This window comes from Hylobates moloch, unplaced genomic scaffold (genome assembly GCF_009828535.3).
Source record: "Hylobates moloch isolate HMO894 unplaced genomic scaffold, HMol_V3 SCAFFOLD_3, whole genome shotgun sequence".
Lineage (NCBI taxonomy): Eukaryota > Metazoa > Chordata > Mammalia > Primates > Hylobatidae > Hylobates > Hylobates moloch.
Window position 1 is genome coordinate 10,700,603 of NW_026652278.1, and position 72,089 is coordinate 10,772,691.

General features: G+C 42.7%; 1 protein-coding gene across 1 annotated transcript; it reads right to left on the reverse strand.

Moving 5' to 3' along the window:
• Positions 1-5,955: 5,955 nt before the first annotated feature.
• On the reverse strand, positions 5,956-46,481 carry LOC116810343 (deleted in malignant brain tumors 1 protein-like). Its single transcript, XM_058437007.1, is given in 16 exon segments — positions 5,956-5,998; positions 6,564-6,717; positions 8,039-8,071; positions 10,185-10,217; positions 10,697-10,976; positions 10,979-11,019; positions 13,030-13,347; positions 18,479-18,796; positions 21,814-21,885; positions 22,432-22,494; positions 25,168-25,485; positions 26,304-26,366; positions 28,731-28,796; positions 40,636-40,950; positions 45,841-46,086; positions 46,358-46,481. Coding segments are annotated over 16 exon segments (2,487 nt in total).
• Between the last annotated feature and the right edge of the window lie 25,608 nt (positions 46,482-72,089).

Consider the following 72,089-nt stretch of genomic DNA (forward strand, 5'->3'; position numbering starts at 1 on the left):
CAGGTTGGATAAGTGTTCCATTGGAGAAATATGGACGTTAATGGGGAGGTCCAATGAGTGTTTAAGGTCCCTTCTTTTTCCTTTATTGTGTCCTCTTGGCTTTGATTTCTATGTGGCATACACAGTTGTCCCTCAATGTCTATGGGGTATTGGTTCCAAGACTCCCTAAGGATTTCAAAATCTGCGGATCCTCAAGTCTCATATACAACATAGGAGTATTTGCATAGAACCTATGCTCATCCTCCATTATACTTTAAATAATCTCTGGAAGACTTATAATACCTAATGCAATATATTATAACACTATATAAATAGTAGTTACACTGTATTGTCCAGTGAATAAAGACAAGAAAAAAAGTCTGTACATGTTCAATACAGATGTAACTATTGATTTTTCTTCCTGAATAATTTTGATCCACAGTTGGTTGAATCCACAGACGTGGGATTATGGATACAGAAGGCCTGCTGCACGTCTATAGTCTATGTGTGTCCTCAATACCCCCTACATGGCAGGTGCTGAGGGGAGGGCAGCTATGAAAGCCTGATCATGAGAATGCTGTTAATTGTTTGGATTTTACACCAAGGGTTTAGTGGGGGAGGAATTTGAAGCAAACATGTCAGATGTACTTGAGAATTCCTTTATCCCCATTGTCTTGCTCCTTGGCCAGCACTGCAGAAAGGTGCAGAGCAGTGAAAGTGATGGACACGGTCAACTTAACCTGTCATTAGTCCTTTGCCAGAAGAAGTGCAGTATATCACTGGAATACATTTTCACTAACTTAAAGTGGCTCAGAAGCAATTTTCTTTGGTTAAAATGCTTGATATGCAATATTTATCTCAGAGTATTAAATGACAAAAGCCTTATATTTTTGTGTCTTGGTAGATATATAATGTTCTATCAATAAGAATTTTTTTTGATTCATGCTTACAGTGGGATACTATTTAGACATAAGTGGTTGTATTTCCCTCCATTGTTTCCTTAATCCCATGACCCCTTCTTTATTCCAGCCAGCTATGCATCTCTGCCTCAGAAAATGGATATTACAGCAGAGAGAAGACAGAAAGGCTTTCTGAGGTTTGAAGCCCCAGGCTCCAAGGGGACTTGGGCCTAGAGCTGTTGATGAACTGAAAACCATGCCCTCTCCTCCTGCTGTCTTTTCCTCCTTCCAGGGCCCAGGCCAGACCGGACTCCTCACTGGGGAAGAAGAGGAAAGCCAGAGGGAATCAAAGGAGTGTAGCTGCTTGTTAAACCCAAGAAAGGGTTCTGTGCACTCTGCCTCCCCTCCGGAACAGCTACATAATTTGTGGATCTCAGTGCAAAATGAAAATGTGAGGCCCCAGCCAGGGGTGGGGAAACCACTTTCCCCTTCCTATAGGTTACTGCCCTGACCCATGGCAGCTGGGCAACCCACAAGGAATGGAGGTCTCCATCTTGGGAGTACTTGGGACCTGGACTGGAATGGGCAAGAGACCTCCACAGAGTGTCCTGGCAAATGTGCCATGGTTCTGCCAGCCCAGGGTACAGACAGCTGCCATCTACCTTGTTGGGCCCCGAAATGCCACAAAATACACCCCTGACCCCGATAGATTCCTAGTGTCCAGGCCCCTGCTGGGGACAGAGTGTGGCATCAGTCACTGGGTAGGGTTAGGGAAGAGGCTGGGCAGGGCCCAGGGGCCCAGGGAGCAGAGAAGGGGGCAGCTGAGAACCCATCCCCGGGAAGCAGGAGGCTGCAGGAGGTAGGACCCCACATGCTTCAGAATCTTGAGTTCGGCAGAAGGTCACTGCTGCACATTGACTTTGAGTAGGTTACCAGTAAATCCACTCTGTTGTGTTGGCTAAGCCAGGAGGCCCACGGAAGAGCCCTAAATGGTTTACTTCTCATCAGCAGTCTGCTCTTGACTCACTGGGAGACAGTTTGGCACTTGATGCATCTTTTCTTTCCTGCATACTTTCATTTTCTAACCCATGTACCTAAGAGACAACCTTTCCAGGGTCTCTCTTCTCCCTATCGACCTTCTTCTCAGCCACAGTGACTCAGTCTTTCTCCATCTTTCTCCTCCTGCCCTCCCTTGCTCTACCACCAGAAGAGAGTTTTGAATGTGATTCCGTTTGGGAAGTACGGCTCTTAGCTCCTTGCCTAAGCACTAGTTCTCAACCTTGGCTGCACATTGGAATCACACAGGGAGCTTCAAATATCACTGATGGCTGGGAGTGACCTCAGAGACTCTAAGGTGACAGGGCAGGGATGCAGCCTTGGCACCAGGAATTTCTAGAGCTTTCTGAGTGATTCTGGTGTGCAGCCAGAATTGGGAATTACCAGCCTAGTCATTGTCTACCAGTGTCTAGGTCAGGAGAGAGGTTACTTTTTTAAAAATTTTGCCAAGATAGTGCAAATTTAGTGTTGGACCTACCTGGGGGTGCAGGAATCACATCTGGAGCCCAGTCCCCAGCATCTGCATGCATACAAGAAAAATTTAGAAAAATCTAAATTACATTCTATGAAGACAAAGAAATGGTGGCTTTCTAGTGTGGGCAGTTCTCAAGCAGGCAGGTCCCATTTACATAAGCAAAAATGAGGGCATGGTTAGACCTGGAAAAGCAGTTCCAGAAATGGGAGAGGTGCAGAGAACAGAAGCAGCCAATTGTGTGGCTCAGCTGTGTTTGTCCTCAGAATGGAGCCAGGCTCACAGCATTCTCTGTCTACCTGGCCAAAGGGACAGTCATCTGTTGGGCCACTGTCCCAAAATTCCCCGGCCCCACTCTGTGCATGGCCTTCATCCATCACTAGGATGTCTTTGGGTGAAAGATCAGAAAGAATCTATCATGGAAGGACAGGCTACCTGAGCAGACAACACTGGCGTCCTCATGGTGGCCACAGTTTTGGTCTGACCAGCCAGAGCTGGGGCACTGGCCAAGGTGGTTCTCACTTCCTGAACACTGAATGTTGTCTAGAAGGATGTCTCCAGAGCCTGGGCCAAAGTGGGCCTTTCCAGGAGCAGCAATGGCCCGACCACACCCAAGCTGCTGGCACAGAACCTCAGCTTCGTTCAGATCCCACAGGTCATCACACACAGTGCCCCAGGAGCCCTTGTGTAGGACCTCCCCATGTCCTGAGCACTGGCCAGAGCCACCCACCAGCCGCAACTCTGGTCCATCTTCCAAACAGAGAAAGATTTTATTTTTGAGTTTGATAAGTTTTAAGTAGAAAGTGATTTCTAGCTTCTGTGTTTGTGGCTAAGGCAAACACAAGAGCAAAACCTTAAAGCCAACTGATTTAATCAGGCTTAAGGGCTTCAGAGTGAGATAGGAAGTGGGTCTGAATCCTTGTTCTATGGCTTCCTAGTTGTGTAAATTTTGATAAGTGACTCTCTCCCTGACCCTCAGTTTTATCGCCTGTAAAATAAGGACTCTAGCAACATCTAGAGGAGATGCTACCAATGAGAGTGTGCTCAGCACCCAGCACGTCAGGGTTACTGCAGATCTTGACATATGGTTTTTGTGTCACAATGCTGGGTTATGGGAGAGCAGGTTCCCAGCTGCTTTTTTGTATGTGTCTTGGATAAGGGTAGATTTAATCCCCTGAAAGGCACCTGGACCACAAGGGTGACTGTGACTTCATAGAACACAGTGGCAATGCTCTATCTGGACTGAAGGGCTGTGGCCGATTAGAGTTATCTGCTATCTCTGGAGGCACTGTAAGGACAGCCTCCCCTTACTGTGTCCACTGGCTCTGTCACTTTGGCCTTCTTTCTGTTGCTCCAACATGCCCAACTCTTTCCTCTGCCTGTAATGCTTTTCTTTGTCATTCATCACATGCCACGTCTTCAGAGATGCCATCCATTCTCATCCAGCCCATAGTAGCACCTACTGCATTCCAGGCACCCTCTACTCTCCCACCTGACTCCTTATTCCCAGCCTTCACCTCTGTCCTTTATCGTTCTTACCCCAAAACCAGTTTGTTTATTTCCTTGTTTCTTGTGTTTTGATCCTCTCTCACTTACCCACGTCCATACTAAACTCCATGAGGGCAGGGAGCTGTACTGGGCTCCCACACTTACAACTGGACCTGGTATATAATATGACCTCTGTAACTGTTGTTAAATGGCTAATGCTGGTCTTGAGTTAATGAGTGTCTGGATTTCAAATGTTGGAGCTTACCTTGCTTCTCCAGGGCAGAGTTTCGAACATTGCTTTGAGGATGAAATATACAAGGAATTCCCTTATTCAGATACAAGCAAATCCCAAACCACACCCAGGGACTATCTGGCTTTATGGTGGCCTAAAAGAATTTCTGGGGTTTCTGTAGGGGCCTCTCAGCATCAGAAGTCTCACACTTGGCAGGCAGTGTGCTTGCAGGGTGCAAATTGGACCTGGCTTTGGAATGACTGCCTGCAGGGTCATGGCTGCCTGCAGGGTCATGCCTAACAGGAATCCCCAAGCCTCTCATTTGGGTGAGACTAGGTTTCAATGTATGCAAGGTATAAAATGGGCCAGCTTGTAGAGGAAGTGGAGTCTTGTCATACCAGTGTTGAACTTCCACATTCCGGCACTCCGGACAGTTCCCAAGAGGCTGCGGAGGGTGGCTGCAGCCCCAAGACGGTTTATAGCACCCAGCTTTTCCCTGCAGGCAGTAGCAGCCTGGCCACTCACACACAGAATGCACATGACTGCCTCATTGTAGCTTCCCATGTGGCCACCATGGTGGGAAAATCTAGCCGCTATGGAGCAGAGTTAATGAAGCTAAGTGCGGGGGTCTCAAAAGACTGAATCCTAGGGCTCTACTGGCAAAGGAAACTCCGAAGTTAGAATCTGTCTGTCTTTTAACCACCAAAAACTACTTGAAGTTTCCTACCTGACTCCCTTTCACTCTGTGGAATGGCATTGAAAAGAGCATAAAAGCCAGTGTTGGTTTTCACAGAATCACTTTGGAACACCACTGTCATGATGTGTGAGGAGGAGAAGAATATCACAGTTTCAGGGGCACAGAACTTCCCCACGGAGAGCGAGGCAATCCTAGGACCATTGAAGATTTCAACGGAGTCATAGGGACATCCAAGGATATCTTCCAACCTGGGGTGAATAGACATGGAGGGGTAGTGGCAGATTAGAAACTTCCTAAAATTTAATGCTAAAAAAGTGTGACAATCATAGAGATTAAATATTTGGATTATATTTAAATTGCACACTGAAATGTAAAATATTAATTAATTTTTTCAGATGACCTATCACAACTCTCTTTTCTTTGGCTAGGGAATGTGTGGGGCTTTCAGCTACAATCTCGTAACAGAAGTTTAAAAATTATAATGGTTTTGGCCAATCACAACCTACATAGGACATTAGGAAATACTAATTTATACTGCAACTAAATTCATAACAGTCAGATCACCCCAAAGATCAGCATGTAACAGACATCACGGCCAGATTTTTCCTACTTCTGTATTTCACAATAATTGCCATACTTGAATTCTTGGGTAGGAAAAAACTTGATTTTAAAATGAAAGTGGTGGCAGGATATAGAAGAATGTAGTATGGCAATTATTCACGAGGAAGGTAAGGGGAAGCAATTTTGAAGGAACAGACAATGGATAACATAATAGAATTTAGAGGTGTGGGTTCAAGATCCTTACCTCACTGTGGCTAATCATGTCCCTAAGGTTTTAGTCAACAAATATATCCTGAGGCATTTTTGGCTTAGTCCATGTCTGAATCCATGGCTGTGGTATAGTCATGACAGAACACAATTCAATGCATGCCTGGAGCTAATGATCATGGAATTCTACAGTCTTGCTGTGTTTGTAACATGATGTGTGTCATGCACAAAAAGAAGGGCTTCATGCAGACTCTTTTACAGACCCACATATTGGTGAACAGATGGGGCATTGACATCGGACAGATCTAGGTGGGTTGGCCTTGGGCAAATTAGTTATCCTCTCTGAGCCTCAGGCTCCTCATCTCTAATGGAGATGATAAAGACATCTATCTTTGGACTGTATAACCCTGGAATATGACAAAGCATACAAAGTCTGGGCTAGCATTAAAACATCAGCTGTTATTTTATGTCATCGAGATAAAAATGTCTGTGACTTTGGAACGTTTATTCTCTTTATGTCAGAGATAAGGCAATGACACTAATGTCTCCTCTTACTTTGCAGAACATTTAGAAGATGCAGGGCCCAAAGCTGGAGTACTTGGCTAATGTGTGTATGAAAATTCTCTTACTGTTTAAAATTTGGATTCAAATAAGAAAGTCTAAGAGGACAAATATTGATACCCAGTGCGCAATAAGGGCAAAACTATTGAGGATTTTTGTGATATTTTTAGAAAAATAAATAAACACTACCAAAATATGCTAACAAATCACTTACTGAATTTTTCAACTAAGAAGTAACTCATTGGATAGTGCTACAAAGCTAACCCAAAATTTGACTTGGAAAGACTATAGAATGTTGGGTTCTTCTGCTTTCACTCTTAAATGTTTCCCACTAAAAGAAATACCTTTAATATGGTTTCACAAATCAATATTCTTATTTACATAGAACGTTCTCTTTAAAAGTTTTCTTACTTCAAACCTGGAATTATGAGTTCTATGCGAAATTGTGTATCCATGTGGATCTCCCAAACACACTGGATGTCTGCTGGGTAGTTTTCTGGATACTGTGGACTAGAAAATGAGCCAGAGAGACTAGAAATGACCCCTCCACAAGAGTTACTTCCTCCTGAAACAACAGGAAAAATGGTGTTAGAATGTGTCCATTTGGCATCATTGTGTAATCCTAATAAAGACCAGTTTACATGCAGTGGTCTGGTGGAACTGGGCACCAACTGGCCTGGGTGGGCATGCACAGGCTGTCTGAGCAGACCTTTAGCTTAAATGTTTCTTGGGAAAGAGAGTCTATTCAATCTAATTCTGATGAAGCAAAAAGTATTAATGTGTGAATGTTCCCTGCTTTTCTCTTTCTCTCAGCACCTGATAAAGAAAATGTGCAATTTGTCCTTTCTGCTTACAGTTTTCTCCCCCTCTCTAAAGTAGGGGTTCTGCTTGCAGGGGAGGGACAGAGTAATGTGAGATTGGAAGGAGAGATGAAGAAACAGAGGCCACATGTGCTTGGGAAAGGGGAGAGTTTGGGGAGGTTTGGGGAGCAAGAGGTTCTAGGACAACTTTGGATTCTGATGAATTGTAGGTAAAGGGAAAAGGACACTGATCTGTCAGGGGATGTTATGACCAGCACCTTCTTTAAGTACTCTTCCTCGCTTTGACTGGGTAGATTATGTTTCCTTTAACTCAGGTATTTAGTCTGAGACTGGAACTTGCAGGATTTTGGATTTATAAGGGTTAAACAAATAACAGTGAAATCTAATACTTTCATGTATGTTGTCATATTAGCATAGATAGATACATACACATACATGTATGTATTTAAAACAGGATTTCACACAAAGAAAGCAGATTTCACACAAAATTATTTTGGAGAAAATGTGAAAGTACAACATTCTTTATTGACCTTGTCCCTAAACTATGAAGTTGCTTAATTTTTCTACTTTCTGTTCCTCTTGGCCAACTTGTGATCCTCCCAGAATCCCACAGATTCCTCGTCTTTCCGGAGATGGATGGCAGGAAGCGATGATGCTCCTAGTCATCTGGTAGCTTTATCACTGACCGCGTTTGTAAGCTACAATAATGAGGCCAGGTCAGGCTGACACTGAAACCTCTGGGAGCTGGACCTTCTGAAATCTCTACACGTGGCAAGGGATAATGAGCTGGTGCTTTCTACAGGACTGTACCCAAAGAGGGAAGGCTGAGTATGGGCCAGATGTCTGACCTGGGCAGATACACATCCCCCTTCCCAGTCTGATCCTTTTGTTGTAAAGTCAGTATTTTTTACAGAGTATATTACATAGAGTGGCAGCAGAGAAGCAGATCCCTTGCCCACACTGTGCCAGGCTCTGTTGTGCTATGTCCTGGGCACACTGCCCAGCATTTGCCATGACAGTTCTCTTCACATGGAATGAGCATTTCAATTTAAAATAAAAGACTACCTTTTATGTGATCCTGAGAAGCTGTAGAAGAACCTGAAAGGGAAAAAAGGCAGATAATGATGACATCCAGATGAAAATATTGAGTCTTATCTACAAGTCAGTGAAATGTAAAGGGTTTCCTTAGAAACATCAATGTACTTAATGCAAACTGAGGAGAGTTTGCACTGAAGGTGCTGAGTGAATATTTTCTATGGTTCTGTGGCAGGTTAGAGAAGGCCACAAATTCTTAGACATGCCTCCTGTCACAAGGTGGGGTCTAGGTTCCCTCTCTTGAACCTTGGTGGGTTCTGTGACTGCTTTGACCAACAGAATATGGTGGGAGTGGCTCTGCACCTTAAGAGACTGGTGGCTTCCACCTTCCATCTCTGGGAACACTGGCTCGCTCATGCAGCCCTAAGCCACCTTACAAGAAGTCTGAGTGTGGCCAGGTGCAATGGTTCATGCCTGTAATCCTAGCACTTTGGGAGGCCGAGGCGGGTTGATCACCTGAGACCAGCCTGGCCAACATGGTGAAACCCTGTCTCTACTAAAAATACAAAAATTAGCAAGGCATGATGCCTATAATCCCAGCTACCCTGGAGGCTGAGGCATGAGAATTGCTTGAACCTGGGGGGTGGAGCTTGCAGTAAGCAGAGATAGCACCACTCCACTCCAGCCTTGGTAAAAGAGTGAAACTCTGTCTCAAAAAAAAAAAAAAAAACCACAAAAAACAAAAAACAATAAACAAACAAACAAAAAGAAGTCTGAGTGTGCATGGTCTCTCAGCGTGGTAGTCAGACTTCTTGTAACCTGAGACCACCTAAAAAGGAAGAGGGCTGTGGCTGAGCTTTTCCTTCCAGCTGACCCCACAAAGGCACCAACTGTATGAGTGAAGCTGTCTTGAATTCTCCAGACCAGTCATCAGATGAACTCCACTGAGCAACCCTGCTCAATGCTCTATGGAGCAGAAGGGTCTGCCAGCTGAGCCCTGCCTGAATTCCTGACCCTCAAAGACATAATGTACATCTAAATGGTGGTTACTTTATATTGCTAAGTTTCAGTGAGCAATAGATAACCAGAATGGCTCCTTTCACTCAATCTCATTTTTCTCATTTCCCTGCTGTCCATAAAATGAGAAAACTACAGATGATCTTCACTGGAATATCCACTGCCCTTGACCCTAACCATGGCCCTTTAACTTTAGACAGTCCCTCCCTTCTCACTCATGGTACCAATAGGTAAAGCTGGCCTTCCCTCAAGAACACCAGGACACATCGAGGTCTTTTCCAGGCAAGTGCCCAAGAGAGATGCTTCTGCCAATGGCTGATGGCTTATCTGTGTTCACTGAGGCTGTGTAGGGGACAGCCAGGTGCATTCAAAGGGTGAGAGATGGCTTTGTAAATTCCAGTCCTGCCACTTTCTAATCAAGTTATCTTCAGTAGGTTTTTTGATCTCCCTAATCCTCAACTGTGAAATCACCTTTCAATCACCTTCAGCATCATTTCAGAATTCACAGTGCATGTAGTTGGTCTGGTTTTTCTAATATTTGGTTTTTATTACAGATGAATATTAGTCAATAATTCAATTATAAGATCTTTGAAAAGAGGCAAAAGTCATAAGATCCCTAAGAGCATGTACTTTGGGGCCAGACTGATCAGTGTCAAAATTTGGGTCATTAACTTACTGAGTGATCCTGAGAAAGTTACTTAACCTTCTGTGTCTCAATTTTCTCTTCTGTAAAATATAATAGATAATGCCTTTTGGCAGGATTGTCCTGATGATTAGCAATGATCTGAGCAAAACGTCTCCCCACATTTACTCTAGTTTCCCCTCGTCTTTGTGTAGCTGAGCCAAGGAATGGGTAAATGAGACTGATGGCCAAGAGCATCGGCAGCTTGGGTTCAGATACCCTGGCTAGCCCTGGGCACCTTGCTAACTTTCAATGTCTCAGGTTATCTGGAAAATATGAATAATCCAAGAACCTGCCTCAAGGGGCTATTGTGGGGATTGAAAGAGTTATATATGTGAAGGGCTCAGAACAGTGCCTGGTCCTTACTTATTACTTATTACAGCAAATACTTGTAAGTATTTGCTGCTTTTATTATTATTATTATTAGTAGTAGTAGTAGTAGTAAGTTGCCTGAATTAGAAAAAAATATGGACATACCTGGAGGTGTGGGTGGAGGTAGGTCTTCCCCATCTGAATGCATAAAGAAAGGCGACAGGTTACTCTATTTGGGGTGACAAGGTATAGGAAACCAGAGTACTGGAATTACCCCTTGGGCAACTTCAACCCTCCTCTGGCAGGGTCCTTGGCCTAGGAGGCTGGGGAAGAGCAGCTGGGTCAACTCTGTCCCATAGCAGCCAGGGCTGGATTGCCCTTGGCCCTTCTTATGCAGAATCCCTGCACCACTTGTTAAGATGCAGATTCCAGAGCCTTTTTCCTACTTAGTCATAATCTCTGGGGGGTGGGACCCTAGAATCTACATTGTAATGCCCAGGTGGTGCTCATGACAAGTAATTAGAAACCTTTCCAGAGCTGCCCATGGCGTCTGAAGGAGACGCTTGAGAAACGGGCAGACACACGGATGGATGGATGAAAATGCCACCCAGGATGCAGAGTTTCAAAATGTCACAATTGCAGCATCAGAAATCACTGGCTGAGAGGGGAGATGATACCTGAGCAGATGACACTGGCATCCTCGTGGTGGCCACAGTTGTGCTCTGCCCAGCCCAAGTGGGTACACTGGCCCAGGTAGTGCTCTACCCCAGTGCACTGGAGGTTGTCCAGGAAGATGTCTCCCGAGCCTGGGCCAAAGTGGGCCTCGCCAGGGCCAGAAACAGCCTGCCCACACCCCAGCTGCCGGCACACAACCTCGGCTTCGTTCAGGTCCCACAGGTCGTCGCACACAGTGCCCCAGGCGCCCTGGTGGAGAATCTCCACACGCCCCGAGCACCGCACCGGCCTGAGCCGCCCATCAGCCGCAGCTCTGGCCAGTCCTCTGCAGACAGAGACACAGCATGTGAGTTCCCAAAAGACCCGGCCTGGGTCCACCAGTGGCAGCTCAGAGAAGGTTAGGGAGGGACATTCCCCAGCCTTGAGCCTTGGGGCTTGTTCCTCAGATTTCTCATGTGTTCCTGAGTTGCAGGTTTTGGGGTCTTCAGTCAATTTCATTTCATTTTAGGTACTTATTGATTGTCTTTTATGTTAGGCACTGATGATACAGCTCTAAACCAGAGATGTGATTTCTGTCCTCAGGGAGCCCGGAGTCTACTTATTAGTCAAATGCAGGCACTGCTACAGTGCACCATTGCACACTGTGATAAATGGGCCAAAGAGGGGAAAAACAGGATGCTATGAAGGGGACAATAGAAAGAGCTGGAGGACACTTCTTTAAAAAGTGAGAAGGAGCTAGTCAGGGGAAGAGCTGGGAAAGTGCCTTGAGCCAGAGGAATAGCATATGCGAAAAGGCCATGAAACATCGTTTAACTCTGCATGCATCTCCAAAAAATATAGACTTCACACACACACACACACACACACACACACACACACACACACACATCATCATCATCACATGTAAAAAATCAAAACTATTTTTCAATAAGACTTTCTAATAGAATCTCAGTGGTGTGAAAAACCCTGCAGTTCAGATAAAGAGTGAACTTAAAACTGAAAAAACAAATAGCTTAAGGACAAAATTAAGAACAGCTGATATTTAACTCCCGTCGACAAAAGGTGTGACTGACCTGGACTGTTAGCAACTGATTCTTCAGCATCTGTTTATAGAGAGAATAAGTACATCAGCATTTTTTGGAAATCCTGACTTTAACAACTGAAGATGAAGGTTTTAGTTCCATCATTATATGTATTTATTAATCTGATGTGGGAAAGATTAGTCCTTTTAAAAAACAGTACTGGGAGAAGGAGATTCATCTGTAGATAATGAAAGTAAGTTTCTCTCTGGTTGTTGGTTTGTACCGAGTTATGTAAAAATGGCCAGATGCAAAGGTACATTTGGGATGATCTGACTTAAACCATCAATTTTGTAGCAGGTGTTTCACTTTGGGTGTCTTCGGGGGGACCTTAGATTTAGACAATCATCCTCTGGAAGATTGAGATGTGGGAATAATATATACCCAGGAGGATGTCACTAGGATACATGTCACCCATGATAAGATGTCACAAGGTAAACAGACAAATGAATGCACCAACACATAAGACAATGTTTCTAAGTATGCACTTCAAATTAAAGGTCACGGTTAGCAGGTCTGACATGCAATTGAGTTACTTCTCACATGGGCAACTCTGTGCAGCAAGCCCTCCTACTTTGAGTTATGATTACTGATTTTTTCAAATCACATCAGGTATTACAGCTGTTAGTTTACCAAAAGGCATCTCATTATCAGAAAGGATTATTAATAGACATTCCAGAGGTGGCTAACTTACTCGTAGCTGTTTATACACAAGAAAATCCAGAATATATTTTAAAAATTGTCACAAGCCAGTTGAAATAAGTCAGGTGAGTGCACACATTTCCTTGGTGTTGTGACTGAGTGAGGACATGGCAATAAGCATTACCAATATGTTTAAGAGAGAGTTTAAGTGTTCCTCACACACAGTCTGTGTGTCAGCACAGGCTCTGGAAGCCAGACTCAAGTCTTCTGACTCTGAAGTCTCCCCTAGCCTTGCTACTGCAGGCTGCCTCTTTCAATGAGCTCCTTATTCCCATCATTAAAACAATTCTCATCATTAAACATGTTATTTGCATATTTCAGTAAAGCACACATACCTTTGGTAATACTTGCTACCAAATTAGAAAATGAGGTTTTATACTGGAGGCTAGCAGATAAAACCTCATCTATTTAATCAAGTTAGAAAAGCTACAGCAAAAATCAAATGCTAAATGTTTGAAGATCCTGTTTTTGTTCCAGGCTGACTCTGAACACTGGCAGGGAGATTTTGAAGCACTGTGAGACTGGCAGTGCCCATATTAGAGGGGAGAAGATACCTGAGCAGATGACACTGGCATCCTCGTGGTGGCCACAGTTGTGCTCTGACCAGCCCGAGTGGGTGCACTGGCCCAGGCAGCGCTCCACACCAGCGCACTGGAGGTTGTCCAGGAAGATGTCTCCTGAGCTGGGGCCAAAGTGGGCCTTTCCAAGGGCAGACATGGCTCGACCACACCCAAGCTGCCGGCACACAACCTCAGCTTCGTTCAGGTCCCACAGGTCGTCACACACAGTGCCCCAGGTGCCCTGGTGGAGAATCTCCACGCGTCCTGAGCACTGGCCAGAGCCACCCACCAGCCGCAGCTCCGGCCAATCCCCTGCAGAGAGAGATCTAGTGACTGTTGTCCTCTGGGGGCACTGTACCCTTCCCGTGAGTGTTGAGCTCCCCACCCCATACTACTTCTACTAGTGGAGAACCTTGTACTTGGTCAACTATTCAACCTCTTAGTTGGAAGTTGCAAAGCCATTAGGATTGTCTGTAGCACTAAAAGTCCACTAATTGAGTATCTATTTTTCCAGAGGTATGTGCCCATTTGTTTTGGCTAAGTGCAGAAAAACAAATAATTTGCAGTGATTTGTGATTTTACAAAGTGTGGTGTGTGTGTGTGTGTGTGTGTGTGTTCACCTCCACCTTTATCATAACTCAGGAAGGTAAATAGAAGAGTAAGTATAAAACAAAGAGAGGCCTTGTTCACTGCTAGATACCTCCTAGCTACACACGGAAGGGAAAACTTCTGACAACAAGCCCAAAGAGAATGACTGGGCTCAAACGTGTCCAGTCAGTGTTTTGGCTGGCTCCCCAAGAGGCAGATTCAGGTAGGGAGGATCATCTACTCTCTCTATTCTTCCACATTCATCTCTCACTAGTTAGAGCATAATGGGATGGAAAATCCAGTACTTTTAGAACTTTCACCTAGTTAGCACATTCTAACCCTTTAAACACCCATAAAATAAATTCTGAAAGGAAAATATTCCTTTTAGGAACAAACCAGATATGTTTAGTTAAATGATTAAAGCTTTTGGTTTATTTCTAGATGTTTGCTGAATTTATTTGAACTCTTAGTAGCTTAAACCATGGGAGTCTCACATAACAAAATAAGATAGCCCCCATTTATATCCTATTAACTCATAAAATATCATTTCATTACTGTATTGTTTTATTAAAAATCTAAAATTATAATAAATATTAATACTTGATAGAATCTACTAGTGAGTATTCAATTGTTCACTACACTATTCTTGACATATTCATTGTTTTTAATACATTTTATAACAAAATAATCTGACTTTGATTTCCATCTCAGATGTAGTAACTGGTGTGGGAGGTTAAATATTGACTTCCTTAAGATGTCTATGTTTTACTCCCTGGAATCTACAAATAGGTTACATGATATGGCAGAAGAGACTGCAGATGTGATGAAGGTTACAGATCACAAAATGGGAGATTATCTTGGATTTTCTGAGTGCATCCAATCTAATTCTCTTTTAAAAGCAGAGAATCTTTTCTGGCTGAAATCAGAGAGGTATGGCAGAAGAAGAGGCAGGAGATATTTAAAAAGCATGAAAATGACTTGACTCACTGATGCAAGCTTTAAGATGAAGGGCTCATGAGCTAGGGAATGTGAGTGGCTTCTAAAATCTGAGAACAACTCCCACCCAGCAGTCAGCAGGGTAACAGGGACCTCAGTTGTACAACTGTATGTAACTGAATTCTGCCAACTGCCCCAGTAAGCCTGGAAATAGATTCTCCTTCAGATTTCTACTGGCATCTTGATTTTTCCTTTTAAGACTTGAAACAGAACAGCTAAGCCCACTGGACTTATGACTTACAGAACTATAAAAATGACACATTGATGGTGTTTAGAGCTGCTAAGTTTATAGCAGTTTGTTATGGCAGCAATAGAAAACTGCCATAATTGGGTACAGATTTACCATTCTACAACTAAGAAATCAGACAAAATACATTAAATTATGGCTTTCTGATCTTGGACAACAGGCAGCACAGGAGAGCAATCACTAAGAGAGAGTGAATGAACATGGGGAGTCCTATAATTACCCTAGGTTATTAATTAGAGTTCCAGTGCACAACAGAGTGAAGGGGAACCCAGGTGGATCCTGGCAGACTCCTTCAAAAGATAGATCTGAAAATTCAGGGAAAACAAAGTGGCTAGAGTTCACTGGGAGTACTGGAGGTTGCTCACCTCTCTGCCTACAGAGAGAGCTCCAGAGATTTTCAGAGAGTCTCTCTCAAGTTTTTATCTGAGTACTAATCAGCAGACGTGTGTGGAGCAAATATCTAAGACCAAGGTAAGAATTGCCTAAAAGGAGTAGAGGGAACAATTTCTGGTGATTGCACAGGGATGGGAATGTTCCTTTTCCTACCAGCCAATGTGAAACCAGGCAATCCATGAGGCATTCAGTATGGTAATCAGAAGGATATTTCCCAGTAGTGGGGAAAATTAGCTCCATACTAAAGTTTGCTCTACTCTTGCCTGACAGAACTTAATCACAAGGCTTAAACGGACCAAACTGTTTCCAAGTAACTTGAGTGATTTAAAGTAAGATTGAGAATAAACAATAACTCATACTCAAAACGGTAAATGGCAACATCTGGCATCCAATAGAAAATTGCCAAGGCTGTAAAGAAACAGAAAACTATGACCCATGATGGGAAAAATAAATCAGTGGAAACAGACCAAGAAATGGTAAAAATAATATAAGTTTTACACTAGAGAATGAAAACAATAATTATATCATACAATCAAGAAGGTAGAGGAAAGATGGAACATGGAAAGTATAGATATGGAAGATATAAAAAAGACCCAAATTAAACTTCTCAAGAAGAAAACAATAAAGCCTGAGATGAAAAATACACTGGATATGATTAACAGCAGATTAGATACTGCAGAGAAAAAAGTAAGTGAACTTGAAGACACAGCCAAAGCTAAAAGCCACGGGAAAAAAAAACAACTAAAAAAAATGAGCAGAGCACCAGGGAATTGTGAGACAACTTCAAGTAACCTAAAGTATGTTTAATTGGAGTCCATAAAGGAGAGGAGAAAAGATAGGAACAAAATATTTGAAGAGATAAACTTCTAAATTTGATTTAAAAAATCCTAATTAGCCGGGCGTGGTGGCGGGCGCCTGTAGTCCCAGCTACTCGGAGAGGCTGAGGCAGGAGAATGGCGTGAACCCGGGAGGCGGAGCTTGCAGTGAGCCGAGATTCCGCCACTGCACTCCAGCCTGGGCGACAGAGCAAGACTCCGTCTCAAAAAAAAAAAAAAAAATCCTGTGAACCACAGATTCATGAAAGTCAATGACCTCTTACCAGAAGAAACATGAAGAAAACTATCCCAAGTTACGTTATAACCAAATAGATTAGAATTCATGATAAATAGAATATCTTAAAAGCAGCCAGAAGTGAAACATTGTATACACAGAGAAAAGGTGATAATGACAATAGACTTCTTGACAGAAAGAATGAAATTCTGACAGCAGCGAAATAACATCTTTAAAGCATTGAAACAAAAAGGTCAGCCTAGATTTCTATACCCAGGAAAATTATCTTTAAAAAATGAAGATGACATAAAGATGCTTTCAGGCACAGAAAAGGTGAAATAATTTGTCACCAGTAGACCTGCACTACAGGATGTGTTAAAGGTAGTCTTTCAGGCAGAAGAAACAAGATGCCACATAGAAAAGATGTTTATTATAAATCCTAAAGTAACCACTTAAAATACAATTATACCTAGCAGACAAAAAAGTAGACAAAATGGAACAATAAATTCAAAAAAAAAAGAAGAAGAAAAAGACTGAAACCCCATCTCTACTAAAAGTATAAAAAATTAGCTGGGTGCCTGTAGTCCCAGCTACTCAGGAGGCTGAGGCAGGAGAATGGCATGAACCCAAAGAGGCAGAGCTTGCAGTGAGCTGAGACTGGGCCACTGCACTCCAGCTGGGGCAACAGTGCAAGACTCCATCTCAAAAAAAAAAAAAAAAAAAGAGAGAAGACGACAAAAACATGGTGAAAAAAGAACAGGTAGAATGAATAGAAAACAATTAGCAAAACGGTAAATTTAAACAAATATCACAATGGTAGATTTAAACTTAAGAGTGGTGATTTTTAAAATATACTCACAAATTATTTGATATTCCTTCCTTCAAGAGACAGAGTTTGATTTCCCTCCCTGTGTTTTGGATTGGACTTAATAACTCACTTTTGATCAATAGTATAGAGCAAAAGTAATGACATGTCACTTCTGAGATTGAATTATAAGACTGTGGGTTCTGTCTTGAGCTCTCTCTCTGTCTCTCTCTCATCACTTGCTATGGTGGAAGTCAGCTTCTATTTTGTTCACAGCCCTATGGACAGGCCCATGTGGCAAGGAATTGAGAGAAGCCTATAGTTAGAAGCCATCAAGAAACTCAAGTCCTAAGTAAAAGAGCACACAAAGAATAGAAGACACCAGTAAACCATGTGAGTGAGCTTGGAAAAAAGCCCTATTCTTGACTGCACCCCTGGCTGCCTGCTTGACTATAACCTCATGAAAGACCCTGAGCCAGGACCACCCAGCTAAGCTAATAAGATACATGACCCACAAAAACTGAGCTAATAAATATCTGTCATTCTAAAATAAAAATTTTGGGTAATTTGTTATACAACAATTGATAATTAGTAAGCTGTATCTTCCAGTCATCATATTAAATATAAATGGCCTAAACACCTCAAGTAAAAGTCAGAGATTTTCAAATAGGGTTTTTAATAAGCAAAACCCAAGTATATCCTACCTAAAAGAACTCCACTTTAAATTTAAAGATATGACTGGGTGCAGTGGCTCATGCCTGTAATCCCAGCAATTTGGGAGGCTGAAGTGGGTGGATCACTTAAGGCCAGGAGTTTGAGACCAGCTAGCCAACATGGCAAAACCCCATCTCTACTAAAAATACAAAAAATTAGCCAGGTGTTGTGGTGTGCACCTGTAGTCCCAGCTACTCAGGAGGCTGAAGCAGGAGAACTGCTTGAACCCAGGAGGCAGAGGTTGCAGTGAGCTGAGTTCACACTACTGCACTCCAGTCTGGGCAACAGAGCAAGACTCCATCTCAATAAATAAATAAATAAATTTAAAGACACAGATAGGTTAAAAGTAACACCATGCTCTATCAGGCCGTGCTATCTTGGCTTATGAAAGAGACATAAATTTTTGCTTGGTTCTTTTGCTTTGGCAAAGATTGAACTAACCTGATAGTGTGTATGATGGAGTGACAGCTTCAGGCTCTATGGCTGGAGTGAGACTTGGTGAATTGCCAGCACCAGATGATCAAAAGAAAAATCAACATGGTAACATTTACAGTGCTATTTATAATATAATACTTAGTAAAATCAATCATTGAGTATTATTCTAAGGGAAAACAAAGAAGTGACTTCTTGTTAAGAAAATAGCTCCTTACCTGTGCAGATGACACTGGCATCCTCCAGGTGCCCACAGTTGTGCCTGGCCTGGTCCCCACACAGGCATTGACCCAGGTGGCTGTCACTGCCCACACACTGCATGTCATCCAGTAAGATCTTCCCAGAGCCTGCCCCAAAGTGGGCCCCTGTGGGGGCTGCCACAGCCTGGCCACACTGTAGCTGGCGGCACACAACGGTGGCCTCAGCCAGGTCCCAGAGATCATCACACACAGTCCCCCAGGTGCCCTGGACGAGAACTTCCACACGGCCTGAGCACCTCCCTGTGCCGTTCAGCAGCCTCACCTCCATCCAGGCTCCTGGGGAGGCACAAGAAGGAGGGACACTGGGGAGTGGCCTTTGGTGTCAGGACATTGTGCCTTAGTCTTATTATGTTGGGCTGATATATTGCTGATGTCATAATACTTATATCTTCCATATGATATTATTTCATAGGAAGAATATTAGTAACAATAATAATCATAAATTCTACCACTCACATTTCATGGGTGATTACCAATAGCAGGTGCCATCCTAGGTTCTTTATAAGCTTGATCTTATTTGACCATTACATCTCTCTTGTTGGGTCTATTATTACCTCTGTTTTTCACATGAAGAAAGTGAGACTCAGAAAGTCCAAGTTCTTTCTCAGGGTCAAAGTGGCAATGTGAATTGGAACTGGGTAGTTTGATTAGTATTTCGTATAGCTTTCTAAGGCCAGTGAACTTTGTTATATGTATTTTCCTCCCTGAAGTTACCCTTCTCCTTCCTTCCCTCAAACTGAGCCCTGTGCCTCAGGTTACATGCAGAGTAGAAAGCTGATATAGCCTGTAGGATGTTCTGGCTTTGGTTTTCAAAGACCTGAGATCAAAGAAGAGAATAAGGTTTGAGGAAGAGAAGTGCTTATTCTACCTTTATGTGTAACTAAAAGGGTATTTCCTCTGGGTTAGGCAGATAGAAAGTTCTGTGGGTCTTGGAAAATCTGGGCTGGAACTCCTACTCCCTTGAAGTGTCTCAAGGAGGCCAGAAGACCCTGGTGAGCAGTTGCATTAGACGTCTAGAGAGGTAATGCCAGATCCCTGGGCTCCCAACTTACACATGTCGCCTAAGCCTACACATGGCACAAGAACTCCAGAGGACCCCGGACCTGGGGGGAAATAGCATTCTTTCTAGCACTAAAGACATTTCTTTTCTTAGCTGCCAACACAGTTATACTTTCAACCACAGAATATTCACTTAATGCCTATTATGTGCAAGGCTCTATAAGGAAGAGTTTACACCTTAAGGGCTTTAGTCAGTGACAGGATGGAGAAAACAAAGGAGAAATAATCTCAGATTATTTCTATGTCTAGTGAAAGTAATTGTTAAACCTCTCAAAAATCTAGAATTCTGATGGTTGTTTTATTTAGTAATTCATTACCTTGATCATGATATTTATATTGACATTCTGTGTTCTAGAATTTTCTAGAAACACTGGTGAGGCTTTTTTCTTAAGCCAACAGGAGAAGTAAAAAATAGAACGTACTACTCCATTAGATTTCTTAAACAAAAAGTTTGAGAGTCTGTGTCTCATTATATTAACAGTGCTCTAGCTTACAAAATAGGAGTAGTAGTACAATACAATACAATATTACGTAACGTCAATAATCCAATGCAGAAATATTTTTCATATCTAACATATGGGTTGTTTTGAGAACAAGTTAGAAAATATATGTGAGGAAAAATGTAGTGGAAATGTGAGTCATTATGATAATCATAAGTAGATTATGCTCAGAAGAGAAGGTGAGGAAGATTTTCTGAGAGATTCTAGGTCAATCCCCCCTTTACAGCTTCCAATTCTTCTGAGCCGGCAGCCTCCATTTCATAAACAACCCACTCCTACTCGCATTATTCAGTGTGACCATTAACTACTGTTCTCAACTCAACCCTGCCAGGAACTAAGCATAAAAAATGAACCTCTTTTCTCAACAAAGCTCCTGCGAGCAACCTGTGTCCAAAAATGCAGCCAGCTCACTGCGCAGCACTACTGACAACAGGGCAGACCGCCTATGACTCAGCTCTAAGGAGGGCATAAGGTTAGGACAGCTGTTAACACAGTCCATCGGTTCTGCCCCGAGGAGGTTATGAAATAAGTCAGAATCCTCCCCCACACCCTGATTTAAAGCAGTCTCAAATCAGGGGAAATGCATCGTGTTCTTCCTCCCGAAATGTCCTTGTGGTGCTGGAGTCTAGTGGGTCTGCACGTGTTCATTACTCAGAAGAATGCAGAAGAGCAGGACAGATGCCTCAATCAGACGTGGCAGGCACAGTGCCTGGGGTCCACGTGACTTTTAAGGGCTCCCAAACATGCCTTCATTTGTTTTAAAATCAGAAGAAATGACTACAATATAGTCTTTATACCAATACAACCATAAACTAGAACATATACATACATATCTATGTGTATATAAATATACTTTTTTTTAATGGAGGTAGGGGTCCCTGAAGGCAAAAGTTCCTAGGGGCCCAGAATGTCAAAAAGTGGCCCAAGTGAAGGCCTGAAACAGATGAGAGACCTCTGCCTGCTGTTTAGTGTTTTTTGAGGAGGTAGCAGAATGACTGCAAGGCTAGCTTAGTGCATCTACACAGCCTTAAACTTCCACCATAGTATTTATTCAAAACACAGACATGCACACAAAACATTAGGCTTGGCCCAGACAAATTGAGTTACTACTGATGTGAGTTACTACAGAACCAGCCTTATAGTGTCAGAATGCTACAACGAGCTTTCATTCTTTGTAAAGCATATGTATAGGCAGTTCTGCCCAGGTGAGAAGGAAAGAACTGGGATTTGGGTTTACACCTGATATACAGTATCAGGTAAACTAAAAGGATAAATCTTGCCTAATTGTTACAGTGGAAAATATAAATTAGGAATTTTATATTAAAAGCTATAGAGTAGGTGGCAACTCGCAGCTGACTCCCTGATTTCCTGGTTATAGTCTTGATGTACCTGGGACATAGCAATTGGGCTTACAAGCATGTTCTCTTCCCATTAGCCCAAAGGTAGCTTTGGAGAATACTGCCCCACCACCAAAGGCAACTGGCTAAGCAGAGTCATATGGGTTTGGAGTCAGACATATTTGTGCCCAAATCTTGGCTCTACCACATTCTAGTTGGGTGACGCTAGGAAAATTTTCTGTGTCTCATTTTATGAAACAGTGAGGTGAGGTAGGGGGAAGGATAACACTTGTAGGTGGTTTGAGCATAGACTAGTGACAGCGTCTGATTCTTTGCTTATCACATTATGGTTGTTTCATAAATGTGAGCTCCTTCCCCCATTTTCCCAAGCACTTACCTGCCAGGGACATGGGTGTGGATGGCAGGGCCACAGGCTCTGTTGTGGCTATGGTTGCAGATAACCCAGCACCTGGCACAGGGACAAACAGAGGCTGCCCTAATCGTTAGGACATCCCCTAAACCCAACTTTAGAAAGACAAAAGTTTGAAAATACACACGGCCTGGACCGGGTGCGGTGGCTCACGCCTGTAATCCCAGGACTTTGGGAGGCCGAGGCGGGTGGATCATGAGGTCAGGAGATCGAGACCATCCTAGCTAACATCAAAAAACAAAAAAAAAAAAAAATTTTGCCGGGTGTGGTGGAGGCGGGAGGCGAGGCAGGAGAATGATATGAACCTGGGAGGCAGAGCTTGCAGTGAGCTGAGATCATGCCACTGCACTTCAGCCTGGGTGACAGAGCGAGACTCCTTCTCAAAAAAAAAAAAAAAAAAAGAAAATACACATGGCCTGAAGGTCACAGTCAAATATGCAGCATCAATTCCTGACTCAGCTCCTCCAGAGGCAAGGAGAATTTGCAGGAGTATGGTAGCACTTAGTGTGGCTTCAGGTCTGGGAAGGCACCAGGCCAGTGCTGGGCACATGGTTCCCTTTCTCCATAAAACAAATGCCAACTGACCTGTTGGAGGGGGAGTTGGGGGAAGCACAGTGGGCTCTGTGGTAGTTAATGACAGTGCTTGACCTGTGAATGCAAAACAAAGAGAGGCCTTGTTCACTGCTAGATACCTCCTGGCTGCACATGGGAGTGTGAACTTCTGACTATAAGCCCAAAGAGAACTTCTGGTTCCAAAGGTGTCCCGTCAGGGTTTTAGTGGCTCCTGTATCTCCTTCCTGCCACCTCATTCAACACTAGATAGCAGATGCCACAGCGCAATGAAAAGTGCTAATACTTTGAGGACACACCATTGCTTTGTACACTGTAGCTTGTGAAGTGCCCATAAAACCATTTGTGGATGGCTTCCTCTTTTTCTTTTTGGAGCAATCCATGGACATGGCAGTCAATGAAATGGCTGAATGTTTTGGTTTCCATCTAGATCTTTGGTGGCTGTATCTGGACTCTGAGTAGCTAAGCCACATGAGGTTTTCATGGAGCATTAAGACAGCTCTTTTCATCGTATTAACTCCTAAATAGCAGTCAGGTATTGTGTTGTTTCCTTTTAAAAAGGATCTCAAACAATTAGGGCAAATATTAGGATTTCATAAAACTCAGTAGTTGGTACCCTGGGGCTCATTGTACTATTTTCAGCATCTGTCAGTGAGTTTGATACTTTTCATAATAGTCTCTATATATGTATGTAAATCAAAACGATTGAATACCCTCTCTATTATTGTGATCATTTAAAATAGTTTGGGAGTAGACTATCCAGAAGTGGTTAAATCATCAACTGGTTGTTTAAAGTGGGTTGGAGTAGAAAAAGAAATAATCATGTAATTTATCTTTTTCAGTTGGTCATATAATACAATGTAAATTCAATCTTAATATGTCAGAAATGTACAGAGTTGATGGGGCGCAGTGGCTCATGCCTGTAATCCCAGCACTATGGGAGGCCGAGGTGGGTGGATCACCTGAGGTCAGGAGTTTGAGACCAGCCTGGCCAACATGGGGAAACCCTGTCTCTACTAAAAATACAAAAATGAGCCAGGCGTGGTGGCAGGCGCCTGTAATCCCAGCCACTTGAGAAACTGAGGCAGGAGAATCACTTGAACCCAGGAGGTGGACGTTGCAGTGAGCCGAGATCACACCACTGCACTCCAGCCTGGGTGACAGAGTGAGACTCTGTCTCAAAAAAAAAAAAAAAAAAAAAAAGAAACGAAGAAATGTACAGAGTTTTTTCCTGAAAGTGAAGCAGCTGGCAGTCAGCTCTGGTCTGGGCCAAGAAGGTACTACTGTGAGTGTGTGGCCCCCACCACGGGAATTTCACTAACCATGGTTCTGTTCTGTTGTCCATGTTATCGTGTACTGGAGGGAATGGGCTTCATTGCTCTCCTATCAAATACCTACAGAGGCAGGAATGATGTGTTTTTGTTTCCTGCATCCTCTTCTAACCACTTATTTCTGCTTTTTTCAGATTCTCAAAATGAAAAGGATGGTACATAATAATGATGCAAATATTTACCAATTTGGGAATCTATAAGCAGTTTTTAATACCTGTTCTGAACACTAGATGTATCTCTTGGGGGATATTAATCCAATCCTAACTTATTTTGTTTCAATTGACTGAGCTCCTAAACCATTTGGAGACAACTAAAATTTCCAATTCACAGGCATAGTTTGGGCAAGTTCAGGGATTATTTAAGAAATCTAGGTGATGGAATGAATGAGAAACTTGTTTCCCTTCTGCTCTGTGCCCCTCTGTATGGTGTGCTGTGATGTGGAATGATTGTTAACTATCTTAATCCTAGAGTGACTCAACCACGTAGGACCACCTAGCTCCATGACCCCAGGGACCACTATTCCCTCATGGCATGTGACCATGTGCATGAGGATGCAATGCACAATGCATTCTAGCAAGGTGGAGCCCTGGAAGTTGTGCAGTACAAAGACCCTGCTATCTTGGCTTAAGAAAGAGACATTCTATGGAGGAAAAGCTACAATGCGAAAGAACCAAGCAGAGATTGGACCAACCTGATGGTGTGTATGATGGGGTGGCAGCTTCAGAATCTGTGGTTGGAGTGGGACCTGGTGAATTGCCAGCATCTGATGATCAAAGAAATCAACATGCTATGGTCTACAGTGCTATTACAATATTATGCTAAATGACTTCCGAGAATATGAGTTGAATATTTCTGAAAAGACACAGAAGCAGTGACATCCAGGAGAGGTAACAGCCTCACACCAGTGCAGACAATCCTAGGTTTTCATGAATTAGATTAGAGCTCATGAATTATTTGGGAACAATTAATATTTTCTAACAATAACTCTTGGCAAAAAATCACTGAGATATTCTAATGGGATTTATTTGATGCAACAAATATTCCACTGCCTAAACATCTCCATTTTTTGTTTATTCTTATCTCCAGACTTGTCATGAACAGGTCCCTCTGACTGTGAAGTGGAAGAGGACTAGAGGACTCTTTCTCTAGCCCTGGAGGAGCTCTACCATGACTTAATAAAACGACTTTTAGAAAGAAAAGTATACTCAAAGCAAACTACCCAAAGATTAGACCTACCTGGGAGCATGTCCAATGTAGAAGCTGCTTCAGCCCCTGTGGTGGGGGTGGGGGCTGGAGAACCATCAACATCTAATCAAGAGATCAAAGTCTATGAGGTTATTTATAATGTATTGTCCAGTAGTTTCTATTAGTGTTGGCTGCCTGTGACAATAGTGAAGTCCTGGGAGGTGACAGCCCTCACCTGAACAGATGACACTGGCATCCTCCAGGTGCCCACAGTTGTGCCTGGCCCGGCCCCCATGCACGCACTGCCCCAGGTGGCTCTCGCTGCCCACACACTGCATGTCATCCAGCAGGATTTTCTCAGAGCCTGCACCGAAGTGAGCCCCTAATGGGGCTGCCACAGCCTGTCCACACTGTAGCTGGCGGCACACGACGGTGGCCTTGGCCAGATTCCAGAGGTCATCACACACTGTCCTCCATGTGCCCTGGACAAGAACCTCCACGCGGCCTGAGCACCTCCCCGTGCCATTCAGCAGCCTCACCTCCATCCAGGCTCCTGGGGAGGCACAAAGAGGAGAAGTACTGGGGCTGGCCTCTGGTGACAGAGGTATTTCTCTCATCCTTTTTGGATCTAAGTCTGTTTATCACATAAGCTTGTGTTGCACATGTGGCCAGGACAGTAAGACATAATCACCTTCAGTTTCAAATGACCAATCTTTGTTATAAGCCTTCCCTCAGAAAAAGGTGGTTTTATCTTGAATTCTATATTAGAATTTTCTGGAAGTATCCATGGTGTTTACAAGGATCCATTCTATATTAGAAGTTTCTGGAAGGATCCCATACAAGGCCATATTATTCATAAAGTAATTTTATTTTATGAAACTCATGGACAGAGATATGTAAAATATGAAGAGATTTATGGCAACGCATACAAGGCTTAACTGCATGCTTACAGTTAATAGTTATGTCCTGATATCCAGAATGTTCATAACCATATTGGCCTTAAGATTTTCTAATACATCGACTCTCAGAACTATAATTTGTGAATTTATGATATTGGAGAGAGCTAAACATAAACATGTGCCTAGAATTCAACCATTCACTTCTTGTATATTAGTTCTCTCATTTTTTAAGGTATTCAACCACTATGCTGAAAAGCGTTACTGCACCTGATTTAGAAAAGGAAACTGACTCAGGTAGAACACCTAAATTCCTCAAGATCACACATCACACACCTTGAAAGTGAAAGAATTTACAGCTCTTTCTATTATACAGAACTACCTCCCAAAGTGACCCTATGCCTTTTCACCTAGCTCGGACTGATGCTGGGGACCTCAGCATCCATATCTCCTGATTTCCCAGGCAAGTCTTTACCTGTTGATGAAAGTGTGGAGGACACAGGGGTTATGGCCAGTGAAGTCTCCGAGGTGACCCCAACTATATGGAACAACAAAAAAGTCGTTATAAATAACAATGTAACATTAAAAAATATAAATAAAAAATAGTGAAAATTTCTTCAAGAATTCAACCCACAGCTTAATAGCCATCTTATTTGGAAAATTATGTTTTCATCTAAGTCTCCATCATCTCTGTTACCTTGAGGATTCCGTATTCAGGGCATTTCTTACCATAAAAGAAACTGGTCCTACAGAGCTGTCCTGATTTCATGCCAGGGCTAACTGCAGAAGAACAGGTCCTTAATGGCCTTGGCCAGCCCAGGTCTGCACCCCTCCTGCTACAGGTCTCAGAATAACTGCAGAATGTGCTGAGACTGCAATATCCTGGGACAAGAAGGAAGTGTCTGGGACAGCTTGGGCTTTGTCCTCATCCTAGAGCAGGATGTTCCTCCTAGAACAGTATGCTCTGCAACATGAGCCAAGTGGCCCCCAGCAATACCAAATTCTGAGTGGAATGCTTTCGGGGTCCCTCGCTGTCTTGTGAAGTGGAGCACATGCAGATGAGACTCCATCCACCCTGGGCAGCTTTCCTTATCCTTGGGGGACCACCTCCCCATGGTCCTAGGCTTCTGAGGATCCTTGCTGCCTGTCTGTGAGTAATCGAGTTGCTTAGTTGACTTGTGCCAGTGCTCGTCTCACTGCACTAGACCTAGGAATTCAAGTGTAGAGGCGGGACTGCTGTGGTGACTGAGTCTTCTTTCAGTTCCTGCCACAGTCGAGAACCCTTGCACCAACCAGCTAATGTTAAGTTGAATTGTTTATCAAACTAAGACATTAAAAAACAACACAAAGTTAAGTTTCTCAAACCCACTACTGTGTAGTAAGCTATCTACCCAACATTAATAATGTTTTGCATCACTTCTGTTAGTAAGGATGTTTAGTCAATCAAATAGGACCTGCAGAATATGCAATTTGTTACTGAAATAAGAGTCCCTGCAAACAATAGGTTTGTAATTAAGTTGGGGACTAGTAGAAACATCCAGATAGCTCTGCTATTAATAACAGAAGAGGTAGAATGCTAGAAAAGTATGCAAATGATACTCTGAGCAGAGAAAAGACTCCATTGATGGTGGAGCTCAGGAAAGTCCTTCTACAACCGGGCCCAGAAGCAAGCGTAGGATTTCACAGGGAGATGCAATCTGGACGTGATGGAAATGGGTGCATTTCAGGCAGAGGGAGGGAGAAAGAAAAGTTCTTACCCTTAGGATATATTGTTTAACAGAATCATCAGGATGAAAGTCGGGGCCCAAAGGTCATAAGGAAACTTAATTACTCAAGGGGATAAGGTCACTTAAAACAATTTGATTAGGTATTTAACAACTATTAATGGCATGTTCTAAGCACTTGGAGTTCAGCATTATTTAAACTCATTTTTGTAGACACTAGTCCCAATCTCAGTGAGCAGAAGGAGCTTTGCAGTCAGGTAAAGCTAGGAAAACCTGGTATAACATAGTCCCCTCTTAGAGAATGCTCGTGTCCACTAGTAGAGAAAGGGCTCTGATAAGTCCTGCAGTGTTTGAGCGTGTGTAAAATACCTGTGAACATCATAAAGCATGCACAAGGGGAGCATTAATAATACTTAACAGCCCTTTCCTGGAATAAAAATTGTCAAATATAGTCATCTAATTAACTCATAAAGCAGATTATTATACTTTTAACTCTTATTTTTAGTATATTTAAACATAAAAATATGTAAGATATAAAGACAAGTCTTATGAATATTTACTTTTAGAATTATTATCATTATATGGATATGGATGATGAAAATACTAACTCAATAGCTGGTGTCAAAGGAAACACACTCAACATTGATAAAGAGCTACCTTTAACAGGTTAAAAATAGGTTACAACAAAAAGATATCTAATTCGTAAGGTGGATGCTTAGTCTTGCTTGGTGGCACAAGCACATAGGTTAGGATATACACAAAATTTAAGAGTGTTTGTGAGGAAGGACAGAGAAAAGATTGAGATTGAGGAGTATTGGGAGCTTCAAATTTAACCATGTTTTGTTTCTTGATTGATAGGACAGGAAAACCAATATAACCAAATGCAAGCGTTGGTCATATTTAGATAAGACAGCCATGGTTATTCGCTTTCTTATTCTCTGTATTTTCTGAACTTTAAAATGTTTCCCTGGAACAGCAGCAGGTGAGGATGCTGTCTGGGAGGCCCAGTGAATCAGCCCCAGTCCTGGAGGTCGAGGTCCTCTCAGGATGGTGCTTCCCCTTTACACCAAAGAGGCTGCAAACGGTGCTGCTCTGCCAGGCTCCTCCCTCATTGGGATGACCCCATCTTCACCCTGTGGTTTGGAGAGCAAAAGGGTATCCTCAGGAAGGTTGCTCACCTGAAGGGCTGGGCCCAGGCACGTTGGCCCTACGGCTGGCAGATGCTGAGTCGGCCACAGGTAGCACTGGAACAACATGGAAATGGGGATTAGGACCGGCTGAACACAGAACAGATCAGACAAGAACTCAGCTGGCAGCTGGTGAAGCACCCCCAGCCATGTCACACCTTAACCAAAGCATCTGGACTGGCCACACGCTGCCAATGAGCTGCCAGATTTCTTCTGATGAGGTTGGAGTCAAGTTCAGGTTAAGCTCCTCAGTGTGACCCTGCTGTCCCCAAATGCCCGTATGACTCCCCCCTTCAACTCTGCATCAGCCCTAGGTTCTGCAGGAGGCACTCAGCAGTAGTCAAAGAAGTCATTGATGAATTGGGAAAAGTTGGTAAAAATCATTGCATTCATAAGGATGCTGATTATCTTAGATGACCCCATGGAAGACATCATACAACCTAGTGATCCATCTGCCTGGATGTCTCCTCTGGATGGTAAGGCCTCCCATCCATAGGATGAATGATAGAATCATTGCTTACCTGCTAGGGTAGTTGGTAACTTTTCATTATCCGCTGACACTGAAAAATATAAATATTTGTTAGATCTGACTTCATTAGTTTGCTATGATACTAACTTCTCTTTGAGGCAGGATATGTGTACAAATAGGGGCTGCTGGTGTTATTCAGAGTGATACCTGTGTCTCTTGAGTGGAGAGATTCGCCTCCACTATACACTGTCTACCAGGATTGTTCTTGGCTGAGGCCAAAGCTGCCTCAAGAGGGGTCCAACAGCCTGCCCACCATGCAACACCTACACATTTGTTTATTCTTTCAATAAACATTTATTGTGTGTCTATAATGTGTTAAGCATTGGGATAGGGGCTAGGGATACAGTAACAAGCAAGACAGATAAAAGCCTTGCCTCATGGAGCTTCAAATGTGGTGCTGCAAGTGACATTGGGCATCACACATGGTCCTTAGATTCCTTGGTAGTATATCTCCCCTGGCCCTAAACAACAATTCAGCCTTTCATCAATGCATCACACCTATTTTTCTTGTTTTAACTAGCAGCTCATTGACTTACCTGATGATGTGATTGGGTGGTTAACATCTTCCGGGGTGGTGGAAGCTGAGAGAACTGCTGGAAAAAGCAGTACAAAGAAAATGGCCAGGCTGGGCATGGTGGCTCACGCCTGCAATCCCAGCACTTTGGGAGGCCAAGGCAGGCGGATCACTTGAGGTCAGGAGTTCTAGACCAGCCTGGCCAACATGGTGAAACCCCATCTCTACTAAAAGAAAAAAAAATACAAAAATTACCTTGGCATGGTGGCATGCACCTGTAATCCCAGCTACTCGGGAGGCTGAGGCAGGAGAATCACTTGAACCCAGGAGGTGGAGGTTGCAGTGAGCTGAGATTGTGACACTGAACTTCAGCCTGGGCAACAGACTGAGACTCCTTCTCAAAAAAGAAAATAAAAATTAAAAATAAACAAGAAAATGATCCCTGATATTTAATGTTGAATAGAAAGAGGGACTCTATTTCAACTACCTTTATACAAGCTCATTCAAAATGGATAATTTTTAAAGGAACCAGCAGCATCAAAAACGTTATGCTGGCTGGGAGCGGTGGCTCATGCCTGTAATCCCAGCACTTTGGGAGGTCGAGGCGGGCGGATCACGAGATCAGGAGATTGAGCCCATCCTGGCTAATACGGTGAAACCCCATCTCTACTAAAAAATACAAAAAATTAGCCGGGCGTGGTGGCGGGCGCCTGTAGTCCCAGCTACTCGGGAGGCTGAGGCAGGAGAATGGTGTGAACCTGGGAGGCGGAGCTTGCAGTGAGCCGAGATGGCGCCACTGCACTCCAGCCTGGGCGACAAAGCAAGAATCCATCTCAAAAAAAAAAAAAAAAAAGAGAGAGAAAGAAAAGAAAAAAGAAAAACAAACAAACAAACATCATGCTAGGCAGGAAAGGCCACATGTGGTATGACGCCATTTATATGAAATATCCAGAATAGGTAAATCCGTAGCGACAGAAGCAGACTGGTGGTTGCCAGGGGCTGGAGGAGGAACTGTGATAAAATGACCTGACTATAGCAGTGAACAGAAATGCCATGCTCTTTTCACCTGGCCTAGCCGCTATGGGGCAGAAGCCCCTCCTTGTGAAAAACAGCATCCCACAGGACATTCCTCCAGGCACAGAAGGAGGGCACACTCGCTGTGCACCTACCATGCTCCAGGCTGCCTGCTAAGTGCTTTACACAGATTCAGTGACTTAATCCTCAGAACTCTTTGAAATCAGTGGCTGTTGTTTCCACTTCTCAGATGGGGTAACAGAAGCACAAAGGGGTAAAGAAACATCATGAGGGTCTCATAAATGGCAGGTAGAAGAGAGTAGATCCTAATCCAGGAGTCAGCTGTGAGCACTACACTGTCAAGTAAGTGGAATATGCCACTTAACGTGCAAAAATGTCCGCATTTAGTCATGTAGACACTACAGCTAGGAATTTAACGTGTTTTTTCTCTTTGTTGTTCATATTTAGAAGTGGACATAAGTATGCAAACTGGCAAAAGCCAAATGACATTCATTTATTCAAGCATTTACTCATTTATTTATTTATTTATTTAACCACCACTGAATTCCTGCCAATCAGAGAGCAGACATGCTGACATTGTCCTCAAGATATCTGTATGTATGTGCGTGTGTGTGCGCACACGCGTGCTGCGGGCAATGTTGAAAATGAGAAAGATGGATTCTGCCCTCATGTCACTGGGGAAGCAAGTGGATACATATGCAACTGGATGAGAGAGGAATAAGAGCTAAAGTGAGGATAGATAAAAAGCTGTGAGAATCTAGAAGAGGGAGCCACTCCTGCCAGGGCAGCTTGGAGAGGGATGGGGAAGACTGGACCAGGCAGGGCAGGGGACTGGCGCTGGTGTTGCAGTGGCCACCAATATGCAATGGATATGTGAGTTTGGGAGAGGCAAGGGTAAGAGTACAAAAATTAAATGCAGACCCAGGTCAGAGATGAACTCTTTTCAGTCTTAGCTTTTGTCATCTCAAATAGAGACTTCTAGTTTCTGAATAGGCAATGTGCCTTGTCAATATTTTTTAGAATAGGATTTTAATGTGGTTTAGAGAGTTTAGAATAGTTCAGAGATTAAGCTTTAGGGCTCTGAAGTCAGATTGTGTTATCATTCCACCAACCTTGAGGACAATATTTAACCTATCTGAGCATAGGTTTCTTCATTTTGAAAATTGAGGTTATAGAAGTCCCCTCATCCAGCTGTTGGAAGGATTAGACAAGAAAATCCATATAAGACGTTCAACATACGTGATTGTCTCAGTGGAAGGCAATGCTGTTTATTATAAATTAAGTGCAAACTACACATGTAATTTTAGATTTTCTGGTTGCCACATTTTAAAAGTAAAAAGAAACAGATGGAATTAGTTTTAATAATATATCTTATTTAATCTGATGTATCAAAAATATTATCATTTCAATGTAATAGTATAAAATATAAATACAAAATATAATCCATATAAAAAAGTCAATGAGCAATTTGGCTTTTTTTTTTTTTTTTTTTTTTTTTTTTGTGGGATAGAGTCTTGCTCTGTCACCAGCAATCTTGGCTCACTGCGACCTCCGCCTACCGGGTTCAAGTGATCCCCCTGCCTCAGACTCCTGAGTAGCTGGGATTACAGGCATGTGCCATGGCGCCCAGCTAATTTTTGTAGTTTTTAGTAAAGATGAGGTTTCACCATATTGGCCAGGCTGGTCTCGATTTCCTGACCTTGTGATCCACTCACCTCAGCCTCCCAAAGTGCTGGGATTACAGGTGTGAGCCACTGTGCCTGGCCTACATTCTTTTAATAGTATTGTCTTTCTTAAAACAATTTTTGCGGTATAATTGATAGACCAAAAAACTATGCATGTTTAATGTGTATAGCTTGATGTGTTTGGATACAAGCACACACCTGTGACACCACCACTACAACCAAGTAATAAATATATCCATCACCTCCAAAAGTTTCCTTACGTCTCTTTCGGGTGTGTGGTAAGAACGCTTGACATGAAATCTACCCACAACAAATTTTGAAGTGCACAGTACGGTGTGTTAACTATAGGCATGATGTTGCACAGCAGATCTCTAGAACTTATGCATGTTGCGTAACTGAAAGCTTATACTCATTGAACAACAACTACCCATTTTCCTGAGTCTTTGAAAGATCCAGTGTGTATTTAACAGACACAGCACATCTCAGTAAGCACATGGATAGTGCAGGCTTAAGGACTTACTAAAGATGATTATTAGCATTGTCAGAATGTGAATTATATGATGGTGTAACTGAAATATCAGCAGTTACAGGTGATGCAGAAGTGGAGACAGAATCAACTAGCATGGTCAAATGAAAATGGATTATAATGGTGGTCACTGAGATGTAATTTAGACGTCTCTAAGTTGGATAATTCCCAGACATAAGGCCAAGTGCTGTAGTTTATTTCTTAAAATCAAAAGATATGAGGAGACTCTTTAATAATCTTTTTCTCTAACACACACTTCCCCCATTTCTTTTCTTCTTACTCTGCATTAGTGAAAGCATGTGAAATGAGAAGACTTGCGTTCTCATGTTTTTTGATAGTAAAATGATAGGTGATCAAACACAAAGTGAAATTCAGACCATCTCAGGGTCCTCTTGTTCCTTTCCTCTCAAATCATTTGATCTCAAGTGATCTTTTAGCAATACCAAGTGAAGGTGCAGAACCACCGACTATCATTCATGCAACTTAGAATCTACGATGAATTTACCATGGCAGAGTTGCTGGTAGTGTCCTACCTGACGATGCCAAATGTGCGGCACTTGTAGGAGAGAGTTGAGTTGAGATGGCAGCAGGTAAAACTGTAATAAAGAAGCACCTGTGAACAATAAGTAACTTGAGGGAGGGGTGTTTGGCCAGGGGTTACCTATGATTTCACAAGATGTGGTTTTGCCTCCACTCTGAAGTGACCTCTGAGTAAGTGACAGAAATGCTAAATCACCTCTTAGCCGTCTGATCTTCAATCCCATTAGGCTCAATCATCCCCGGCCTGTCTCTCTTCCAGATTCGACGTCCAAGTGCAGTTATTTGGTGTTTTGTGATGATAGTTTTGTGTTTTAGGTCTTAATATTCCTCCTAAGAGTTGGCCTGTGGTCTAGATCATGAGGACGCTCTGGTAATTTTATTTGCATGTTCTGCATGTTTTATTCCTAAGCCTGTTTTTTCCCCAACATTTTTCCTTTTTTTTTTCCAAAAAAAAAAAAAAGTTTTTTGCTGTTGTGCTAACAAAAAACCTCTCTATGGCTCCACGGTCCCACATTCTCTCCTGCTCTACAGACCTAACTTCATGCCATGTCTGGCCATGGGAATTACTTACAATATCCATAAAGAACATTGACAGAGGCAACTGCAGGAGATGGAGAACAATTGCTTCTCTTTTTGGATAGGCTTGGGTAGATGCTCCCCCTCTTCTGTCATACCTTTCTTCTCTCTGCTTGCTGTTTGGTCACCACATTTTAATGTATGTTCTGAATAACGTGTCCATTTCTGCGCCACTGAGCAGCAGTAACTACAAAATCTATTTCATAAACAAGTACAGAAGGCTGAGTATTGGCCTCCCCAAAGATATCCACATTCTAATTGCTGGAACCTGAGCATATGTTAGGTCACGCAGCAAAGGGGTGAATTAAGATTGCTGGTGAAACTACAGTTGTTAATCAGTTGCCTTAACATTAGAACATTATCCTGCATTATCAGGTGGGCCCAATGGCATCACAAGGGTCCTTAAAAGTGGAAGCAGAAGGCAGAAGAGAGTCAGAGAGAGATTGGAAAATGCTAATCTCTCAGCTGGCTTTAAAGATGGAGGCCTGACCACCAGCCAAGGAATGCAGGTCACCACTAAAAACTGGAAAAGGTAGGAAATGTATCCTTTTTTTCCAGAGCTTCTAGAATGAACACAGCCTGCCTGATACTACTCTTAGCTGAGACCCATTTTGGATTTCTGACCCCTAGAACTACAAGATCATAAATTTGTGTTGTTTAAGCCACTAAGTTATGGCACTTTGTTAGAGCAGCGATGGGGAAATTATACAATAAGTAAATATTACATGCAATCAGATGATTATTCCTTCGAAAAATGAAACATTTCCTTTATAAAAATTAAGAGAGTTTGGATACTCCCAAAGAAGCTGGCCAAACTGAAAAATTAAATAATTACCAAACCCTATATTCCAAATGTTTCCAGTATTTTCTAAACAGTATTGTTAGCTCTCTTTTTTTAAGAGGTTAGTGAATCTTTTGGAGTGATGTCCTGAAAATCATCTCCGTCCAAGCTCAGTTATAAGAGGCAGGTTATAATAAGTCACTGAGTAAAATAACTCAATAGCCACTCTTCCATGTACTTCCCTCCTGTATTGGGTGGGAAAATAGAAAAGTCCCAGGGGAAAACAGTACAAACAAGTTATCTTACCTGATGATATGATTGCTGAATTTCCGTCACCTATTGGTAAGAATAAATTGACATAGTTCTTATTCTATTAAATTGAATAACTTTTACTTGACCTACTTATTGGTTTTCAACAAATCTTTAATGTGACAAGTCTAAACTACAAAATGTAAAATATCACGAATTCCTGGTGAAATCAGCCCCTGGGACTTAACAGGCTTTCAGAAGTCCTGTATTTGCTGATTTGATTGCTTTTAACACAGCCTAGAAAGAAAAGCCTTAACATATAATACTGGCTGTTCAGAATGCCCACACACTGACAGCAAGCCAGTCACCAGTGGCACTCTGGGCCACCTGTCTGTCCTGGGCAGTGGTTACCCGCTGGCAGCAAAGTAAGATGGCCATGGCATGTCCACATATGAGCTGTCTTCTCAGCTCGTGCCTCCATCAGAGCCCAGGGGCCATCATCTGGTTCCTCCTGGACCCTTTATGGACATTTCTAATAATCTTATATATGTTATTAATTATTATACATACTATTATTATATATTACACATTATGATATGCAATATACAATACAATATTATAATAATATTATATACTATAACATCACAATTATATATTACATTAGATTATTTTATTGAATATTGTGTTATAATTTATATGATATAATTTAATATGTAATTATATATATGTATATGTTCTGCTACAAATTTCAAGTGACAGTAAAATACATATACCTGCATAGCAAGACCAGAAAAATAGAAATATAAGATTAACAAGCATATGAATGAAAGGAAAATACATGGAAAAATTACCAACCAACCAAAAAAAATCCTTGGCTATTGCTAATATTGATCATTCAATTTAGCTCTGAACTTCCTGGAGTTTGAAGGCAGATGGAAATCATGGTGCGTAATGGAATTCTCACTGCCTGATAAGTGGTATCCTCCTAAAAAAGTCATTGCCTTTGTTCACTTGAGTATTTTAATACCTAGTATAATGTTTTCAACAGCAATTTATGGAAGTGGCAGAATGTTATATATGTCTACTTTTTTCACTCAAATATTTATTTAGAACCTATTGTGTATCAGGAACTCTCCTTGGCTCTGAGATAAACAAGATTGCCAAAGTTCCTACTCTCACAAAACCCACATTCTGGGGAGTGGTGCAGGAGGACACAGATGAGCAGGACAACGACAAAAGAGTACAAAGACTATCTTGGGCTGGCCGTGGTGGCTCACGCCTGTAATCCCAGCACTTTGGGAGGCTGAGGTGGGCAGATCACTTGAGCTCAGGAGTTCAAAGACCAGCCTGGCCAACATGGTGAAACCCATCTCTACTAAAAATACAAAAAATTAGCCAGGTGTGGTGGCACACACCTGTAATTCCAGCTACTCGGGAGGCTGAGGCAGGAGAATTGCTTGAACCTGAGAAGTGGAGGTTGCAGTGAGCAGAGATGACGCCACTGCACTCCAGCCTGGGTGAGAGTGAGACTCCATTTTAGAAAAAAAGAAAAAAATGGCTATCTTGAATAGTGTGAGTACTATGAAGAGAAAAACAACAGGCTGATCAAATAGAATGTGATTGAGAGGAAGCCTTTCCAGATTGTGTATTCAGGGGAAACCTCTCTGAGGGACTGACATTTTACCTGAGGCCTGATTACAAGGAATGAGCTGAAGAAAAGTCTGGGAGAAGAGCATTTCAGGCAGAGGGAAGTACCCCCTACAAAGGCCCTAAGGTGGAAACTACCTTGTCAGTTTCAAGGGATGGAAAAAAGACTCAGGAACACAGTGCAAGAGGAGGCGTGTTCTCAAGGATCAGAGACATAAGCAAGGCATAGGTCATGCAGGGTCTGAAAGACCATGGTACCAGATTTGGATGTTATTCTAAATACAACGGAAAGCTTTTGGAGAATTTTGAGTGAAAAGGAATGATCTAATTTATAATTACCAGCCTGCTCTAGTTTCTATGATGAGAATAGATCCTGTATATATTGGGGGAGGAAAGGGAGGAGGTAGAGGACTATTTAGAAAATTGTTGCTATAGTGACATGAACGATGATGGGGCTTTAGATGACTGCAGTATTAGTGGAGTTGGAAGATGCTAATGGGTTTAGCATATATTTTAGAAGTAGACACAGAATTTTCTGATGCATTGGTTGGGTGAAGTGAGCAGAGAGAGGAGGAATAAGATTTGGCTCTATTTTTTTATGATTTGAGAAACTAAACAGGAGAAATATATCTATTTTTAACATCAACTCTCCATAAAAGTCAAGCAAGGTATCATAATAAAAGTTGATTAACTTTTCTATGCTTCAGTTTCATCCTCAGTAAAATGGGGATTACAGTCATACCTACCTCATCAGGTCATTGTAAAAACTAAACGTCATTCATGCAGTGTTTAGAATTAATTAATTTATTAGAGCAGGGGTCAGGAAACTAGGGCCTGTGGTTCAACCCTAGCTGAGTGCCTGTTTTTGCAAATGAAATGTTACTAAAACATAGACATGTTCATGAGTTTATGAATTGTCTGTGGCTGCTTTCATGCTACTGAAGCAGAGTCTAATAAATGCAACAGAGAGCACCTGGCCTCTGAAGCCTAAAATATTTGCCATGTGGCCCTTTACAGAAAAAGTTTGCCAATCCTTAAGGGACTTACCTGTGTAATTACCCATTATTTAAGTATTTAACTTATTAATTAAATAACTTATTAAATAATGGGTAATTATGCAGGAAAAGTCCTTAGAAAAGTGCCTGGGACATGGTAAACACTGTATAGAAGCTGGCTCTAGTTACCATTCCATCTATATGATCTCATTTAACTTAGATGGAGCACTGCAAAGTTGGTGTTTTTATCCCCCCTTTATAAAGGTGTTAGCGAGTTGCCCAAAGTTACACTAAATAAGTGGCTGAGATGGAACTTACACTCAGACCTTTTGCTGCCAAATCCATGCCTTTCCCTCGTCCCCAAGCTCAGCCTTGGCTAGTGCACAAGCCTGTCTTGAACATGCTCCCATTGCATTTACTAGTTGTAGGACACACCGGTTTCCTTGCATACTAGGAAATTGATCCAAATATGGTATGTACAGAATATGTAGTATATTCTCCTCTCCAAATTCAGCTGAGCAGCTACAATGAAAATTTTTTGGTTTTTGAACCAAAAGAAAACTGTACCAAGTAAGGACTAACTGCAAATGCAGCATAAAAATATCTCCTACCTTGGGGCATTTGCAGTGAGTCTTCAGCATTCTCTGCAGGGAGACAGGTTGGGAATTTGGTGGCATTAGAACATAAGAGTGAAGTACAGGCAGGGACTTCCCTTCCCCAGCCACACTGAGCCCCACATGGCAGGAAAGAACATATGCTAAACGGTAACGAAAGAAACACAATTTACCAAGCTTTTCCCTTAAAGATCTTGGTGATAGGAATCATGCTTTTAACAGCTATTCCACTGGAAAAATGAAAATAGCAATGCTAGAGAATAACCAAAACCCTTATGACTGAAGTGAAAATAAAGCTCATTCTTGCGAAACAAAGAAAGCAGTCCAATGACATTTTCAACTTAATGAAAGGATTATCTTAATGGCCCAGGAATGCAGAAATAATGACTGTCAAAATATGACAAACTGATCCTTCTCCACCATTTATTCCATTTGTCTCTTTATTATCTGTCTATTACCTGCCCAGGTAGCTTCTAGAATAAAAAAATGTCAAGTCAGTAAAACAAAAGCATGAACTTACCTGATGTAGGCTTTAAGTACTCAGCCTCTGTTAACATACAGGAAAAGAAAAGATCTACCTTAGAAAAGGGTAGCTGCTTCTAGAGATGCTTTAAATAAAAATTAATTTTAAAATGAAGAAGAAATAAAAGCATTGACCCTCCCTGCCTTAGTTCAGGTGACTTTAATTAACCATGAAATGTATTAATTTTTTAGCATAGTGTGTCTAATAACACATATTCAATTCAATTGTGGCTCTACTGTGTCCACTGTGCAAACCCTATAACGCCTCCAAAGAGGAGAAAACACTAATTATACACACGAAACTGTTAGGTGGAACACAGTGGCTTTATAGACTAGATTGTTTGTTGGAATTCTATGCCAAAACTCCAAATAATTTTTAAAAATAAAAGAGTTGGAAAAAAAAACAAAAGCTAAATGAAAAAACAAACCAAAACTTACACATACACACACACACACACACACACACACACACACACTATTTGAGCTGTTTGAATGGACTGAAAAGGCTAGTTAATGATATTAGTATCAATGAGATAAAGTCTTTCTGGTTTAATACAATTAGAAATTTTGGTGAGTGACCAAGTTTACTGCTTGGTCAGACCTGCTAAATTATTTGCTTTTTGGCTGGGTGCGGTGGCTCACACCTGTAATCCCAGCACTTTGGGAGGCTGAGGCGGGTGGATCACGAGGTCAGGAGATCAAGACCATCCTGGCTAACACGGTGAAACCCCGTCTCTACTAAAAATACAAAAAATTAGCCTGGCATGGTGGCGGGCGCCTGTAGTCCCAGCTACTCAGGAGGCTGAGGCAGGAGAATGGCGTGAACCCAGAAGGCAGACCTTGCAGTGAACCGAGATCGAGCCACTGCACTCCAGCCTGGGTGACAGAGGGAGACTCCATCTCAAAAAAAAAAAAAAAAATTCTTTGCTTTTTTCCCCACTGGCACACAAATTTACACCGTTAGCACTGGTAGTATGCTAAATTAGCCACATGTTTGGTGGAAATTTGTTTGTATATCTAGACCAGTGGTTCTCAGGGACAATTTACTCCCCCAAAGGACACTTAGCAATAGTGTCAGGAGTAGGAGTGCTACTGTTATTAGTGGGTAGAGGTCAGGGATGCTGCAAAATTGCCTACAATGCACAGGACAGTCCACCTACAACAGAGAGTGATCTAAACCCTGTCCTAGACTGATTATGATGATGACTATTTGGTTAAAGACTTGTGATTGGCAGTCATGACCTGAGCTCCCAATCAAGACAAGCTATTGCTATTCTAATTTACAAACTCCTTGTTTTATCACCCTCAGTTGACTGCAAATTTTTAGTGGGAAAAACCTTTGTCTCTCAGTTCACCACAGTGACCTAAAGAAAGAAAGAACACGCCCAGAAAGTGAGTCGCATCACTGTTGACTCCTGTTGTCTTTCACCATTCATTTTGAAATCTAGGCTTTGACATGGAACCACCAATATCTTCCACTATTTTTCTCTGTGAAAAATTCATTTCAACATCTTGTGGCTAATAAATTCCTGAGCTCAAGTTGAAGTTCTCAAATTACCACTGTGTCTTTACTTTTGGCTCACCCAAGTGGCAGAGATGGTCAATTACATAGGTGTAAGCACTGCCAGTGGGGTGAGTGGAGATGTAGTGAGGGGCACCTGTGGGGGGAGAGGTGGCCATTACCTGCACAGATGATGCTGGCGTCTTCTCTGGGGCCACAGTTATGCAGGCCCCAGCCGGCATGAGGACATTGTCCCAAAAAACTCTCTTTCCCAGTACAGTCCACATCATCCAGTAGAAATTCGCCTCTGCCTTCGCCAAATTGGGCCTCAGCAGGGGCTGCGAGGGCACGCCCACAGTGCAGCTGCCGGCACACCACGTCGGCTTCATTCATGTCCCACTGGTCGTCGCAAACCCTGCCCCACTGGCCATGGTAGAAAACTTCCACACGCCCCGAACACCTACCTGAGCCATTCACTAGTTGCAGTTGTGGCCAGTCTTTTGGGGGAAATACAGAAATACTGCACGTTAGCTGAAGGCACATATTCTTCATTAACCTATTTGTTTCACCTTGCAATAAGCATTTACTGAGCACACACCAGGGCCGAATAGATAGCACTGTGAATACTGTGGTTAAACTAACAGATCCAACTCTGGCTGTCACAGAGTTTGGAGTCTAGTTCGCAAGCCTGGAGGAGGCAGTCATGTTAATCTAAAATTACACGGAGATTTGCAACTATGCCAAATGCCAGGAAGCAGTATAATCTCATGATGTTTTGAGAGTTTATAATGGAGTGGGGTGGGATTTGGGGATGTCTTCCCTAAGAGATGACAATGGATCTGAGGCTTGAAAGAAGAGTAGGAAGAAGTTACATAGACAAAGAAGGATGGGGAGAAGGACAGAGCCTTCCTCTGTGCATTAACACAAAACAAAAAACAAAAAACCTGTAGAGATTTATGAGTGAAGTGAAAGCATTGGGATCCTCAGATGAAACCATTCTGTTTGGTAGTGTTTGTAGGGTTGGAGATACATCCATCACTTTAGCAGCAAATGACCCACCAAGCTGTATCAGCCAGGAAGTTAGAAAATCTTGACTTACCACCAGGAAATGGCATTAGGATCTCAGCATCTAAGAGCAGAGAGAAATAAATGAGGTATCATTGTCATGCAAAATAGTCTACCCAAGTTTACTGGGCAAGCGTCAGCATGTATGTGATGACTTCCTGGAGCAGATGTTGAGCTAATGGCATGCTTTGAGAAATATATCCAGTAGGTTCTGATCAGTGGCAAGTGAGAAATTTATTGTGCATCTGAGTCATGTGCAGATTGATCTTTTAAACTGGATTATTTGTGCAAATGCGTCTTCTGCCAGAAAGACAAAATACTTATAGAACTATATTCCTGAGGCACTCATAAAGGAGAATGCTGAAGGACTCAGGTTAACAATAAAGGCTGTGCTTTTCTCATTAATCTCTGAATTTGCTAAACAGAGATGGAAAGGGACTCTGTTCTGAGGCCATAGTCACTGCCTTTCCAACCTTAGAGGCATTATTTGGGTGTCCAAAGTTAGGATTTTCTTTAGTTTGAGTTTAATAACAGTTTTGCTTGATAATTTACTATACCATATTCATGTCCTCACTCCATGATTTTCTAAAATACATTTGGATAACAGTTTGGGGAGCAAAGATTTCCATATCGTTAAAGGCAATGAAGCTACTTGTTTTTTCTCTTTCCTTGTTGAGTCCTTTTGATTAAATTCGTTTTTTTTTTTTTTTTTTTCTGTCACTCCCCAACCTCTTGCAATGCATTATGCTGGTAAATACAATCAAAGGATTGGGGCGTTAGTGGATGTTCTGTTAAAGACATAGTAAAGTGTGATTCTTACCAAAAGTTTGCAAGCGTTCATTTTCATACTCTATGAGAAAAAAAGAAAGTTAAATGTAAACTGAGTCTATTAGAGATGATAAAAATTCTGGAATAACCTGTACTTCCTAGAAGGATCTGCTGTTGCCCCATTACTAACACCCCAGTCAAAAACTTCAGCCTGGAATTTGCCTTATATATGATTACTTCAAAAAGGCTTAGGGCATATCTGGGAAGGAAAGACCTTTTGACTCTTTTCAATATTCATTGAAATACACACATTTTAGTGTACACTCCACTCAGGAAGAGCCCACTAGGGTTGGGTTTCTTAGTTTCTCACCATGAGCTGGGGTAGAAGACCCCACAGGATAAATAGGTGCATCTTCCTAAGGGACTGAGGGTACCTGATGTTGTTGAGTGTTTACAACTTTGTTTTTGTATTAAAATAAATATGGCTTAATTGTAACTTGTAAGTAAAACTGGGTGACTTTTTTTTTTTTTTTTTGAGACGGAGTCTCGCTCTGTTACCCAGGTTGGAGTGCAGTGGCGCAATCTCGGCTCACTGCAAGCTCCGCCTCCCGGGTTCACGCCATTCTCCTGCCTCAGCCTCTCCAAGTAGCTGGGACTACAGGCGCCCGCCACCACGCCCGGCTAACTTTTTGTATTCTTAATAGAGACGGGGTTTCACCGTGGTCTTGATCTCCTGACCTCGTGATCCGCCCGCCTGGGCCTCCCAAAGTGCTGGGATTACAAGCGTGAGCCACCGCGCCCGGCCAAAACTGGGTGACTTTTTAAAGTAAGTAAAGGATTTCAAAGAGAGTCTGCTTAGGGCATGGAAACCTGGGCCATGCTGTTTGGGGGTATTTGAAAAACAGCAGAACTGACTAATCCATTTACATCCAGTCCTCTCACTCACGTAGTCAATTACTTATTTCCCCAATTAACATTCATTAACTTTCTCTCAACATCACTGGAGGCGGAGGGGAAGAGCACTTAAGGAAATGGAACTGGGGGAAGTGTGATCCTCAAGGATGGAAGAAGGTGGGTCCCAGCTCCTGTTTAAGTAAATTAGGGCAGTTCAGCACAGAGGTTCCCTGCACCTGGGGAGCTTGACAGGATTTAGGGGGTGTGAGTGTGTTGCGGAGGCCTGACATAGGTGAGGAGGGTGAGGCTACTGGCAGAGCATCAAAGACAACTCCAAACATTTGAACATTTTTGCCTAGCCGCAGGGCAATTTTTCCAGAGTGTCGACATTTGGTGCAGGAGACAGAGGACTGGATGTGGAGTCCAGAGACCTAAATATTTGCTGTGGGACTTTGGTCAAGGCATTTAACTTTGACCTTGCTTAACCTTGTCTTTGGACCCCAGTTTCCCTATTCGCAATGCAAGGCTCATAAAACAAGCCCCCCTGAATTGCTGTAAGGGTGGAATGGGATAATGAACAGGAGGTGCTCAGGAAACAGGAGACTGCTCAGTGGCTGACATCAGGGTTATGCTTTGAGACAGTCTCTTAGGCGAGACCACTCAGAGACCTGTCATGCTTGGAGCACATGACCTGTGAAGGCTACAATAATGATTCAGTGAATCTGCTCAAGATTCACTTGGGATGAGATTATCCCCCTCAAAAATGACAGGATACATTTAATTAACTGTAATCAGTAGAGGGGACAATCAGAGGAAATGACTGGAAAAGAAACTAAACTAAGGCTAACACTTGGGGAAGAAACGATAGATAACTTTGCTTTCATTATTGATGCAACTGTTAATCAATGATCAGTTAATTAATAAATAGTTATTACAATCAGTAAATTCAACTGCACATGCCTGATTCTGAAGCAGGGTTTATTAACCTCACACTATTGACATTTGGGCTGGAAAGTTCTGTGGTGGGAACTGTCCTGTGCATTGCAGGATATTTAGTAGCATCTCTGGCTTTTGCCCACACAGGCTAGTAGCACCTTAGTTGTAACAATCAAGAATGTCTCCAGACATTGCCAAATGTCCCTTGGAGGGCAAAATCATGGAAAGTGTTTTTAAATTGCCTGAAGCAAGATTTATACTGACAATACTTCGCTAACTAGATTGTTCTCAGCCCCTGTCTCCCACCTTCCCTCCCAAGGGGCCTAGTGCAGGACTTGCTGCCTAAGAGTGGCAGAGTCCTCTTTCTGCCCACCCAGGCTGCCTGGAGCACCCCCATGAGGCCAAGGTAAATTCCATACAGGCCTGCTGAGGACTCACAGGAAGGGCTTTGGACAGCGTCCCGCTTGGTTCAATAACAAGGCAGGACCTAGTGGTCTAGGAGGTGGGAGGGCCTGGGGCCACCTTTGCCCTGCAGGCTGGTGAGAGGCCTTGGGAATGATGGTTTAATGGACTGGAGTTCTCCTCTGACCCCTTAACAGCTGTCGAGATGAAGCTGCCTGCAGTAGGAAAGGTCTCAGCCACAACAGGCCCTTGTCTTTGCAGTCGGCGGGAGAGGCGAGGTACCTGCTAGCCGGCAGTCACCTATAAGTCCATCGCAAGGAATGGGGATGTTGTGTTCACTGCTGCATCTCTACAGTCTTTGACAGTAAATATTGGTGAATGCTTAGCTCCTGGCCACTTGATGATGGACCTAATCCTGCTTCCTAGCATGTTGGGTTTGGGAGGAATTGGCAGGGGAGTGGGGGAGAGAAAGACACCCCCTCTGACTCCACGGTTGTCTGCAGCTGAGCAGCAAGGAGGAGCCTTCCTGTTCCCCCTCCTCCTGATTCTACACCTCGCCCCATCACCCAAAGTCGGTTTATCAGAGACATAGCTGCTCACTCTCTAGAGGGCTGATTTCCTCAATAAGCAGAAGTATCAACACAACCTTGTGGGCATCCTGCTTTTCAGGCTGTGGAATGACAAGACAGTGGATCAGAACTGACAGATGCCTCGTCCTCACAGCAGTACAGTAAAAGGCATTATCATGATTGTCGTGCTGATCATTCTCAACTTCTTAGGCAAGGGGAAAATAATGTGCAAAATGCCACGTTAAGCTCAAGGGGGCAGGGGGTTTGGGGAGAGGGAATCATAGAGGAATATTCATTGGGGTGAGCCTCAACCAGGTCCCATGGGCCCTGCCCTTCCATTGACGCTCTGCTGTCTCTGTCTTGAAATTCTTACACTTTTTGAAAAGGGGGCCCACATTTTTGTTTTGTATCAGGATCCACAAACCATGTACCTTTCCTGCAGCTGGACTAAGCCTTTTCATTTCAAATCTAGCATTCTTCCCAATATGATTATCTTTGACTTCTCAAATAGACACAGAGGATTGGGGTCAGAGTTACAGTGTTCAGCTGTTTTATAAATATCATAGAGGAGTCGGCTTCTGAGTGAGTGTCTTTCTTGGGAACAGTGGTTGAGGATGTGGGTGGACAGGGAGTTTCATACTAATGAAATGATATGTTACAAAAGCATTCTCTCATGTCGGGAAGAAACGAGAAGCCTCAGGGATTGATCAGAAAAAAATGAAAAATCAACTTTCAGAAAAGATAGAAATGTACCTGAGCAGATGACACCAGCGTCTTCCCCGTGCCCACAGTTGTGGGTGGACCAGCCAGCATGGGAGCACTCCCCCAGGTAGTCCTCAATCCCGGAACACTGCACATCGTCCAGAAGAATGGGGCCGGAGCCCTGGCCAAAGTGGGCCTCTCCGGGGGCAGAGATGGCTGCCCCACAGCCCAGCTGCCGGCACACCACCTGCGCTTCCTTCTTGTCCCACAGGTCATCGCACACCGTGCCCCACACGCCTTCAAAATACACCTCGACTCATCCTGAACACCTTCCAGAACCTTCCACGTGTTGCATATCAAGCCAGTCTTTGGAAGAAAGGCAGCCCCCCAACCCCCACTTAAGTGTTGGTGAAGGGAGTCATCTTCCCCACCATCTCCTCATGGTCGCAGTAACAACTGCTATTTACTGAGCACCATCTGTGCTCCTGGCACTTGGTTCAGCCCTGTAGAGCTGACATCTTTTTAAGGCTCATGACTCCCTTGTAGGGTGTTATTGTCCCCATGTTACCAGGGAGGAGATAGGATACTGACAATGGCAGCAGCTTCCCGAAGGTCATGCTGTTAGTGAGCGGGCAGAAGGGGAAGACTGTCGGATCTCCTAGGGCCCTCCTGTTCTGGATGGGGTCATCCATGGCACCAGGTTAGGTTTGCCCTGTGATGAGATGTCAGGCTTTGTTTTGCTCTTTTTAGAAGTGCCCACCCTGGCAAGAATATCTGCATCTAAGAAGATAGAAGCCCTCGGGCTCTGGGCTTCTTGATATTTTAGCTTAGAAAGTCTCTCTTGGATTCTTGGATAATTTCCACCATGTCATTGTCAGTGTTGAGTGTTGAGTGTGGGTGAAATGCAAATGCACAGCAGATACTAGCATTGTACTTTTTTTTTTTCCAAAGATGCTGCTGCCCTTTCCTGTCACCTGGCATCTGCAGTTCCCCTCTCCTAGTACTTTGATGGGCATGATCCAACTGGCTACCCACAGGAGTCTCCGGAGACAGCGAGGCACCTAGGATGGTCGGGCTTCAGAGTGCGAGGGCCACAGCTGGCCTCTGGGTTTGTGTCTCAGCTCTGCCACATGCTAGCTATGCAATTCACATGGGCCACTTGAGCCCTCACTTTCCTCATCTGTCAGAGATAATTGTACCTGCCTCAAAGGGGATTCATGAAACAAATACAGGTAAAATGCCTGGCACGGAGGGAACACTTTAGAGCTGGCAATTTTTATTACCTTCATGTTAAGAGCCACTAATAAGAGAGACAGAAGCAAATGCCCAAGGCTTACTGCTGAGGGACAGCAGGGGACTGGTGGATCTCCTGCTGTCTCTCCCTTCCCAATGGCCACAGGGCAGTGCTTCTCAAAGTGTGACCCTCACACAAGCCGCAGAGTCATTTGAATCTCTAGGAGGGCTTGCTAATTATGCAGATTCCTGGAGTGCACCCCATGTCTGGGAATGGGGGCCAGGATTTTGCATGTTCAATAAGCTCTTGGGATGGTTATCATACATCCATCATTTAAGAACTCCTGAAATAGAGACCCTTAAGTCAGGCATGTTTGTTTGTTTGTTTGTTTTTGAGACAGAGTCTCACTCTGTCACCCAGGCTGGAGTGTAGTGGCGCAATCTCGGCTCATTGCAACCCCCCTTCCCGGGTTCAAGTGATTTTCCTGCCTGAGACTCTCAAGTAGCTGGGATTATAGGCATGCACCACCACACCAGGCTAACTTTTTTTTTGTTTTTTTTTTGTATTTTTAGTAGAGATGGGGTTTCGCCATGTTGGCCAGGCTGGTCTTGAACTCCTGACCTCAAGTGATTCGCCTGCCTTGGCCTACCAAAGTGCTGGGATTACAGATGTGAGCCATGATGCCCGGCCAAAGTCAGTCTTTAATGTATAAGAACCATGAAGTTAAACAAAGATCTGAGGGCATCCTTGTCTAGTTAAGCAGAAATAAAACTGGGATGTCATTCTTTGTGGAGATGTGTGACTTGCCTGGCTGGGTGCGTGACTTGCCTGACTGTCCATTCCTGGGGACAGTCACACCCTCTGCCCTGCAGGTCCCACTTGCCCTCGGCCCCTCCTCCTCAAGGCCAAGGGGAATGTCTGGCTGTGACTCACCTTCTTGCTGAGTCACAGGTATACCTTGGACAGTGCTTCTCTCAGAGCTTGGGTTCCACAGCCTTCCTCTGGATCCTCCCACATTTTTCCTGTAGCAAACTGAGATGCATCAGACACGTTAGAACCCAGCAGGGATCCTGAGCGTGGCCTAAGACAGTGGCCTCACGGGCCCCACCCCAAACCCACTGGCTCACAGCTGCAGCAGAGGGGGCCTGGGAATCTGAATGGTCAACAGTCCATGGGATTCTGTTGTGCAGCTGAGCTTGGAAACCCATGTCCTGAAATCACTTCTTAAGCTCTTGCCTTGGTGTGTAGTTGGTTCTATGACTCTTCCTCTTAATCAAGTATATGTTTGTACCTGTTATTCCAATTTTATGTCAGCCTGTATACTTTATTACACATCTTTAGCTATCTGTACTTAATCATGGCATTTGCTTTAAGTAAGCTACAATTTACACATAAATTCAACCATGCTTTTTAGTTCATTTGATGTGTTCTAATATCTCATGGGTTTGTTCTTTTTCAGCCATTTTTCCCTTTTTGTGTTTTCTTCTATTTTTATTATGTATTTTTTTTCTTTTGGGGGGTTATTTAAGTAAAATTAATTAATTCTACATTTTTGGATTTGTGCTTTAGAGGTAACTTTGGTGAGAGAGGAGGTATTTGGCTAGAGCACATAAACACAGCAGTCCTTTAAAAAACTGGTTACCAACTCTTTCTGGTTAGATACAAGAGCTTTCATCTGACCATTGTCACTGCTACAGGGCCAAGGGAGAGTGAGGGTCTGGGCACAGGGACAGCTGTCAGTGTGGCCTGCTATGGGGGAGCTGACAAGACAGAGGCCGCTGATGCCAGTGGGTTGGCAATTAAAGGCCAGTACCATTGTGTCTTAAAAAGAGCAGCTTCAGAAAGGAGTTGAGGTGAAGCCAGGGTGACTGGGTTAGGAAGTAAGGGGTGAGAATAAGAAGTCAGGACCAACTCAGCTAGAAGTCTTGGATGTGAAGCAAGAGGAATTTCCATGAGGGGCTTGGCAGGGTGACTGAAACCCAACTCCTGGTCTTTGATGTAGAAAGTCAACCTCTTCTCAATCTGGAGTAAGGTGAGATGCAGACACGCTGCCCATGTATCCCCCAGGGCTGAAGTCACTCTCCCTCCCAGGCTGCTGCAGTCCACCCTGTGGAATGTCCAGGGTGGCTTCAGGTAGAGAAATGGTGCCGGGTGCTCGGTAGGTGGTCTGAGGGAGCATTTGGTCTGTTTTGTAGTGTTCAGGGGAATATTTACAATAAAAGATAAGGAGCCAGGAATGAGGGAAGATTTAAGACTAGGCAAGGAGATAACTGGTAGCTCAGTCAGGAGAGGGCAGCACTGCGGGCAGGGGCTGAGGAGGGCAGGGCTTTGGGATGGGATCAAGGAGGTGGAGTGAAACAGGTTGGTCGTATATGGTGAGTGTGTGGGTGTGTGTGTGGGACATTGTGAATAAATGTCTGAGTGTGTGAATGAATGTAAGTGGTGAGTGTGAGTGTCTGAGTGGTGAGTGTGTGTGAGAGAATTTGGGTGGTGTGACAGTGTGAGTGGTGAGTGTGTGTGTATGTGAATGAATGTGAGTGGTGAGTGTGATGGGTGTGTGTTAGTGTGTGTATGTGAATGAACGTGAGTGGTGAGTATGAAAGAGAGTGTGTGTGTGGGAAAAAATGTGAGTGATGTGTGTGAGTGTGTGTGAATGGTGTGTGTGTGTGTGAATGTGAGTGGTGGGTGAATGAGTGGTGAGTGGTGTGTGTGTATGTGAATGAATATGAGTGGTGGGTGTGAGTGAGTGGTGTATTTGTGTGAGTGTGTGTATGAACGAATGTGAGTGGTGGGTGTGAGTGTGCATGTGTACAGAGTGGCTCTCAGGGCTGCAGGCCTTGCAACAGGGCTAGGCGGTGTGTTTTCTGCCGAGCATTTGGCCACAGGTGCTTGGGACCACAGGGCAGCTCACAGATCCAGCTGTGATCTGACACCTGGAATTTCCAGCTGACCATGGTGTCAGCACTGGGAGTCCCTGTCTGAGGAGGCAGCAGCAGGGCTGAGAGCCTGGGTGGTGTCTGTGGGGGTGAGAGAAGGAGGGGTTGTGGTCAGTGTGGGGTCCAGGCAGAGCAGTGCACACAGCTGAATGGATTGTAAACTGATCATAATGGGGTTTATACAGACTTTTTAATGATTTCACTAGGATTGTGTTGATTAGCTAAATTCTGTGTCAGGGAACAATTGCATTATCAGAAATAGCCTTTCTCTCTCTGGTGGTCAACAAGTTCCCCTTTGTCCTCACTTTTCATGTGAATCACCCTAATATCAACTGCACTCCAATAGTCTACCAGTTCCACAAATCTCTTCCAGTATCAAAGTGACCTGCATGGACCTGCAGTGGTGTCCCTGGGTGGTTGTTTCCAGATGGTCTCACTGGCCCCATTGTCTGTAAGACTCTTGTGCAATCAGCACCAGGAGCCTAGAAAAGCCTATTGGGCCATATGGTATCACTAATCCATGAGTTCCTGGAAGCTCAAGAGCACCCCCTCCATAAACTCTGGGGTGATGTCCACATCTTGGGGGAGAGGTGCAGTGACAGTACAGGTAGGCACAAAAGGGTTGGAAAAGGGGCAAAGATGAAGGAGGCACCAGGAAGCTGGCAAGAAAATGGCCCCATTGATAACTGAGACTTGCCAATGGTGTCTATAAGATTACCTGAGCCTCTCAAATATCCCTAGATTTGCAGCCACTCAGGGGAAAAAGCCTCATAATCTTGTTGTTTTTATTTTGAAAAGGATCTCACAAGTGGAGATCAGCCAAGCGGGTGATGTTCTCGCTCATTGTGTTTTGTTCATTTTTTCAAACTAGTGATGGAGTGTTCTCTACTCTGCCAACCACTGTGCTAAGAAATGGGCCCAGAGCAGAGCAGCATGTGCCCTCAGCCTGGGAAATGCTCTGGTATTTGGTGGTAAGCTTGCAAATTTCAAAGAAAGCAGAATAAGGCAGGGAAGAGGAGAGCTGAATATTGTTGTAACTGGATTATCAAAGGGCCCAGTGTCATAGCAGTCCTCATTTGGATGCTTTTTCCATTAGGAATTGGTTTTTCACTGTGATGTGAGGGAGAAGGGATTCGGGACAGTTGGGATCAGAATGAGGCTGATATTTGCTTCAAGGGACCCTTTCTCTGCTGTTCCCAATAGATTAGTAGTTATCAGGGTGCAGTCTTAAGAGAAACACTGAATTTTGGGGTGCTTTTCTTTCCGGCTCCCAGAAATCATTAAACTCATTGCAGATTGAGAATTGTCTATTTTGGGTCCTTCCATCTGTCTAAAATCCTTTGGGAACTTGATTCCAAAGAAATTAAATCATAGACTGATTCCACTTCCCAAGAGCAGCAATACATTTCAAGTAAGGGAAGGAGCCTGGGAGAGCGGGGCAGAGATGACCGAGGTTCATTCTGAATTGGTCCAGGGTCACTTTCTCCCATGGCCTACAATTACATCCCCAAAGCTGACACTTTGTCACTCTGAGCACCATCAAACTAGAATCATCTTTGCCACGAGTGGCACAAACATGATGAATGGGAATTTTGAATTCTCTCAGAAATTTCCAAATTTTTGCTATGCTTCAGAAAACTCGATCAATTTCCATACACGTGTGGTATAGTTCACAAATCCCAAGTGCTAACCTGCATAGTGTTGATCTACTGGAAGACAAGAAGTTCTTTCCTGCTATATGTTTTTAAAATATTGAATCCATTACTCAAAACCTGTTACTGAAACGTCGAAAGGGGAAAATATCTTGGTTTCCTGAGGAATTGATGTATCATGGTAAAATGTCATATTCTGAACCTGATAATCTGTATTTTCATCTCTTCTCAGTTTAAAATATCTTAGTTTATAATTTACAGTGTCTATAATAACAGTTAACATTGACAACATTTTCTATGCCTGAAGCACTCTTCCAAGTATTTTACAAACATTTCATTAAATCCCCCAAACAATCCTGTGAATTATTTTCTTTTTACATGAGAGAAATAGCAGCACAGAGAGATTTAAAAACTTGTCCAAGTTCACTGGGCCAAAAAGTGCCCAGTTAGCACTTGAATGATCCAGATCTTTCTGCCCTAAACCCCATATTCCCAAGCTGAAACCTCATTGGACAAACGGATAAGAAACGAGGCTTAGAAACTCAAAAGATTAAAAAAATTATTGAAATCCTTCCTAATAACCTAGTATGTTTTAATAAATGTTTAAATATTGGATATAAACATACCCATACAATTACATGCAGAACAAAACAAGAGTTTGAGCATATTACAAACCTTAAAGTCAATTGCTATTGTGTGGTGGGTGAGTTGTATTTTTCCTTTATAGCTAATAAGAATTATATTCAAACTACTTGTTGGTCAAGGGTATTTCCAAATTTTCATTTGTTAGTACAAGTAAGACACTAATGTTTTCCCCCAAAGCCACAAAATAATCATAAAAATAATTGAAGTTATGTAGATATTTTAAGTTAGTTTAGTTCCAAGTTAAATTTAAAATTTCCTTAAGAGGACTAGATGTGGAATACACATTAAAAGCAATAATATCAAATCAATCAATCTATTTTTATAGAAATGTACAGTTTTTCAGATTAGAAGGTACCATGAATCAAGTCCAGATAATTTTATGTCATGTCAAGTATTCCAAGCTAAGATTTTTTAATAGTATGTTTTTTACCTCCATTCGGCAACAATAAAAAAAAATGACTGTAATTCAATACTCCTAGTGCTAAATATCAATACATAAGCCAAAGAACATTTTAAGAACCCTTATTGGATTATACCATAGCCAAGTATTCTTTCTTTGTCTATTTCTATCCAGAATCTCACAATAGAGCTATGATTTTAAAGAGCAATAAATTGGCTAATGCTTTGCTCAAAGAAAACAAATCTTACAGAAAATATTCAATCAAACTTCCCTACAATCAGTTATGATTATGCATTCAGCGATCATCACAGCAATATCTCTTCAGTGGTTGGATTACATTCAGCAGAGTAAAAGCGCTATCTGCATTTAATTTTAAGCTGTTGTGCTGGTGGCCTCTGTGCAAATAACCATACTTTGCCTTTCAAGCTTGTAACAAGGCATGAGTAAAATGAACCTGTGCATCAGCTGTAGTACCTGCTTCAGGTAGAATAACGGCATGGAAGAACAGCAGCCAAAGCGGGAGGGCTTGGCAGCCCATGTTGGGAGAGCTTCCAGCTACAGCAAAACCTGGAGTTTCAGCTTTATATACTCTCCAAGTTCCCCTGCTGGAGGTGGATCAGTGCAACTTACGCTCTTCTCAGGCTTGGATTGGCAGGCACTCAGACCAGCAGACTCATTTGCTTTGGCATATTGTGTGTATTTGCTATGGGAGAAAGGGTGATTCTACCTGTGAGAGGCATTCCTTGGAACAGTTGGAAGTTAAAATCATAGAGAAGAAAAGTCAAACCACGTGCTAGTACCTGGCTAAGCAGATGGGGCCCTCCTGACCCTTCTCTCCTGGGGAAAGAGGTCACCAGGAGCCCTGGATCTCATGGAGGGCATCACTTCTTTTTGCATGTGGCTGTTCCCAGTACAGGCTGCTGAAATTCTACTCGTGTTTCAATGCCAACACACTGCCTCTCCTCCTTTCTTGAAGTTTCCCTCTTATTTCCCAACTGCATGTGTTTGCACCCTTCTCTAATTCTATGACATCCACTTGGCATGGCTTTTATATTCTGCCTTGATTGTAATTAATACCTTAGTACATTCTTAATCACTCTTAATAAATTCTGCCTTGATTGTCATTACTAGTGTTTAGTCTGATTCCTTCCATTATCTTGTAAACTTTGAGGGCAGAACTTCTCTTTATATTGTTTATAGCCTTACTTATAATATTGCTTACTTATGGCAGGCTTAGTGTGATGCCTTTCTACTTAAATCTTCATTGAATTGAACTTTGGAGTACACAGGGGTATCTGATGTTCTACAAATTATTACTTCCCTAACACATATTTTTCTCTTGACTTAGATTATTGTTTTATATAACAAACTATCCCATAATCTCAAGTAATTCTTAGTCTTCTAATAGAGGAACCCACCTTCTCTAGCATATGTCTAACTCCACATTCCTGTGAATGAAACAAAAAGACAAGGTTTTTTAGACCCAGTGGGTTCCCGGTTGTGAGAAGGAGTTGCAAAAAAATATTTTTCCAGTCTGAATACTCTAATCTTATTTATCAGGATCACTTGGCAATTTGGGTAAATCCAATGTGTTGGTCACTACATCCAGCAGGAATGCCTTCCAGGCTTCTCTTGTGTGTGGAATATCAAAGATTGGAAAGGTCCACACTTGGTCACGATGGCAAAAATAGGGTCATGGGTGAAGAAGAAGAGGGATGAGAGTTGGGGCTTGGGTTTGAAGGGCCTGCATCTTGTTCCCTCCATTGTGATTTGGGGCAATCCATTTAGCTTCACTGAGCCTTAGTTTCCTCATCTAAAAAGTGAGATAATACTATCTGCTCTGCTTACTTTAGCGGGTTGCTGGGAAAATAAAATTAGGCATACATAAGAGATTTATACATTACACGACCAAGAGGACTTCTCAATAGATATCTTTATAACAGACATTTTGAGCTTTTCTGATAGTCCCAATATTAAGTTGTAAAATAAATTCAGCCAAATTTAGCCAAGGTAGAAAAAAAAAAAAGGCACAGACGGAGAGGGGGTATGACATAGACAAAAATAACTGTAGCTGATACATCTCACAGACCAAAAGTGAATGTTTATCTTCCCATAACTTAACCTTTCCTTGGAAATCCCATTTGGCTAGAGGCACACTGTAGAATGACAAGTCAAAATGAGTCCCACCCATTTCAGGTTTATTCTTGGTAAATCCACATTTTCCCTTTCCTCCTCGTACCTAAACGCATAAAGTACGTTGTGGCCCTTGGCGGAGAAGAATCCTGGTTCCTGCGTGTTGGCTTCCTTCACATTGCTATCCTCTGAGATAGATGCTAGTTTTGTTGCATCCTCAGACACGGTCATCCCTCCCCCCTGGTACTTGCTGAGGTGTCAGTGGCTCTATCTGGTCACGGGTTGCAGGGTCCTCACTGCTTTGTTCAGCATTATCTCCAGCTCCCTTGCTTACACGTCTTCCTTCTCTCTCCTCTAACTTCTGCAACCCTTTTGGGGACATGAGCCGCTCCAGGGGCTACCTTTAGCCTTTTGTCTTTGACAAGCCACCCAGCCCTCTCTCTTCTCACCTCCCAGAGGATGGGAGGGATGTAAATCTCTTTTTTCAGATCCCACAATCCCCCAAATTATCTGAGCATTCTGTTGTCCTCCGGGCATCAGAGACCCACCAGCAACCTCCTGCTTCACTTCTGTCCCCTTGAGACTTCAGAGGACTTCTAATGGGGTGCAGATTCTTCCAGATATTCCCTAGTTTACATCTTTTGACTAAAATGTCAATAACATGACATTTTTTACCTTCTAGTGCCATTGTTCCTGGAAGTGATGGGGGACAGAAGGAGGTGGGAGAAAGACCATAGACAAATACTGCACAATATTGTCTCATCATACAATGAAGCAGCTGAATCCTCCACTCGGAAACCCCCCTGCTGTGAAATGGACTGAGCTTTGAAGCCAGAGCAGAGGCTGATTGCAGTTTCTCCTAGCTGTACTGTTTCAGCTCTCGGCAACTTTGCTGTCTCATGTAGGAATAGACGTGTATCTCACAGGGTTGCTGTAAATAATCAAGAATAAATCCTAGCACTTTGGGAGGCCAAGGCGGGCTGATCACGAGGTCAGGAGATCGAGACCATCCTGGCTAACACAGTGAAACCCCGTCTCTACCAAAAATACAAAAAAAAATTAGCCGGGCGGAGCGGCGGGCGACTGTAGTCCTAGCTACCAGGGAGGCTGAGGCAGGAGAATGGCATGATCCTGGGAGGCGGAGCTTGCAGTGAGCTGAGATCACACCACTGCACTCCAGCCTGGGGGACTGAGCAAGACTCCATCTCCGAAAAAAAAAAAAAAAGAATATGTATGAAGACTGCGCAGTAGAAAGCCTGGTGTTCCTAATTGTTATTAAGAGGCATTGCCCCTAACTTCCCGTGGAGTTGATATAAAACTACTGGAGATATGTGTGCAAGGGATTTGGGGTATTTTTATTATAGTAAGTATTGAGAAGTTGAATTGTATAAATAATAAAGTGACCTGAGTCTTGGACGTTTCAATGACTAATATTAGCATTTTGGATAACTTGGATCAGAACAAACGCTTATTAGAGGTGGCACTCTACCACACTGAATATTCACATACTGTGATGAGTAGTCAATTGTTTTATTAAGACCCAGTTTCAAATGGGCTTCTGTGAAAGGCAGGCAGATTTCCCTTCAGAAACTCTAAAGGCACTCAGCTGACATTGGCCTGCAAATACAGTATCTAGGTGCCTGCATGTTCACATGCCACTGCTGTTGTGTGCTAGATTGGCCTGGGTTCTCAGCACTTAACCTAGGAAAGCAGACTTAGAGAAGGGCAGGAAGGACACACCTTCCAAGCCTTCTGGGAAGGCTCAGCAGTTTCCTGGAAGTGGCTCTAGGATGGCAACGGTGAGCAGTGAGCAGTGATGATGACATGCTGCTATTTATTGCTGGGGTAATGGAGGTAAGGCGGGGGAATCCTACCCACATCTTTCTCCTTCTTTCACTTCAATAAATACCTACTGAGCACCTGCTATATGCCAGACCCCATTCTAGGCACGAGGATGTATCAGTGAACAAGACAGAACACATCCCCTGTCCCTGGGAGCAATGTGTTCTAGTTGGCCAAGACAGAGAATACAAACCAGACAAATATACAGCATCTTTGTGCTTGGAGAACGATCGAACAGGAAAGTGGGTAGAGAATATGGGGAGGGGAGAGAGCTCCTGGAAGCTGGATAATCCAGGCAGCCTCCTTGAGAAGGTAACATTTGAGCAGAGATATTTGGACAAGGTGGCTGAGAGAACCTTCTCAACATGAGGGATGAGCAGTGGAGCAGATGCATCCTGGACCACCCTGGTGCCTGTGTTCTAAATGCCCTCCTGGGGCCAGGTCAGGCCGGGGGCTAAGATGCAGCTGAACCAGCTTGGGATCGCAAACCAAAGAATGGCATAGAGCAAGGAGACATGAAATCACAGTGGGTGTCCAGGGGCCTGGAAATTCAGGATCTAGTATTCTTTGTAATACTGACAATGAACTGTCCATTTTAATGAAATGTCAAAAGACTTGCAATTTTCTCCTTTTCAAATAAGTTGTCGAAAGTACTAACATAACATAACGTAGCATAGAACACTATCATCATAATAAGAAAATCTGAGTCCTAGTCTACTAGTCTGCTATTTGTTGCTTGTATGACCTTGGGCAAGTGCCTTACTCTCACTCAGGTGCAACTTTTGTAGAATAGTGGTGATAATAGTGTAGCTGCCTGGGGCAGAAGGAGGGCCACATAAATAACTCTTGGGATCCTCTCCAGGACTAAACTGGGCCTTACCTTTTTTACCAACACAATATAAATTTGCAAAGGAACACAGTTTAAAAAAATCAGGATTGAATTCCATCAAAAGCTGATCATCTATTTTGTAACTTTCATTCATTAACATGATGAAAATAATATTCACTAAAGAAAATTATAAAGTACATGAAAATCTGCAGAAGGAAATAAAACCAGTACCCTTATGTTACACACTGTTACTATATTTCCTTTAAAGCTTTCAAACAAAATGTATATACGCCTTTTGTTGTTGCTGCTGTTAGTTCATCACTAATTTTGGACTTGCACCTTATGGTGGTATGCTTCTGTGCACTGTGTTTTTCAAACTTCTCATTATGTAATGAGACATTTCCAATTTAAATGTTTTTTAAAACATAACTATGATTCTGAACAGCTGCATAATATTTCACCGATAGAATGCTGCATAATTCATTCCACTCTTCTATTGCTGGCTACTGGCATTGTTTCCAGCATCTGAATGAATTAGATGCATTTTAAAGCAACAGATCGTTGAAGATCAGCAAATTGTTTCCAAGTAGCCTCTGCTGCATTCTCGGGCTTGCACTGCTCCCTGCACAGCTGACTCCACATCCATTTCACTTCGGCTTCTCCCTGGAGCCTCTCAATTCTTCTCCTGTCTTTGCTGGAGCCTGTGTCTCTAAGGAGCAGGATGCGTTTAGTACTGATGGGGTGCAGGGGATGCATCAGTGGAGAAGCTGCTTCCAAAAAGTGATAAGAATTAACAGGAAACTCCTACTTTCTGGCTGTTTACCATGCATAGAAACAATAGATTCTTTCACTGGAATAAAATGCAGTCAGGTTGCATTATGTGGACATTTAAAGAAATTGAGACTCCTTGTTCTTTATGAGTGTTCAAAAGAAAACATTCGTTTCATCGGTTCCCATTTCAGCCCAAAGCCCCATTTATTCCACTAGGTTTGTGCCCAACTTGCAAAACTTCACTGGTCATTCAGGAAGTTAGATCCAGGTAGAAGGCAGAAGTTGTGGATGAAATCCTGTAGGGTCTAACATTTAAGTCTTTAATCCATCTTGAATTAATTAAAATCCTACAAGAAAACCTAGGCAATACCATTCAAGACATAGGCGTGGGCAAGGACTTCATGTCTAAAACACCAAAAGCAATGGCAACAAAAGCCAAAATTGACAAATGGGATCTCATTAAACTAAAGAGCTTCTGCACAGCAAAAGAAAGCACCATCAGAGTGAACAGGCAACCTACAGAATGGGAGAAAATTTTTGCAACCTACTCATCTGACAAAGGGCTAATATCCAGAATCTACAATGAACTCAAACAAATTTACAAGAAAAAAACAAACAACCCCATCAAAAAGTGGGCGAAGGACAGGAACAGACACTTCTCAAAAGAAGACATTTATGCAGCCAAAAAACACATGCAAAAATGCTCATAATCACTGGCCATCAGAGAAATGCAAATCAAAACCACAGTGAGATACCAGTTAGAATGGCCATCATTAAAAAGTCAGGAAACAACAGGTGCTGGAGAGGATGTGGAGAAATAGGAACACTTTTACACTGCTGGTGGGACTGTAAACTAGTTCAACCATTGTGGAAGTCAGTGTGGCGATTCCTCAGGGATCTAGAACTAGAAATACCATTTGACCCAGCCATCCCATTACTGGGTATATACCCAAAGGATTATAAATCATGCTGCTATAAAGACACATGCACACGTTTGTTTATTGCAGCACTAGTCACAATAGCAAAGAGTTGGAACCAACCCAAATGTCCAACAATGATAGACTGGATTAAGAAAATGTGGCACATATACATCATGGAATACTATGCAGCCATAAAAAATGATGAGTTCATGTCCTTTGTAGGGACATGGATGAAACTGGAAAACATCATTCTCAGTAAACATCCCAAGGACAAAAAACCAAACACCGCATGTTCTCACTCACAGGTGGGAATTGAACAATGAGAACTCATGGACACAGGAAGGGGAACATCACACTCTGGGGACTGTTGTGGGGTGGGGGGAGGGGGGAGGGATAGCATTAGGAGATATATCTAATGCTAAATGACGAGTTAATGGGTGCAGCAAAACAACATGGCACATGGATACATATGTAACAAACCTGCGCATTGTGCACATGTACCCTAAAACCTAAAGTATAATAATAAAAAAATAAATTAATTAATTTTAAAAAAAATCCTGTAGGGATTGGTCAGCCTCTTGGTTCCTGGGTCTCAGGTTGTCTGATGAAGACTGTCTGCTCAGGGGCTAACCTGGAACTGCTGACAGTTACTGAGTGCTCCCTGCGGCTGCCGATTGTGCTTGGTGTTTTACACACACATCACTCAGCCCTCCCCAAACTCTAGGAGGAGGACATGGTGCATTGCCCACATGTTGCCGATGTGGGGATTGTAAAGCTGACTTGGTAGGGTGCCAGTTTGTCATTGCCTCCTTGATGTCTAGATCAGTGGGACTCAATTAAGATTTATTTTTAAAAATGAACTTGTAGAAGGTCACACAGCTTGCTAGAGGTGCAGGCCAGATTTTAACCCAGGGATCCTGACTCTTGCCAGTAGAAGGCAGACAAATTGTTTGGCTGCATCACTACTAGCTTCAGCCTACGGTTGGAAAAAATACCCACCCTGCAAGATGGTGGTCAGGGGTAAGATGTTTGTGCATGGAGAATACATATTTTACCTGAGATAACTGGGACTGAGTTTATTATATCATTATGTATATTTATGCCACCTTCCAGAAAAAGAATCAAAAGCTTTAATAAAAGTGCAAACAATTTAAAAAGATATATATTTTTAAAGCCACTAGGTGAGGAAATGGGGGAAGCCAAGTAAATAAAAGCAGGAGAAATAAATGGAAGTCAAATGTAGAAGTGAAAAGCAGGAAAATTGATTAAAAGAATAAACTACATTTGAAAGGGGGCATTTGCTACAGGAATAAAGTAAATAAGGATTCTATAACTCCTTACATTTGCCTAGTATTTATTTACTGCCCTGAGTGTTTCACATTCATTATTTCAATTTTCTAAATAGTTCTGTAGATAAGCAGAACATATAGTCTTACCTTCATTTTATGGATGTGAAAGTGGAGACAGGGAGAAGCTGACTAAGCCCAAGGTCAGCTGGTGAGAGAGTGAAGCTGTGGAATAAGAACTCAGGTTGGCTGGTTCTCATGCTCTCCATCTCTGTGTGTGTATATATATATATATATATTTTTTTTTTTTTTCTAGTTTGTGTTTTTTCAGAAAGCCACAGGAGACACAGTATCTCTTGAGAATAAAAAGCAGGTAGGTACTCTTTCTCTCTAAGGTAGATTGTAACTTTATTATAATTTCTGGTATTAGTTTTAACTTTAGGTGTGTAACACTAGGTAAGAGATTACAGCTGTATCTATGATGGTCATTGTTACATAGCTCCACCAACCCAGCCACTTACCTTTTCCCCTTGTACAAAATGTGGCCCCCCTGGCCTGTGAAGCAGATGCCAGCTCTCTTTCCTAGACCAACTGTACAAAGGGATGGCACTGGATCTGTTTTCTTTTTTAAGTAACATGATAAACATTTTAATCCTCAAGTGATAAAAAGATAATCTTGATATAAGTATACTTCTGTCACATAAACCAGCCAATAGCTAATATTATAAAATGTGATCCTGCTAGAAATTTTAAACTTTTATTACTTGATAGGTCATCAAAATCAAATAGATTTATCTCCTTGCTAGAATAGAGGTTGCATTTCCATGACAAAGGCACAGCAAAGGCAAGCTAGCCTAGAAACTACTTTAACTGGTTCTTCTGAACAACTTTCTCTAAGTAAAGAGTGATCTCAGATGACAATTCTGATAAAACTCACAACTCTAGTCCTATTCCTACATGACAAAGCCATTCACAAGATGTAAATTATAGTGCCAATAAATACACAGAATTGGCAGCATCCTATAGACTGAGTTCAAATTACATGATTATAATTCAAAGTGGAATAAATTGGTTTGCTTTTTTAAAACTTATTTTCTTAAGAAAATCTTTTTAAAAGAAAAATCGAATGCACAAGATTTTAAGCCATGGAAAGTTATATTTTAGTCTATAATATTCAAGATTTTCCCCCAAAGATTCACACAAACTGATTCATTATGACTTGCTGTCTGCTGGATATGAATAGATGTTTGTTCTTTTTCTTATTCCTCCTGGTTTTCTGAGCTGCACTTTCTGCTTTGCCATCATCAGCATCTTGAGCTTCTGTATCACAGTTATCTTTGTAATCTTCTCCTATGAAGTAGCTATTGATTATGACACTATACAGTCATCGAGAAAGTGCCCCTATGTGTAATCTGCAGCAAAGACAGCTTTGAAAGCATTGAAGTCTCCACTCACAAGAATAACTTAAGAAAGAATCAACAGAAGGTGGTTTGTTCACTCTTCAGATATTTCCCTGCCCCGTGCATTTTTACAGCTTCCTTTCATAGTAGCATTCTTTTCTTTTCTCCTGGGTAGGCTCACATACCACTCAGCCTGGCACATCTGCTCCATCGGAGAAAAGGAGACCAGAATTGTCTGACGATGATCTGATTGAGTATGTCAACATCTCATTTGTGAAATATCATTCAGTTCAAACAAAGTCCACTTTAAAACTCGTAGACTCACCAACATCTGAAACTTCACTCTGGAATATTTCAGGAGCTGTAGAACATGCTTCAGAACTGCATTTAGGAGCCAGTTAACATTTTTCAATACAGTTCACCAAAAATGAGGAACTCTCTAGGCAGTGGTTCTCAACCTTGGCTGCACAATGGAATCCGCTGGGGACTGTTGCAAAATACTGATATCTGGGTCCCATACCCAGAGCTTCTGATGTAATTAGTGTAGGATATTGCATGAATATCAGGAGTTATAAAAAGCCTTCCCCATAACCACCTCCCCAGGTGAATCCAACGTCAGCCAAGGTTGAATTTCAGTCAAGGTTGAGAACCATTGCTTCTGGATCATCTTTTCCTCCACACTTTTCCCCTCTCCAAGTTTTGCCTTCTTTTCACTCCTTCAGGCAAATCCCTCTGCAATACCTGGTTTCTTTTCACTTCATCTTCTTTAGGGTCTTCTGCTACAATGAAGACTTTCTATCTCTTATCTAACAGAGGTTGATAGAGACCAGCATACATTTTTTTCAAGATTAGTAATTTCCTTATAGAATGTTAATTTTCTTTGGGCAGATTCTGCTGGAAAGATTGTGATGATGTATTTGTTTGCTAGGGCTGCTGTAACAAAGTACTATAAAGTGTGAGGCTTAAACAACAGAAATTTATTGTTTCACAGTTCTGCAGGCTAGAAGTCTGAAAAAGTTGTGGCAAGGTTGATTTCTTCTGAGGACGGTGAGAAAGAATCTGTTCTGTGCCTCTCTCCTAGATTCTGGTGGTTTTCTGGTGTTCCTTGACATGTAGAAGCATCACCCCAATCTCTGCCTTCATCCTTACTTGGCATTCTCCCTCTGTGCATGCCTGCCTCCAAATTTCTCCATTTTTATAAGCACACTCGTCATATTGAATTAATACCCACCCCAAAGACCTTTTAACTTGATTACTTCTGTAAGGATACTATTTCTAAATAAGATCACATCCTGAGGGTTATGATTTCAACATATGAATTTTGGGGGAGACAATTCAATTCATAACATATAGCATTAACTGAATGCTCAGTCACCACAGGCAGGCTGAAATCTTTATCTTTATTGACAAAGTCAGCATGTTTAGTTGCAAAAGTCCTCAGTTACAAAGTGAAAGCCATCAAAATGGAGAGCTCAAAGTCACATTCTGCTCCCTCATTGCCATGTCCTGTCTGTTCATCCCTAATCCCACTGTGGCCTCCCCATGTCTCTCTCCTGAGGTGTGTTTGGCCTCTGCAGGATCATCAGAGCACTAAGCTACTTCAATATTGACACACAGTAGTTTGATGTCTCCATTCTCAACACTTCCCCCTCCATTCTCCTTATCCTTTATGCCCCACAGCTAGTTGGATTCCTTGCTCAGATGTTTCCACTTCCTTGTTGCAAGAATGCCTAACACCTCAATTGCCCAACCACAGTGACTGCAGTTGGGATGTAGTGACAGCAAAGACAGAAAAGATGAGAGTGGCTGCTGCTGAGGTGACACAACTGACAGAGGTGGCAAGGCTAAGGTGAGAGTGCTGGTGGAGGCTGCCTCAGGGGGACCACCATGGGTGATACTGGCTAAGGTGGCTGCAGCTACAAGAACCAGCAACCTTGCCTGGGACTGAAAGAGTGAGAAGCACAAGCACAGGACAGATGGTCAACTCAGTAGCTGCTGTCAGGCTCCAGAGATCGCTTTTTGTTTTGAACACTACTATTAAAAATGTTAACAATAGATTGCCCGTTTAAAGAATCAATGGACTCCTGAACAAAAGAGAGGCAAAGCACTGCCTGAAGTAAGCAAGAGCCCAGCCAGCCATTTGGAGATTCTCAGCACTGAACATTAGGGCTCTTCCCAGGACTCTGTTTCAAGGCACACAGTTGGAAGATCATGACTACGTACTCTTCCTGATGTTAGATTGCAAATAAGATATACGGTTACTCTCCCTCTTACCCACCAAAATTCCAGTACCTGTAGGAGATGATTTGCCAACAAGGTGTTAAGATAAGATGGTTTCATGTTTGCACGTGGTAATTCATACGATCTTTTAATGCATGCTTTGTTAGGTTCAGCGTTCTTGAAAAAACACAAATCCTCCCCAGGTTGAGCCCAGAGAGGAGTGAGGGGTGTACAGGGAAAGTTCAAAGTTATTTGCGTCATCCTCTCATGATACAGAGAAAACTTTATGTCCTTAATAACAACTCTTAAACTCCACCTCAATTGGCAGAAAAGCCCAGGGTCTCACACAGGAATTGGCAAATTCTGGGAAAGCAAGCAGGGTTGCTTCCAGACAGAGGACACATCGCACATTTCCAGGCAGGGAGAGATAATCAGGGGGGAACACTTTGTATTTTGTGAAATATGTAGGAGGCTTTGTTCCAAGATTATGGTGACACTTGGCAAAGTTTCCTGAAAAAGGAAGGGTGAGTCAGGATTGACACCTGTCAGTAGGGCTGCTATTTGACCAGTAGAGATTGCTATGGATGTACCACTATAGAAAGATCGTAAATCTTTCTAACTGGTGGGTAATGACTCCCTAAGTGACCCCTATAACCACTTGGAGCCCCAGCCCCTTCCCCGATCCAGAACCTGACATCAAGCATGAACACCGCATTAAATCCAGTCAGTGGCCCACGCTGTGCCCTGTGCCAGCTCCAGTATTTCTAATCTCACCCTGCTTATCAAAGCAGATTACTGAAGCTGTTAATCTGGTTTGTTTTGGAAGCAGTTGCCTTCCAAGAACCTTTATTACTATTGTTTAAATATGTGTATATTTAAATGGGTTACGGCAGGTACAGCTGATAGACTGGTGCCTGCTTACGGTAAATGTTCAAAGAATATTAGTTGGTGTTATTATTAATTTTGATGGCATTCCTTGTTTCAGACCAACCGTGTCATTTAAAGGTGGTGACAGTGGGAACTGCTACACCCCTGATGCTCAATATTTTTCTTTGTGAATTTCACCAGCCTCATATTCCATCTCAATCTTCTTATCAGACCGATTGGCATCGTTCAGTCACCACACCATTTCCTGGGGAATCTGACCTCAGATTATATTGGGATTGGTGTTTTTTTGTTTTGTTTTGTTTTGTTTCTAATTTTAAGTAGTATGACCTTGGGAAAATCACTGAAACTTTCCTTCAGTACATTGGCTTCTTTGTCTGCAAAAGTCTGCAAACCAGACCTCCCGAGAGAGAATGAGTAGGAGGGGTGCGTAGGAACCCCTGCCGTGGCAGGGCTATTCTATGGGGAGGGACAGTCCCGGCTCCAACACAGGCTCAGCTGTGATCAGGAAGTGACCTGTCCTTCACAAAGGTTACCCAGGTAGTGGCAGCTTCTATGGATTCTCCTCTCCAATTTTCTCCAACACCTGACATCTTCTTTTACAGATTCATAAATAGGACCTCCTGGAGGCACAAATGCTATAAATGCAAAATCACCCTTTTTATTTGTAATCCTTCCTTGCAGGATGGGGAGAGAAGGAATTTTTTTTTTCTCTTGAGCAGTCTCTGTCTTTGTAGTTTGATTCTAATACAGTTTCCCCAATCAGTTCTTCCCTGCTGTGTCTTAGCCACCTCTCTCTTTGTCTTGTGTAAATTCCCATAGATGGGGAACAACAGAGCTGGGACTTGAACCCATACCACTCCCTTTACTGGGAGGCTATCATTTTCTTCTCAAAATGAAAAAGCCTGGGCTCTTTCTCTTCCTTCTTCCACCACTGTGTCTCATTTGTGGGAATTGCTCTCGGTACAACCCAGGCCTCTGAGCTGAGGGTCTAGGTCACATGATCATATTAGCAACATGGGGTTACTACTGCTGGAGTGCACATCACCTAGTTAAGAGAACTAAACTGATTTGCTTTTCTTATTTGTGCCTAAAGTTAATCACCACCCCTTCTCCTCACTTTTCTTTAAGCTAGCTTGTGCCTGTGGGTTTGGTCTGTAAAACACATTATCTTTTATTTTCACTTTCTGGAATAGTATGTCTTAATTAGACAGAAATAGGTATAGGTCTTAAGAATTAGAAGAAAACTTTATTCTGAAGCACAGTGTGTCAAGCCTTAGCAGACAGGGTCTCTATCCCAAGGGCAAGTTACCTGGGTCGCCCTCTCACTGGCTTCTAGCTTCCCGTGCTCCATTTGGATTTGGTAAACAGGTTCCATATCACTTTCCAATATTATGTTTTAAGCTTTACTCAAAAATCAAGCATTTAAAAGTCTACTTGGAGTTGTAGAAACTCTTCCTAAAGTATTTGCGGAATCAGAGCAACTGAAATTGTGGAATGAACAGCCTTCTCAATCTTTGTCAATGGCAAAATGTCTGTAATTTAAGGTGCAGTAACTGCACATTGGAACCTAAACAAAAACTTGTATCATAAATACTTTAAGTCTAGCTAAAATCTGACAGAATCAGGTAAAGTCACTGTTTATTTTTCCCCATGCACTTAAAAGAAAAACAACATGTATTTCTTTAATTGGCCTAAAACCAAGATTCTTAAAACTGTAAATGACCTTTTCAATATCTGAGAAGAAATTTGCTAAATTTTACAAACCAAAAACATTTGTATAAATTATGAAAGTTTATAGAACACCTCCTATCCATATTTCTTGGCATAAAATGAGCAAACATCCTTTTCTGCTTCCTTATTTTAAAAAAAAAAATAGTTGAAGAATATTTTCCCCTAATAATTGCCCCTCATGTTATAGTATGGATAAGTATATATTCTTCAATAATCTTGTAAAAAATAAATGATAACTACAAACTTCCTTAAGAAGAGGAATGTCTTGGTAACTTTTTGATGGCTTTTACATCGAAAGAAGGTTTTTTTTTTCATGCTTAATCATCATACTAGTTGCTTATGCTTAGGCTATCCTAAAGCCATAATCTATATTTGCAGGTGTAGTTGTTTTTCAATCCATATTCCAAGAACCTTTATGACTATTGTTTTAAATATATGTATATTTAATGAGTTACCAAGCTGGTAGACTGCTGCCTGCTTGCAGGCGGAAAGGAACATTCCAAATATGGAGAGGCTCCCATCCCCCTTGTCCCCTGCCCTGTCTTGTTTGGTGGGACCAGCAGAATCACAGTCTGGTTTGTCTGGTGCCATCTTCATGCCAGGCTAATACAGGAAGTTGTTATTTAAAGATAAGAGAAACCACAGTTAACACCCTTCCTCCATAATCTAATGGCGTCTTGGAATGGCTAAATCATTTGTGCATTGGCCTATGGAGACTTAAGAGGATCTCCGGCCTGGTTGTTCAGGGAAGTTGTGAGGACATGAGGAGCACTGCTGTTTAAAATCATAGTCTCCTCTACGACACCATCAGCTCAGGGCACAGCACATTCCGGAAAGTGTCTTCTAGGTCAGTGCTTCTCAAATGTTAAAGTGCATATAAATCTCCTGGAGATACTGTGGAAATGCAGAGTCTGATTCTGCAGGTCGGGGCTAGGACCTGCACCTCCAACAAGTTCCCAGATAAGCCCAACACTGCTGGCCCAAGAGAAACAAAGTTGTGACTCTCTGTGGGTCACTCAATAAGAGGTGCTCCTCAAAGCATGTCCTTGGACCAGTGGCAGCAGCAGCAGCATCACCCAAGATATGCAGACTCTCAGGCCCCACCCAGAACTACCGAGTCACAATCTGCATCTCAACAAGTTCCTGAGTGAATAGCAGGCATGGTAAAGAGTGAAAGGAAGCTGGCCTGGGCAACGCCCTCAGCTGCTGCCTGTGAAGGATCAGACAATGCACAGCCTACATCAGAGGGATCAGACGATGCACAGCCTCCACATAGATAGTGTGGGGTACTTTGTCCATTAATCTAAAAATATTCCAAATGAAAAAGTTTGTTTTTTAGAAGGAATACACACTGTGTGATTCAATTTATTAAAAATTATAGAAAATGGAAAGTAATCTATAGTGACAGAAAGCAGATCAGTGGTTGTGGGACAGTGGTGAGGGGAGAGAGATTACAAAGGGCATGAGAAAGCTTTGGAGGATGATGGATATACTCATTATCTTATTGTGAGGATGGTTGTTTATATACATAAAGCCCATCAGATTCTATATCTAAATATGTGTAATTTATTTTGTATCAATTATACCTCAATGAAACTATAAAAAAGAAATTTAAAATGTTAGAAATATTTATTCTTAGATATAAATAATCTGTCCCTAAAATAGAAATAACCTATTAGACTCATCACTGGCTCTAGAAACCTACTACAAGTCCACCCCACCAGGCCCCCAGGGAGGATGAATGCCCCCTTGGGGTTAGAATGTTTTAGATAGATGTAAGTTGTCAAAAAGACTAAGCAGATAGTATCTGCCTTGCCAGAAGCAAGGCTACGCTAAGACAAACCTCGTCCAGTTTGTCAGGAGACACAACAGGATTGTTAAGAATACATTCCACTTGAGAGCAGGAACTCAACAAGAGTTCCTTGGAGAGGGTAGAGACAATGGTGGACTCCACCCTTTCTTGGACCAAAATGTTTGTTTGTGATGACTGGAGTGATACAATGAATATGCAGAGACTAGTATTTGCCACAATCCAGGACCCTCAGTAGCTCTTTATTGAGCATTTCCATGAATGTAACTTCTCACTCCATCTTCCCAACTACCCTCTAAGACAGGTCATATTACTATCGTAGTTGTACATATGAAACAGAGGCTTCCCAGTTTACACGACTCTCTAGAGACAGTAAGCTGTATACACTGCTGGTGGGAATGTAAGCTAGTTCAGCCTTTGTGGAAAGCAGTCTGGAGATTCCTCAAAGAACTGAAAACAAAACTACCATTGGACCTGACAATCCCGTGATTCAGTGTATAGCTATGTCATTCTATGATAAAAACACATGCTTACATATGTTCATCACAGCATTATTCACAATAGCAAAGACATGGAATCAACTTAAAAGAATAAACCCATTCTCCTGTGTGAATTAACGCAGGAACAGAAAACCAAATATCACATGTTTTCACCTGTAAGTGAGAGCTAAGCATTGGGTACACACAGACACAAAGAAAGGAACAATAGACACCAGGGCCTACTGGGAGGAGAGTGAGGATTAAAAACCTACTGATTGGATACTATGCTTATTACCTGGGCAATAAAATAATCTGTACACCAAACCCCTGTGACACATAATTTATCCATATAACAAACCCACATGTACCCCCAAATCTGAAATAAAAGTTGGAAGGAAAAGAATGACATGGGCATTAATGTTAAAAAGAAAAAGAGATAGCAAGCTGGCAAGTGGCAAGAGGCACCCCTCTCCTCTCATCCCACCCAGAAATAGGGTTGCCTGATAATAACAGGATACCCAATTAAATTTGAATTTTCAATAAAAATGAATAATTCTTTGTATAAGTAAATGAGACATATCTGAAATTCAAATTTAACAGATGCCCTGTATTTTTATTTGCTACATTTGTCAACTTCATTCAGAGAGCCGGTTGTTAACATTTACTAGCACGCCAGTGACTCCATACCCATGTTGTTGACCATCATACTTTAGTATCTCTTTATTAGGATCATGGCATCAAAACCCATCAGAAAAGTCAACTAACACCTCAGGGTTTTATTCTGTGCCCTCAATTGACCACATTTCTAAAGAGAAAATTCAGGCATCTAGAGACATATTTTTTGGAGCCTTTTATTTTTCTTTGAGACAGAGTCTTGCTCTGTTGCCAGGCTGGAGTGCAGTGGCATGATCTCACCTCACTGCAACCTCCACCTCCGGGGTTCAAGCGATTCCCTTACCTCAGCCTCCCGAGTAGCTGGGACTACAGGTGCCTGCCACCACGCCCGGCTAATTTTTTGTATTTTAGTAGAGACGGGGTTTCATCATGTTGGCCAAGATGGTCTCGATCTCCTATTCTCGTGATCCACCTGCCTTGGCCTCCCAAAGTGCTGGGATTACAGGCATGAGCCACCGTGCCTGGCCAAGCCTATTGGCTCTTAAAACGTGCATCTATTGGCCTTACTGTGAAGATGCATGCCTACCATATCACCTCTCCAAATTCAAGAAACCAAGCCCTCCTGTACTTCAGAAAAGAATTCCTCATGCCCTTCGGTGGATTTTAATAGCAACAGAGGCAACCACAGGGGGATTCCCAAGGTCTCCTTTCAGAAAGAGAATGTGGTGTTGGACGATGGTCTCCATTTAATTGGCCAGGGGAGGCTAGAGAAGATCTCTCCTCGTGAGCCCTGATGCCTGTTTATCATCTGCTTGGCCCCCAGTGGGACAGACTCCATCTCAGAGGGAAAGTGCTTGTTGGTGGGGCCTGCAAAGAACCCAGTAGAAATTCTGGGGGAAAATAAAAGACACATGTGGGCAGGAATGTCAGCATTGTTGACTAGAATCTGAAGTCTGATGAAAATCACCGTTTTAGGGTTTTGATTTCCCCACTTAATAATCTGCTCCCCTAAGAGAGACAGAAGAAGCAAAGATTGAGCTTGTGACACCTCGGTGTGGCTGAAACCTCTCCCAGAGGGCTAAATGAGAATTGGCCTCTCCTGCTTCTGGGTCTCACTCTTCTGGGTGAACCTCTCAAAAGAGGCTCCTCAAAGAGGCACAGCTGACCCCATTCCTAGGTAATGGTTTAGAACAAGCCTGACTGAGCCAGGTCTCCTCAACACTTGTGCCAAAGGAAGGAGACTGAGGAAGCTAAGCATCAAAGGACTCCTTCATGCCAAGAAGGGTGAAGGCTCAGCCTGGAAACCAGGATGTCTGAGGCACTTTGCTGTGGAACCCATAGAATTCTGTCCACAGGTGCTCTGCAAAGGCTGAGCATCGTCTGATCCCGCACAGGTAGCAGATGAGAACACTGCCCGGGCCAGCTTCCTTTCACACTTTACCATGCCTGCTATTCACCCGGGAACTTGCGGAGATGCAGACTGAGACTCAGTAGTTCTGGATGGGGCCTGACAGTCTGCATGTCTTGGGTGATGCTGCTGCTGCTGCTGCCGCCACTGGCCCAGGGACACGCTTTGAGGAGCACCTCTTATTGAGTGACCTACACAGAGTCACAACTTTGCTTCTCTTGGGAACTTGTTAGAGGTGCAGGTCCTAGCCCAGACCTGCAGAATCAGACTCTGCATTTCCACAAGACCTCCAGGAGATTCACACGCACATTAATGTTTGAGAAGCACTGACCTAGAGGACATTTCCCAGAATGTGGTGTGCCCTGAGCTGGTGGTTTTGTAGAGGAGACTATGATTTTAAAGAGCACAGCTCCTTATATACGGTGTGGATCTCATGCAATGTTAAGAAGGAGCACCATTTCCATGCTTCAAGGCGGCTACCTGCATAGACTCAGCCTTGGAGAGAGGGAGATGGCGGATGGGTCTTTGGAGAGCCAGCCTCTGCAAGATCCACCAGAGGGAGCCAGAGCCCAGGGATGGCTGCAGGGGCCGCTGTGAGAGGGTGAGGAGTCCCCAGGGTTTTGTGTATGACTTACTCACACACCCTCACACTTTTCGGTAGCCATTATAAAAATAAGTTGCAAAATATACTTAAAGGAAAATAAGGTGGAAAAATAAAGTTAATAAAATGAGGATAAGATGTTAACAAACTTCAAAAGAAAAAATATCAAAGATTTTAGAGAGTGACACAGGAGAATATCGCTGTGTGAATGTGTGTATGTGTCTCTGTGTGGGTGTGTGTATGTGTATGTGTGTGTTTATATGTCTCTGTGTGTGTGTTATAATATGTGAGAGTATCACCCCTACTTGAGGTAGGAGATGATTTTTTAAACAAGACATGAAAGCACTAACCATAAAGGGAAAGGCTGATAAATTAGAGTGCAGCTAGTATAAAAATAAGGACTTCCATTCATCAAAAGACACCTTAAAGACAGTAAAAAGGTGAATTGCAGAGTAGGAGTGGGTATTTGCAACACATTTAACTGACAAAGGGCCTATATC